We start from the raw sequence: 72,089 nt of genomic DNA on the forward strand, positions 1-72,089 counted from the left end.
CTTCGTCAGCTTTAGCATCAAATTTAGCAAGGTTGTCTTTTGTATTTAGTATAAAGCATTTACACCCAAAGGCACGAAAGTATCCAATGTTGGGCTTTCGTCCTTTCCAAAGCTCATATGAGGTTTTCTTAAGTATAGGTCTAACTAGAGCCCTATTCACTATGTAACATGCCGTGTGAACAGCTTCACCCCAGAAGTACTTTGGAAGCCTATTTTCACTCAGCATTGTCCTAGCTATTTCGACAATAGTTCTATTTTTCCTTTCAACAACCCTATTTTGTTGAGGTGTTCTAGGAGCGGAAAAATTATGGTCAATACCACTGGTTTCATAGAATTCATCAAACTGTTGGTTTTTGAATTCTCCACCATTGTCGCTTCTAATGTGAGCTACTCTTAGGTCTTTGTCATTTTCAAGCTTTTTAATCAGTGTGGTAAACATCTCAAAAGTTTCATCCTTGCTACTCAGCAAGATGATCCAAGTGAACCGAGAGAAATCATCTACAATAACCAAGGAAAATTTCTTACCTCCCAAGCTGAGTGGCTGGATAGGTCCGAAAAGATCCAAGTGTAGCAATTCCAATGGTCTTTCGGTTGAGACAATATTTTTGCTATGAAATGACTTTTTGGTTTGTTTGTCTTGCTGACAAGCTTTACACAGTTGATCTTTCTCAAACTTTAATTTGGGTAATCCCTCTGGGAGTATCTGTGTTGTTTGGTTTCCTGGAAGAAACCGAGTGCTATTCTCACCCATTTTTAGGGATCAGCTCAAGATTGTTAAATCTTTGAGTAGTGAGCTTAGGCTCTGATACCACTTGTTGGTCCCTGGTAATTAGTTCCAAGGGGGGGTTAGGAACTAATATAACTTTTTCGCGTTTTAATTAAGCTGACTGGAAGTTATTTTGAGAGTTTATTAACTCAACTTTTGGTCAGCTTGGTGAGATATGTTTCAAGACAGCTTTAGTCAGATGTTGACTAAAGTTGTTTTCTTGTGAGTTGAGAATTGACACTCTTGGAGGTCAGATTCTAACTCAGCACCACTTATTTACTCAAGGTCAGCTTAGGCAATATATATGCTGAGTAAATATAGCAAACAACACATGCAATATAAGAGAGAGTTCAGAGATTACTCAGTATCACTTATCCTGGTTCGGCCTCTCTGCCTACGTCCAGTCCCCAGAGTCCTCCGGGCTTTTTGAATCCAATACTGAGCTCTTTAACGGTAGAGCACAAACCAATTACAAGGCAGTTGAATATGCAAGAGTACCTTCCTTTATTCGTCTACTCAACTCCTACTAAGTGCTACAACCCAGCACCTAGATTTCTCTACCACTGAATGCTTACAACCAAGCACTCAGCTTAACACTCTCAATATTCCTATTGATCACAAACTTGTTCTTTTTATGCTAAAGAACACTTTAGATGATTACACAACAATCAATCTAGCATTTACACAGAGAATGGAAAAGTTGGTGTAAGATCTTTTTGTATTTGAGTGCTTTCAAGATTTTCTCTCCTTGTATTTTTCTCTTAATGCTTCAGTAGAGATCCAAGGTTCTTCATTGTCCTTTTATAGAAGGAAAACTGCAGATTTGGATCGTTTGAATTGTTGTTACCGTTAACACCAAAACGGCTCTTTTGGGGAACAATTTCTGATCAGCTTCAGACTGTTCCGCCATTCCCTTTCTCTGTTTTCTTCAGGCGTCAGGTTTGTCTTCTTGCACCAGACTTGTCTTTTTGCGCCAGTTGTCTTTTACCAATAATCCAGCGACCCATGTTTCTTGGAATTAGTCTTTTGTGTGTCTTCGAGGTTCCAATTATTGGTGCAGAAGATTGGCAGACTTTGTCCTTTAGTGAACGGATCCTTCATGCTGTCCTAACTGTCACTCAGCTTTCTTCGTTATCTTCGGATGTTCAACTTCTAAGCTGAGTTCATTCTTGGTCAGCTCTGTTCTGTGTAAACGCTTCTGAGGAAATCTTCAATTTTAGTTAGCTTCGTTTTGCTTCTGAGTTCTACTCCACTCAGCTTCCATTCTGTCATGCTGAGTTCCGTTTTACTCAGCTTTGCTTGTGCTGACTTTTGTCCTGTCTTTACTTTATATATATTTTTGCACTCAATATTGAACAAACATATTAGTACAATTAAATCAAACCATTTAAATTTAATTGCCTCTTAATCATGGATGATTTTGTCAAATCAAAATCTTGTGGAAAAAGTGTTTCAACACTTTTGACTATTCTTGGAAAATTGTTGATCCATTGACATGGGGCCAAAAAGCAAACTCACACCCTAAGGGTGTATTTGCTGAGCTGAGGAGTGAAGTTGCATTCTTTCCCCTATGGCAAACATAGGCCATACGAGAGTGAGCGAAAAATTCCATTCCTTGGTGAGGCAAACTGGCAAACAAGTTGTTCTTTATGAAATTTGAGGTCTAATTTTAAGCTTTAAGGAATTTCTCGAGAAGGGTACACAATCCTGCACTGGTATAACTTCATCAAAAGGTCATAACTTGCACTTATTATGTCATTATCTCCTCAGAACAAAGCAATTACTATCACCCTCTCAGTTCCCTGTAACATTCAAACTCATGTTTCCGTATTCTTTCATTCCTAACTCTTTGACCTTTAGATTAACTTACTTTCTATCTATTGTTTACTTGAGGACAAGCAAAGATTCAATTTGGGGGTGTTTGTTAGGCATGAAATTGACTACATTTAAAGGTGTTAATTATAATGAATTAAGGGTGTTTGTAGTGTTTTATTACATGAAAGAAGGTCTTATAGGTGTTTTTATGCAGATAAGGAAAGACTTAGCCGAATAGACTGGAAGTAGCCTGTTCGCACAACCAAGAGGAGATTATGCCATTCTTTGATCCAGCGGTCAAACGCCGGAACCCCTGGTGATAGACAACGTCTAGACGGAAAGCAGGTACAACAGTAGCTACTGGCAGAGAGGCGGATAAGTGCAGGCGTAAAGTAACATGACGAAAAGAAAGCTCAACCCTTGAGTGTTCAAGGGTCAAAATGATCTTCACCACTTTTAGCAATTTTTAGATTTCTGAACATTTGACTTTGTTTTGTAATATATTTTGTGCGGATACTCTTCTAGTACCGTTTTAGACCCTGACCTTTCCTTTAAATAGAGGTAGTAAGGAAAGGAAAGGGATCGCACTTTTTGGGAGAACAAAAAGATAGACTTTGTAAAAGGAAGAAAGCTCCATCGATGGAGTTTCAGAGCTTCGAACTATCAGATTGCTCACTCACCTGTATGAGTGAGTAATCCTTTTGAATAGGCTCGGCCAGTCGGGGCCGGTAATGTAAGTTTTTCCAAGTCTAGCAATGAATGAATGATGTTAATGCATGAAGTGTTTGTTGAGGCTTTATATTTAAATGCTTGAGCATGTATGTTTGTGTTAGATGAATGATAGGAAACTGCTTTCATCCTCACCGAACTCTCTATCAAACATCCAACCCCGAAGCAGAAATGTTAGGTGGTTTTATCAAGGGTTTTCTCATAAGAAATTTTGTTTCAATCTTAATGCAAGAAAGAACAAACCTTTACGGCGCTACGGGTTTTAGTAAATTTTAGAATCTTAAGAACACACGAGAGTTGACTTAAGTGAGAGTTAAAACAGAAACCTTAGCTTCAGTTGCATCATTCATGATTTGTTAGGTTGTTTTGAAGCTTACAGTAACCTGTTCCGCTGTGCTTAGCCTATTCTCCTTATTATCATTATCAAGCAATCATTTTTCACACGTAAAGCAACTTGTTTAGTCATTAGTCTTCACAACCACCAACATCTGTCATCATAAAAGAATCACACACAATGAACACTCTGTTCTGCAAAGTATTCCTTGTAAACTTTGGTCCTCAATCCCTGTGGATACGATACTCGACTTATCACTTTATTACTTGTATCTAGTGCACTTGCTAGAGTCTGTTCGGAAGACAACATTATGCCTTTTTTGTTATATACCACTTCGCATATTTAGCAATATGGGAAGTATGCAAAGATAATACTGCTTAAAAACACGTCTTTTACTTCGTATATTGCGAAATCTACGAAAATGAAAGTTATTCTATGAATTAATATTATCTTCGCATATTGCGAAATATGCGAATTAAAATCATCTTCTGAGCCAAACATTATCTTCACATACTTCGCATATTGCGAAATATGCGAAGTCAGACGGAAGGGAGAAATAAGAAACGCTAAAAAAATTCTAAGTGTTATGTATATATATATATATATATATATATATATATATATATATATATATATATAATATGGGAAAATTATAAAACTGAGTGTAATGGGAGACTCATCTATATTTTTAGACCCATTAGCAACCAACTTACATACATAGTCTATACCCTGTCTACTTCCCCAAAATGCCCTTCATATATTACGAAAAGCTCATTCGCGAATTCGAAACGCCAAACGCCAAACTCAAACCAAGAGCATTTTCAACACCACCAATCTGTACATTTCTTCTTCCAGCGTCTTCCAAACCGATTCCAATGGTGAGAACCGGCAAGAAGGTATGTTATTTTGCATTTTTTGAATAGGTTTTAATGCTTCTCTTTCTATATTATGGTTTTTTACTTCTCCCGCGATTTATGAGTAGGGTTTACAACTTTATTATGTTTATTCGTTAGTTCATACTTTCATTTTGTGAGAATGATACTTAGAAATAGTTAAAATCAGTTCTGGGGACTTAATTTTGCAGAATCGACCAATTCGCGAATATAATTTTACTTCGCGAAAATCGCAATATCCGAAGCAAAATCATATTCACGAATCGGCAGAGGCATATGGTATAGGTTTCGCATATGAGATAGGTTTCCCATATATGCTAATTCGTGAATGAGCTTTTCAGTTCGCGAATGAGCTTTTCAATTCGCGAAGTTATTATGTACTTGACTAATTTGAACTACTTTGTGATGTTGAAGGCTGATCATTCTAAGTCTAATTCCAAAAAGAGAAAGAGGACATCAACAGATAGGAAGAGTGCCAAAGGCATCCCTTTCAAGTATCCCTACACCTTGGATACAAAAGCTGCTATCACAGTTCGTTCGGATGATGAGGTGATGAAGAAAGTGAAAGAAACATTATCTACAGTGCAGTTTAACATGTTGAGGAAAACATGCTTCGGGCATTTTGTGGACTTCAAAATGTATTCGTTGTCCACTCCTCTATGCCATGGGGTTTTTACAAGGGAGATCAAATCGGAAAAGGAAAAAATCGGAGAAATGTGGTTCAACATCAATGGGGTTGAAGTGAAATTCGGTCAGCGTGAATTCGCACTCATAACCGGATTGAGACTAGGTGATCTGTTACCAATTTTCAAGCGGATGACTAATTACAAAAGGGAAAACAGATTAAGGAATCTCTACTTCGATGGTAGACCGAGCATAAATCACAAAAATATATTTGATACCTTCTTAGAGACTAATTGGGAGAAGAAAAATAACGATGATGCGGTGGCCATGGCTATGTTGTTCGTTATACATAGGTTCCTATTCACCACCGATCCATTGAAAAAGGTTGATGACAATATCATCAACCTAACTGATTTTCCCACTGTGTTTAACTCATTTTCGTGGGGTGTGTCTGCTTGGAATGAGCTATACAAGATGATGGAACAGGCTGTATCGGCTCCACCAAGGACAGGGGCGGATACAGGGGGCCCGAGGGGCCCGGGCCCCTCCGGCCGCCGGAACATCTATGGTTACGAGTAGTTTCGCCCCCCTAATATTAGTAATAGTCTATATAGACTCTATGTAATAATATTTCATTGTTTAAAGGTAGATGAGATGGTTAAGAACACTTGCTTTTTTTTAAATGTCCTAGGTTCAATTCCTCCAACCTCAATTTATTTTAGAAAGTGTTTATTTATTTAAATTTTATTTTTCAATAATTATAAAACTATGTTACCATAGTTAATTAATTTATTTATTTTCATAACACTTTTGAACTCGTTTTTATTATGTCTTTTCCATTAAAAAAATAATTTCTTATTTTTAGACTCAAACAACTGAATTTCTAAATTAAATTTTAAAACTAAAAATAAAAAAAAATGTAAAAATGTTATAATTTTTTTAGAAACTAGCATCGAACTAATAAAAAAATTAAATATATCTCATTACGTGTTAAGCTTGTCCAAAATTCAAAATTTCAATATTTTGGACTTATTAGGTACTCCATAAATCCAAATTTCTTTTTTTTTTTTTTTTGCTTGTTAGGCCTCCATAAATCCAAATTTCTAATTTTTTGGCCTCTTAGGCCTCCTTAAATCCAAATTATTAATTTTTTTTGGTCTGGTAGGTGATCTGAAATCTAATTTTTTAATTTTTTTTACATGTTCAGTTCTCCCTAAATCCATTTTTTTTACTATAAGGACTATTAAACGAAATCTAGCTTAATTTTGATAAATTGTACATTAATACTTAAAATTGGTTCTTAACCATTCAAATTATAACACGCATATATACAAAATAAATTAACCAAGTTCGATTTAGCAAAAAAGAAAAAAAATTCCCGGACGCACATGTAAAATCGCCCCCCCCCCCCCCCCCCAAACTGAGTAATCCTATATTCGCCACTGATCAAGGATGAAGGTATTTGAGGAGTTCCACAGGCAACAAGAAAAGAAGAAGGTCGTCCCATATCAGCTTCATGGATTAGCACAAGCGTTCCATGTATGTTTCCTATATTCATTTGATTTACTTCATGTTAGATTTCAACTGTAATGAATTTTATTTAATACTTTGTAGGCTTGGATATTGGAGATATTGCATGCACCCCATAAATACTATATGAGGAGACAAAAGACCGTGTACCCTCGTATATGTCGATGGATAAGTGCAAGGAATATAACTTTCTTAGTAGCTGGAGAAATTTTTAAGGTAAGTACATATGTTTTGTGTACATAATTAATGTGTGCTTTGGATGTAAGTAACATGTGCTTATGGAGTTGGGTTTGATTATATGTTTTCAGTCAACTGATGTGCAAGCATCTAAACTTGTTATCGAGCAAGACGAGGCAAAGTGCGATTGGTATGCGCCAATCAAGGATTATTTAGATAGGAAAGTTGTAGACCTTGATGTGTTATTCGAATCTTATAAGGGGTCTGAGCTAAGTGAAGAAGAGGAGAACAATGAGGAAGAGAATGTTGTAGGCAGTCAAGGTCAAAAGGATGAGGAAAATGATGAGGATGGGGAAAAGATGAAGAAGAGAATGAGGAGATGGATGAGGATGAGCAAATTAGAAACGAGAAGAGTGTAAGAAGAAGAATGAAGTGATGTACAGGCAAATGTGGAAGAAGAAATGAAGGCAATGATGCGGGGGAGATTTGAGATGTTGAAGGTTGAACTTAAAGATTCATTGGCATATGAGTTGGTGCGAAAGATGAGATCGGGGTTAAGTAAGGTGTTGTTTGATAAAACTTAAAATTAAGTACTGAAAAAATAAGTACTGAATTTTAAGTGTTGAAACTATTAAGTGCTATGATTGTTTGATAAATATTAAAAATTAGTGTTGAATATAAAAATATTAGTTGATAATGTTTAACTTAAAATTTTAAGTTAAATATTTTGACTTATCAAAATAAGTGATATGTAACTTAATTGAATAATTTAAGTCGTCAACAAAAAAAAACTATTATCAAACACAATTAAAGTAAATAAGTGTTTAATTTATTAATTTAAGTGATTTTTTATATTATCAAACGGAGCCTAAGTCTAATTGACGGGAGAGAGTGGAGTTGAAGGAGGAGTTGAGGGCGGAGTTGAGGGCTGAGATTAAGGCAGATCGGATGGGAGAGCGTGATGGATATGGTATGTCTATGAATTTAGACTTTGTGGTGGAAATTGGAATGGGGTGGGTGAGGAGGACAACGTTGTTGAAGATACATGGAAGAAAGAGTTGGTTGTTAGGGATATTAAGGAAGCTGATGAGAGGAAAGAAGAGAAATGTGGGGAGTATAAGAATGAAGAAGGGGGGAGGAAAGAAGATAAATGTGGGGATGGTAGTAGGAAAGAAGAGAAGTGTGGAGATGTGATTGCAATCTCCGATGAAACTGGACTACAAGAAATGATCTCCGAACATGTATATGATTTAAGATGTTTGTATATATTTAATATTTTAAAAATGTGTCTTAAATTGTGGTCGGTCATCATGGGTCGCGGTTGGATTGTTCGTGATTCAAAATTAACATATAGTGGGATAACATCGCTTGGATTCATCCGACAATAATCTAAAAAACACTCAACATCACTTGAATCAACAATCGAAACTACTACCCCATGTACTTTGTTTGGACCGTAAGTTATCTGCATAGACATACGCTGGTCAAATGATATTGGATCAACACGAGCAGAAGTGTATACTCTCTCTTGAAGCATTTCCAAGCTGATTCCTGATAACATCCGTAGCAATTTCCTTTCACCCCCCTCATATGTCATGGCTTTTCCAATGGTTTTCCACCAGTCATTCCACATAATCACACACAATAAATGGTCGGCTAACATGCTTTTATCAATAATAAACAACAAGAAAACGAAAAAATAGTGTCAAATAATGAAATACCATACACTTCGCATAATTCGCAGTTATTCCATATGCGAATTCGCAGCCTTCGCATATACATAACATATGTGAATTATGCGAATTCCGCGAAGTGTGCGAATTCGCGTCATGCACAAATGTATACATATCCTTTCATACTTCGCAGGTTACGATTTCGCGAAGCAAAATCGTAATCTGCGAAATACGAGTGCTCCCGCAAATAACTTGAAGTACAGATTTTACAAATTTCTAACTTCAAAAACACAACATCAACAAGTTAAAAGGGATTTAACTATGTGAAACTAACATAATACTTACATGACAAGGCTTAGGCGTGGATTGAGGTGTTCAAATGAAGGATCCCAATGAAAATAAGAGAGAGTTGTAGAGAATAGAGAGAGCGAGCAGAGGAGATAGAAGGTATGGTGGATAGTTTGTTATATATGAAAGGGTATTATGGGCATTTCAAAATGAATCAGTCTATGTATGTAAGTTGGTTGTTAATGGGTCTAAAAATGTAAATGGATCTCCTATTACACCCAATTTTGTAATTTTCCCTATATATATATATATTAAAGGTATTTTGTGAAAGTCACACAAAAATAGTCTAGATATGTAATAGATTGGGTAAATGGACTACATATGTAAATGAATCTCCCATTTGATCAAATTTTGTAATTTTTCGGAATGACCTTTATTAGGTACCTCAGTATTCTAGCAACAAGGCATTGGATGACACAAATCCCATCATCAAAGTTTCAGACACTCACAGCCTACGAATCAACCCCAAGAGAAGGATGACAATCTTATTTGGCTTCTAAAACTTCACCCTCATCTCTCTCCATCTAAGAAGATTATTCTTATATTGGGATAGGTATCAAAATAGGTCTATGGTTTTTTTTGGAAGTATCAATTTAGGTTCCACATATAAAATAACATCAATATAGGCTTAATCTTTAAAAACTGATACCAATTTAAACCTCGATAACAGAACTTGACACATCATTCATATTACTCTGTTAATGAAATAATATTAATAACATGTCATGTTCCATTATCGAGACCTAAATTGATACTTTTTTAATATTAAACCTATATTTATATTATTTTATACGTAGAGCCTAAATTCAACTTAATAGACAGGATAGAACAGCGTTGAAAAGAGGAAACACCTTAATAGACGGGAAATGCAAATTCAGAATGATTGCTCTAACTTCAATTAAGTTTAGACACGTAGTAAATTTAGGAAAGACCAAAATTAAGTCACAAAGAGAGTTAGAGAATCACATAAAATAATAGAGGATACAGAGAGAAAGGAAGAAATAAAGTCTAATTACTAATCTAGCCCATCTGAAGGGGTCCATTAACATATTTGACCCATTTTGCTTTCATATCACCAAATTAGACACTTTTGTCCACTTTGAAACAAGAATATCCTTATTTCAATTCACCTTCTTCCTCACTCTCAACGTCTTCTTCGCCATCCCAAACCGACGAAAGCGGCATTTACCGCCAAGTCTTGAGAGAGAAAAGACGATGGTTTATAGAGAGAGAAGAGATTATGTTTGTAGAGAGAGAAAAGACGATTTATAGAGAGAAGAGATTATGTTTCGTTCAACCTTTGAAGAATTAGTGTCTGCAGAAGAGGATTAGGATGGAAAGCTAAAAAAATGAGAAAGAAAGAAAAATCTAACAATTGAACTGCTGTGATATCGCATTTGTGAGAAATTCGTCATAAATGCGACAAAATTTGTCTGCAACAAGAGTTGTCACATTTGTGACGAAATGCAACAGCGCAATGCAACAACTATTGTCACATTTGTGACAAAATGCAATAAATTTCATCGCAAATATGACAACTGTTGTCACAAATGCAACAACAACGGAGAAAATTGAAACGATATCGTTACAAATGAAGAAAAAGGCAAAACCAGCAAGAAAAGCAGGCTTATAAGCTAAAAACATATCATTCTTATGAGAAAGCTTCATTTGTTTTGTGTTTCTTTTTAAAATTTAGAATACTTCAATAATCTCAAAAATCGCTAACGATTGGTATCAGAAATTGAAGAAGATGGACCAAAAAAGAAGAAAGAGCAAGAGCAGAAGTCGAATGGAACTAAGAATATATTTATCCAAAAGAGATGAAAATGCCTAATTTGATGAGATGGAAGCAAAGTAAGTCAAATATATTAATAGAACCATTCAATTGGACTAGATTTGTGATTTTCCCAAGAAATAAAGGGGAACGAAGTTCGCTAAATGGGAAAGATGTGAAGAGAGAAATTAGATGCTAAAAAAGTATTTGTAGTAGGATCATCTTTTTTATTTTAGAGATGTCAAAATTACAATAGAGCACGAGTAAGTTCGGATATATATTCTTTTCTTTTCTTTTCTCTCCTCTTCTTTTTTTCTTGTATAAAAACAAAAATTGTAACACCAAAATACGATTTAGCATGCCATGTATATAATTTACTTATCCCTTGCCAAATCAAATCGAACGTTATAATGAATTCTAGGAGAGCTTTATGTGAACTCAAAACTTTATGAAATTCCCAACAATGTTATTTAATTTTTCTGCAAAACAAAACTAATGTGAATTTTAATTAATTTATTCACATGAAAGTTAGTTTTATATCAAATAAACCACAACACATGAAAGTTAGTTTTATATCAAATAAACCACAAACTATTGAATTTAGTAAATCTTCTAATTTTATTATCAGTTTTCACATCAAATAAGTATAAATAAAATTTAAAATAAAAGCTGAATCAAACCAAATTAGTGTTAAAACCAATCCGGCCTACCTTTCCCAGCTGAGTTTTGGTTCAGTTTGCTCAGAATTAAACAAAATCATTTTCAAATCAATGATTATAGTTCGATGCCGATTTTAGATAAATAGCTCATCATTAATGGGGAGAGGGAACCTAAAACATGTTTAATTAACCTCAAATCGATTCAACAAAAACTCATCACTCATTTCAATTGCTTTTTTTCTGTTATCTTCTCGTTATTGTTTCTAGGTTTCTAAAAAGCAATCTTTCACAAGCACTTTTTTATTAGGTTCTCTATTTCTTATTAGGATAGACTGCTAACATGTAATTAGTAGCCTATCAAAAATTGGTAACATTTGCCAAAAATTGGTGAAACATCAAACTAATTGACGGTAACGGTTATTAGTTGACCATGACGGTAAGTTAACAGTTCCGTAAAATTGTCCAACTTATCATAATTTTTAGCACGTTGGATAATACACACACCAATACATCAATAAAAATTTGACATGTTGACAAAATATGTGAACAAGTTAATTCATTAAAAAAAAAAAAAAAACTTTAACCTAACTAACAGAAACACGGTCCATAAACTATTAGCAGAACCATTATAAATTTAAGAGAACTATTAACTTATTATATCCATATTGGTTGAAATTTCATCGAATTTGATGAAATGGGACAAATGTTACCAAATAATGGGTCTGACAGTAAAAACTAACATTTTGGATAGGTCAAGGGGCCAATGGCGAGTTAAGCCTAAATCTAAAACAACACTTCTGTCCTAATATTATTCAAATTTCTGTCCTAATATTATTCAAATTATAAGTACGCATCGGAAACTAAACTAAACTAACAAACAGATGGAATCACTGATGGGGTTGCTCTGCCAGTAACACAAATTAACATAAAAGAGCAAGTAAAATAGTAAACCAACTTTCTATGAATAACCTAAGGCACTTGTGACTATATTAACTAGGATAAAAAGAAAAATATTTTCCTATAATTAAGCTAGTTAACTTTCAAATGTAAACGAATGACATGATTTGTTGAAGACCATTTTAGCATAGTGTTATTATACGTTACTGCTTTTCTTCACATAGCATTTCTGTATAGCTGAATTTTGATCTTGGGTATAAAGTGAAATCGGATAGTTGCAGTCGATTTCAGGAGGTGGGCTAAGGGGATTTCCTCAGTCCTCACCATTCCTAGGGGGAAAGAAAATAATAAAACTGTTCTCTTATTGAAAGAATGAACTAATTCTGAAATCGGCCATATATCAGATTCAACAAGAGGATGCAAATTTCTGCACTCTTTAAGTGATCTGAAAATGCTATACCATCACTTGCTAGACTTGTTCAATAAGATTATGGGCCGATTGAGATAATCACAGACATGCGGATTCAATCTAAGAAATCACTCAAACACAGAAAAGAAAATCATTTTTTTAGTAAAAAATGTAGCCTCACAACATCCCTGAACCCGCACATTTCAAAAGATTTATCATCTTCACCAGAAACAAATGATTGGAAGGCAAAAAAAAACTAGTTTAACCACACATAATACATTATCGACCGTAAAAAGGAGGCTGACCTGGAGAAGCACCACCAGGTCGAACATTCGGTTGAACACCTGGCTGTGTCATTGGCATGGAACCCATACCATGCGAAATTGGGCTGCCTTGATGAAGGGGTGAGGATCCAACAGGCATTGCTGCAGAGACATATGTCGGCATTGGTGGCGCTTGGTATGTATGACCAGGATATGCCCCAGAATAGGCTGGTGCACCTGCCTGTCCAGTTGGATCCCAATTGTGCACTTGTCCACCAGGAACTTGGGGGCCACCAGCTGAGCTTGCATAGTTGTTTTGAGGATACATTGAAGCAGCCTGGGAATTTTGCCACACAGTTGAAGCAGCAGGGACTCCAGGAATCTGTCCAGCTGCAAGAAATGATGCATCTGGAATGGTATAATCTCTACTTTTGTCACTGTAGGCCTGAACGGAAATGAAAAAAGGAATAATGAATTATAGTACATTTTGGTATCTATTATAAAATATGTGATAGAAGTATTATATTAAATAAGGGGGCATTCAAGTGTCAAGAAGCATACTTCTTAAAGACCAAATCTTTTTTCGATCAAAGAATGGATGAACTTTTCCCTCTTACACAGCATCTTTTATGTTTCTTCTCAAAAAATTTTTCACATGAACATTAAATTGAAATCACATTTTTTTATACCTTTACATTGAGATCAGTATGACGAGAGTATGATAGATGAAGCTTACAATAGCCACCATCATAAATGCAGTGTCCTTCCAAAGTTTCCTTGGCTACTGCTGCAGTCGCGACATCTGGAAAAAATAGACATGAGACAGTTATCTTTAAAGGAAACATAACTCAAAGGAACAAAGAAAACACGAGCACAACAATAATTGTTACACTAAACCAATGACCATTGTACAACTAAATGCATAATGTCACAGAAATACAAATAAAAATTGATAGTAGCAAAGGGAGTGAGCAAAAATCACTAATAAGTCATTTGTTATCAGTAAAAATTGCTCCACTTTCCGTGGGAAATATTTTCCAATAAGCCATTTCTGCATTTTCCAGTGGTCAGGGCACAAGAAGAGATTGGTTAAAGTAAATATTTCCCTTTTCAAAGGGAAAATCAATCCATAAACAATACCACTGACAGCCATAGTTGTTTTATCGTACGAGTCGCGAGTCGACTCATACGATTCGATTCGATTCAGGAAGAATTCGAGTTGTATCTACGGTACGACTTGGAAGCTTCATGAATCGGTCAAGTCACACCACCGATTCGGCCGATTCGGTCGATTCAGACCACCATTAAAAAAAAATCAATTTTTAACAACTCAAAAATGTAAGGAGATGACTATTCACTTTACAAAAACAAAAAAAAACGTACAGAAGTTATGAAACACAAATAGTTTCAATTAGATGCCTCTTCACTTTACAAATTCCAAAACCTCCCCTCTTCTTTTCTATTTATTTGTTATTATGTTCTTCTACTCTCTATTCTTTCTATTTTCTAAGTTCGGTCTGTCTCTACTTTCTTTTATAACTTATATAATTTCTATTTAGATATTAAAATTGCATTTTTGGACTAATATTTAAAGTTAAATATGGTTAATATTTTATTTTTTATAGCATTTTGAATTTGATCCGTATCTTACAATTCGATTCGATTCACAAGTCCCGATTCGCAAAATGAGATTTCGAGTCACGAGTCGAATCTCGATTTAACAACTATGCTGACAGCCATCAATGACCAGGCAAATACAACAGCAATCACCTTTTTCATATAATTGGCTAACTTTCTTTTTGTTTATTTTGAAAACAAAAGCTGCCGGATAACAACACAGTTAAGAAATACAAATTATTTATAAATGCAGAAGTTATATTTTTATGAAGGAAAACAATAGTTCTCCCTGGTGAAAGAAGTCAAGACAAACAACCAAAAATTTAATTCATGAACAGAAAGAGAAGACATACCAGGGTACTGAACTAGTGCCTGTGTTCCACCATTTTTCTCAAATATAGCAATTTTCTGGACGGTACCAAATGATGAAAATACCTATAACGAACGTCCAGCCAAGACAGCAAATGAGCACAATGCCATAATTCACAAAAGTATGTTTATTCTCATGCAACAAAAACTTGCAATCATTTTATTACCGTGTGAAGCACATCAACTGTTACAGCATACTGCATATTCTCTATCGATGCAAGAAGTACATTACTCTCAGGTTCTTTTTTCTTTCCATCGGGACCTACAGCAGGCTGGAGAAAACAGCTCGTTTATCATTAAACAACCAGAAGGGAAATGGGACATTTAAGTCTCTTAAAATGAAGTGCTTAGAACAAACCTGTACAGGTCCCTCAATTGCAGTAGGATTCACAGGAAGATATGGATTTGTGTAGTCCCTGAAAGGTGAGCCAAAAAGTTCATATACCATTGGAATTTGTAAATAATGCCAATGTCAATGCATGAGTAAACACATAAAGTTGATCAGACAAGAATAGATAGCATTGAAAATAAAATGGGCAATTTATAGGTGACTTCGTAACTGAGACGGTAAAGAAATTTATATATTTGCTACTATAAATTCTTATTATTTGTCAATAACAATAATCAAACAAGAAACTTCACTTAAGAACGAAGCGTGCATGGTTTTATTTATACATACCATATTTAACTAGTGAATAACCAGTTTCAATTACACCATATTTAATAAGTATTAGTGGAACAGCCTCTAATGACAAAATAATTTGGGTGGAGAAGCTAACTTATAGTAACCACCCTTGATGTGAATGGGGGCTCAATAATACACTCATTCCCTCATTTTTTAATCCTTTTATGTGATAATTTTAACAGGAAAGAATTGGTTCAAACAGCGGAGTTGTTAATGAAATATAGTATAAATCAATTAATATTTACTTACAGCACAACTTTAAGAGCAATCAGTAGGCATCATAGGAGGCCAAGAAAAGGTCGAAATCAAAAGGTGGAGCCAATATGCTTGAAATCGTAGGACAACCATGTCATATGCATGGAACAATGGAAGGCCATGGTGATACGCAACTCGCTTGCATAGAAATTTAATTGGCAGCAGCAATTGAGAAGCTTATATGCATAATGTGTGCTGGCTTTAAATCAGATGGCCTTGCATAGATACTTTGATAGGTCAAAAAACAATTTATGATAAACGAAATTGTACTTTGCTTTGAAATGAAGGACAACGCATGTTTTGATATTTAGAACAAGATTTTTTCAGCTTTGTATACCAACGGTGCAGATCATTGAGCTATTGACCACTTGTTGACAAATTGCTCAATGTGGCCCCCCTTTTGGGAAAAGAAAATATGGTGCCAGGCTCCTGAGTTGTAGTGCCAATCATGCTAGTTATTTGGAGTTTTGTGAGTGATTTCAAGTTATAAGGTTTCATTATAAAATTTGATTTGGCCCATGGTTGGCACTTCAAAGCACAAAACCAGCAGTGGGTTGCTTCCCACAAACGAACCACATTGAGCATTGTACAAACTGTGTCAAGACCTCAGTAACTGGCGCAAATGATATGCAAAGCTGAAGAAATCTAGTCCTAAATATCATGACCGGTTGTCCACAGTTTCAAAGCAAAGTACAGATCCTTTCACCGTAAATTGTTGTCCCACATATCAAAGAATCTACGCGAGGTCCATTAAATTGAAGCCATCACTTTTTATACAAATGAGCTTTTCAATTGCTAATATCCCAATTAAAATTCCTATGCAAGTGGGCTGCTCCATGTATCACTCTGACCTTCCACCATTCCATGCATATAAAATTGTTGTCCCACCATTTGAAGCATATTGGCTCCGCTCTTTTTTTTTTTTTTTTGTTTACAACCTTTCAATGGCCTACCATGATGCTTCAGATAGCTCTAAAGTTTGATATAACTAAATGTTATTTGATTGCACTATTTGTCATTAACAACTCCACCAATTGAGCCAATTGTTTTGCAGCAGTTAATCACAGTTTTTTTTCCAATATAATCAGTTCAGTTCAAACAACAGTAATTCCAAAATTTTACATTACTACCAAGGGGGAAGGGGACACCAAAAGGACTATTTGCAAATTTACAGATTACAGAATAAACAAGAAGCCCGATACAGTGGACAAGATTAAAAACAGGTAAACAGTTTCTACCAATAGCTACAAGTTATGATTATCAAGATAAAACTGGCTTGTTCAATGCAATTAAAAAAAAGGTGCATACTGAACTATAAAATGTCAATAAAAGAACTAGCAGTTACTTTCATGAATTTGCAAACTGCTGAATAATCATAGAAGTCTGACTCGGTGAACTAGATTAAAAACAACTCAAGTAGTATCTAACACTAAATAGAAATTGTGAATATCAAGATACAATCATGCAAGTTATGACAACAGATGCATAGTGAAATATTCAATTGTCAAATACTATTCCAAAAACAGCATTAGGAGTTCCTGGTTTGTACTAAGAATAAACTATTTTGTAAATGATATTTAAAAATAATGAAGAGATTTAAACACAATGTAATAGAGCTTTGTCAGAAGATTAAGGAAATTACTAATCGGCCATGAATACACATCTGTTTTGTGGCTACCAAGCTTCACTAACATCCTAGATGAGAAAAGCAAGTATACCAATTAGCCAGGCTTCAAATGCTGACATTAATTATGTATGAGTTAAATATCATGAATAACAAGCATAAGCAACATAGCAATTAGAGAATATCTCTATCAATTTCTGAGGTTCCTCTATTTACCTGCTCCTATGAGACTGGAACTTAATATTAAGATCGGTATGAGCAGAATATGAAATGCGAAGATTACAAGAATCAACATGATCTGGAAGCAAGTACCTGAATTTTGCAACAATACAGAAATAAATCAGTATCTCCTAAATTGCAAACTTGAAGATATAATGATATGCACAAATTTGGAGAAAATGGAGGTTTAAAGAAGATATAATACTTTGGTATACTTCTCCCATCCAAGGCATTCCTTGCAGCAGATGCAGTCTCCGCATCAGTGAATTGAATAAGTGCCTGTTAGGATATTCCATAAATTGACCATGCTAAAAAAGGCAACACTACCTCAAAAAGACCAAGCGAAGCTAGACAGCTCACCTGGAAACCAGCGGCCTTTTCAAAAGTAGCGATTTTGTGAACAAAGCCAAAAGCAGAAAATACCTGAAAACAAAGTTTAAAGTGTATGTGATTGCATGCTATAATAAATATAAACAAACAATTACATTATACACCATTTGAGGCTACACCAAGCATTAGAAAAAAGCAACAGAGGTTAAAAAAAACCCAAATATTTGAGAAATAAGTGCAGAATGACACCTGTACATGTATGCGTCAAGATAGACCATAGAAAGGAGTATGACGTACATGATTATATTTCCAAACGGTCTCCAACAAAAGATTCTAAATAAGAGGCATCACCATCTGTATTCAACTAATTTGAATTAAAATTGACTCATAATTAAAACATAATCCAATTAGGATGCAAACTCTATAAAAGAAATACAGGAACAAAAAAAAAAAAAAAGATTAACTTGTCCTTGTTTGAAAAATATTTAAAAAGGGGTTAAGGTGAAAAAATACCCCTAATGTTTTGGGTCAGGAGCAATTTTACTCCTAACGTCTAAAATGATGCAATTTTACCCCTAACGTTTGTAGGCGATGGCAATTTTACCCCTAACGTTGATAATTTGGGTCAATTTGAGAAATAATTCATCAAATTGTCTACTCGGTCATAAATCTTGTCATCTACACTTCACACGTAGGTCATTTTATCAGTAACAAATCACAAACATATGTTGGGATGTGAAAAAAAATAAAAAATAAAAAATACTGTCTTTTGTACGAATTAGACAAAAAAATCACCGAATTTATAAATATTAATCTTCAATTCTATTATTAAATTACAAAAAACATGAAATGCTTTTTTTAGAACGAATTGATATGCAATTGATACAAAATAAGGAACAAAAATATCTATGTTTTATAATAGTGTCTGGAATTGACCCAAATTATCAACGTTAGGGGTAAAATTGCTCTTGGCTACAAATGTTAGTGGTAAAATTGCACCATTTTAGACATTAGGGGTAAAATTGCTCCAGGCCCAAAACATTATGGGTATTTTTGCACCTTAACCCTTTAAAAAAGAAAAAATTACTTGAAGCAACACTCAGAAAACCTCAGTAACCAGAAATACAATGTTTATGAAAACTAATTGAGAGTTTCCTTGACATGTTACCATCATATTGAAAAAAAAAATGATAAAATAATGTCACTAATAGTCGTATCGTTTCAAATACTCTTGTTCCATAAAGCACACAAAAGAAGGGATCAGTTATGAGAATGAGTGATGACATCTTTTCCAATGTAGTATCTTAATGAAAAAAATTGTCCAAGTTGACCGATTATTTTTAGTGTAAAAATACAGGCAGAATTTCCAACAGGGATCATAAGCATTTCTGAAATGGCAATGAGACTCAGTACCTACAAGATCATGATAAGATAGATGGCACGTAAGCACAACTATGAAGGACATATTAAATTGCTCAAAGCCTCTAGAACCATATTACATGGACTTAATAAAAACAAAAACCCAAATCCATGTCTTCCTCACGTGGTTTTTCGTTTTAATAATCTGCATCCAGATATCATATGCATATCCTCCATCAAGCTATCTTTTTACAGCACACAATTCAACTCATTCTCAACCCAAACTAATCCAGTTTGAATACGCAAACCTTTTTTTTTCAACTCTGACCATTTCAAAGAAAAACTTCTCTGCTCTCTATGATCAATATGTCGTAAGATCTCACTCAATGAAGGATTAATTATCAAGTCTTATTATGATACATGAAAAGCTAATACTTGAAGAAAAAATGCAGATGTTAACGTGTTCTTACTTTTTAGTGTCAGGAAAATGATCTTCCAACAAGCCAGAATGCCCAAAATAACAGAAGTTTCAAATGGAAAAAGCACTTACCAAGTGAATGACATCAATGCTCACATCACCAGCTTCAACACCCTCAATTGTTACCAGCAATACATTTCCAGGAACGTCACCTGGACTCTTGTTGTTGACAATTTCATGTCTATTTGAGTATTGAATATACACTGTCTTACCACGGACCTGCGCAGGCTCAGACGATGATGCATAGTATGAAACCATTTGAATTGCCTGATTTAGATCCGCCTGCAAAAGGAAAAAGAGATATGACTCTTGATAACACATAGGTAACACTGAAAATGGAAAGTGAATTGACTACTTAACAAACAAAAGGGCTATCTCAATAAAATAAACTATTCACAACAGATGAGCACAACAAGCTTGAAAGCAAAAGCTTTCAGATGAGTTCTTTTGTAAGCTAAATTATTCGTATGTGTTTGCACCAAAAATAAAGTTTTCTTGTTGCATACCATGGTTTACACTTTTCATGGGATAAACTTTTCTTTTTAGGAAACTTTTCATTTCAGGAAACTTTATTTTCCTAGTACATCGTTCACTTAGAATTTCCTAGAGTGAACCTCAGTCTCCCTCGGGGGAAATTTCTTAAATAGTGTACCTCAGGGGAAACCAACTTCCTATATAGTGTACCTCGTGGGAAACCAGCTTCACTCTTGGGATACTTGAGGTAAACCTAGGGGATCATGAGGCCATTTAAGATTTCTAACGTGTATTTTGTGAGTCAATTAAAATCAGGAAAGTTAGAAAGCATTATAATCAATTTTATCGTGGAAATCAAAGTGGAGCAGTTGCTCAATATGGTGGAGAACGTGACTTGTGGAATGAAGCAGGAAGTTATCCCAACGTCTATAAAAGTAAGGAATCACGATGACAACTAGACAACTCAACAACTACACAACTCAACACACCCAAGCAAAACGCTAGCAAATATCATTCCCTTCAGTTTAATTTCAATCCAAGCACATCATTTCCTTTCAATTTTATTTTATTTGTTGTTTCAATCATTTTCTGTAAGGTCGGTATCGTTTTGATAATTGAATCCTTTAGGAATTTTCGGTCTCTTTAATTCCTACGATAGTTTGTTACGTAGAAGTTCGAAAGCGCACTCAATTTCACTCCATAGTTCGAGAATACTATAATTCTCTGGCACGCCCGCAATTTCCCATGAAAGAGTCAAACAGTATGTCAATACTGTTACACACATTACCCATTAAGCTGCAGATTCCCCGCATGTCAATGACTTAATGAACCAAACCAGTATAAGGTATAAGGGCGGCCCGGTGCACTTCGCGAGGGTCCAGGGAGGGGTCCCACCACAAGGATGTACTGGGGGCAAGCCTTCCCTACCAATTTATTTGGCAAGAGGCTGCTCCTAAAACTCGAACCCGTGACCTCTTGGTCACACGACAACAACGTTTACCGTTGCACCAAGGCTCGCCCTCCATTAAATTATTTTAGAACTCGAAAAAAAAAATTCTATAGAATGAAATGATTTTGTTAAGACCACTTTTTATGCTATTGACTTCAATAGAATCTTAATGAGCAAGTCCAATTGGTTTTAGCTTCACGCTATAAGAACATAATGAACTAGCTTTATCAGAGCTCTAACCTTTTATTTGGATGAGGTGTTATTAACGAAAGGTAAATAACATTATCATGAAAACACTCCAATTGGAGTGTTAGAAATTTTTTACATAAAACCCACCATTTTACAATCAAAACTCACAGATTACCTTGAAAAAACAAACATAGATATCGACTAACCGTACCTTACCTTCCTTCATTAACCCTCAAACCAAACAAAGTGTAAGAAACATGACAAGTACAATGCATTTCTAATCCACGCAAATTGAGCCGAAAACAGATACCAACGAAATTTTTTCCACGTAACGGATATAAAGAAAAATCGCATCGCATAAGCAAAAGCAAAGAAGAGCAACCGAATTCAAATAAGTTGCGATGCATCTTTATGCAAGTTTAAAAAAAATACGAGAAAAGATTACGAATATCCGAACGAAGCAAAAACAGAAACAATTGAAATACCGAAAAGGACAATCCAATTAATTGAGCAAACCCCGAGTTTATACAATCAGCGGAGCTCACAGACTTTCTAATAAGTGAAGAATTTCTAGGTAAAAAGTAGCAAAAATCAAAATAGATAAATAAAAGAGAGAGAGATGAACATACAAATTCAACGAAAGCCTGATTCCTATTGGCGCCGACATTGCACTTGGTATTGACGATTTTTCCGAAGGGTTTACAGAGCTCGATGAGCTCCTCTTCCGTACACTCCCATGGGAGATTTCGCAGATGCAAAACCTTGGATGGGGTCTGTGTGTATCGGAATTGAGGCTGGCCTGAGGTTGACATCTGCAGAATACTTTGGATCCAACTAAATAATTGTCTGTGTATCGGAGTTGGTCTGCCTGTGAAAGAGTGAAAAAGCCAGCTAGAAGAGGAGCGTATGGGGTCTATAACGTGCTAAGGTTTTCCGGGAAAATTTTAGGGATTTGTTTGGACGGTCTGATATTTACTTCAATACGGCCTGTAATCTGTGCTCCCGTCCATGCTTTGTAGTATAATTACCTCTCTCTCCTCAATCAGCATGTAGAATTTGCTCATTTCCTCATTCATCTTTAAATCTAGGTTTATTAAAATTCTAAAATAGAGAATCAAAGCATCCTAAGTTAGAGATTTAATAAGTCTATATCTAACGGTGAATGAGAAAATCCACTTGCTCATTAAGGTGCATGTGAAAATTCCTGGTCTATCTACTTACTATATACAGAGTCTAGATCTGATGCACCTTAATGACTATGTAGAATTTGTTCATTTACCGTTAGTGGAGATTCAAAGCATCAAGAGACTTAGATTTAATAAACCTAGATCTAACGGTGAATGACCAAATTACTAACGGAAGCTGAGAAAATTTACAAGAAGTATTTTAGAGGGTTTTTGGTTTAGTTGGCATCGTAAAAGCAAAAAGAATAAATGAGCTAATGAGTTTTAATTATCTCTATATCATGAGTACTATATTACACATTATTTATTGTTAATTACTAGCTTATTAATTAAAGTAATAAAAAAAATAAAAGTTACAGGAAGATGAAAAAACACAAAGCGAAGGAAATCCAAAAGAAAGAAATGAACCTATATATAAAACATGATATATAGTATTACATTATTATATTCATTGGCCACCGAAAATCAAAAGCCTCATCGACCTTTAATTTTAATTATGTATTAGTTTTGTTCTTAATCTTATAATTTTGTTCTTATTTCAAATAATATAGTCTTATAATTTTGTTTTTACTTCATTATGAGATTCATATTTATTTAGACACAGTTTCCATTGATAAACTCTATTAATATCATTTTTTTCAAGAATTAGGAGAATGTGGACTTTGATATCTCCAATTGAAGAAATCTGATGGAAATAGAAGAGACATAGATAACTAAAATTGGGAAAAACAAATGTGTCAAAAATTACAGGAAATCGTTATGTTTCAGAAAGTAATTATTTGATTTTTTCCATATGTAGTAGTTATTTTGTTCTCAATTTTGTTGTTCCACACCTCTCAATGTTTTATCTATTTTTTCTTTTTTATTTGCCTTTTTTTTCAAAATGACTTGCAATGAGTGTTTTAGAGGCTTTTTGGCTTAGTTGGCCTCGTAAGAGAAAAACGAATAAATGAGTTAATGAGTTTTAATTATCTCCATATCATGAGCACTATATTAACACATTATTTATTGTCAATTATTATCCTATTTATTAAAGTAATAAAAGAAAATATGAGTTACTTGAAGATGAAAAACTATTTTTTTCCATATGTATTAGTTATTTTGTTCTCAATTTTGTTGTTCTCCACCTCTCGCTATTTTATCTATGTTTTCTTTTTTATTTGCCTTTTTTTTCAAAATGACTTACAATAAGTGTTTTAGAGGTTTTTTGGCTTAGTTGGCATCGTAAGAGCAAAAAGAATAAATGAGTTTTAATTATTTGTATATCATGAGCACTATATTAACACATTATTTATTGTCAATTGTTATCCTATTTATCAAAGTAATAAAAGAAAGTACGAGTTACAGGAAGATGAAAAATACAAAGCGAAATAAATCCAAAAGTCACAAATAAACATATATAAAACATTTTTTTTTAATTTTGCGCAATGCGCTTACATTAAAGAAGAAAGAAAAATCTCCACCAGACCCGGATGTGATTCGAACCCATGACCTCCCAAAGCATAGGTAAGCTCTCAACCACTAGGCTAAGAGCTTCACCACAAACATATATAAAACATGATCTATAGTATTTCATCATTATATTCATTGGCTACAAAAAATCAAAGGCCTCCTCGACCTTTAATTTTGATTATGTATTAGTTTTGTTCTTAATCTTATAATTTTGTTCTTACTTCAAATAATATAGTTTTATAATTTTGTTCTTACTTCGTTAAGAGATTCAGATTTATATAGGAGCGGTTTCCATTGATAACTGCATTAATAGCATTTTTTTCAAGAATTAGGAGAATATATACTTTGATATCTCCAGTTGAAGAAATCCAATGGAAATAGTAGAGGCATAGACAACTGAAATTGAGGAAAAAATGTGTCAAAAATTACAGGAAATCGTTATGTTTCAGAAGGTAATTATTCAATTTTTTTATATGTAGTTGTTATTTTGTTCTTAATTTTGTTGTTCCACACCTCTCGTCGTCGTATCTAAGCAGTTATACTTACAATGAAATTTATTTCAATTATAAATCATGTTTTGTCATGATCATCATTCTAAGTTTCTTTCTCACTTTTAATAATAAATTAGTCGAAAATCCGTGCGATGCACGGGATATGAAACTTTTATAAATAATTTAAATAAATTAATAATTTAAATAAATTAATAAATTAACATATCTTATTTTTGAGTAATTTTATATTATACTATAAAAAAAATTATACTATATGTATTTGAAATTAATATATATTTTTTTATTGATAATCAAATTAAATTAATTTTAAAAATAAAAATTTGATTAATTTTTTTATAAAATTTTAATTAAAGGTGAATGATTTATTTATTTTTATAAAATTTAATGATATGTACTTTTTAATAATTTTAAGACATTTTTATATTTTTTCTAACTGGAATTCTGTGAAACGATGATAATAAAATAGAAGATTAATTAAAAAAATATATTAGAATACAATGAAAAACCAAAAATTGAATTAAACTACAATTAAAATTAAATATTTTATCTACGATACAAAAGAATTACAATATATATATTGAAATGGAAGCAACATCAATATATTATGCTATAAATTATTACAATCAGTACTTTTCTAATGGTACACATGAAGAGACTTTATCAATTCAATATGTTACATATATACATTTAGCCTTTGCTTTAAAAAACTTCAATTACATATAAAAAAATATAAAAATTAGATACAAATTCATCTCGATGATAATCATTTTGCTTGATGAAATTTCAGGATCACCAAATATTCGAATTCAATTATTCATTAGGCTACAATAACCTAATATATCCAATTGAATCAGCTTAAGGTGATGATTTCTCCTATTTTTATCTCGTAATATCTTATTAAGTCATTCAATCAATTTGTTCTTCATTCTTTCACTTATAGAATATCAGCACGCTCGCAGATATCACTTCTACGGACATTACTGCATGCCATTCGGGAAGTTTATTTGCCTTGGAAAAACAAGTGGGATCAATGTCATCAGATGTATAAGAAGCAAGGAGACCAGTAAATCTACTGAGGGAATTATAGGTTGAGGGCCGCAATTTCATACAGTGATTATTTTATGGGCAGAACTGACAGGAACAATAGATAGACGGGAGGGATTAATTGAATTTATGGAAGAAGTAGGAGAGGCGTCAGTTGTCAAAACGGTAGAGTTAGCAAGAGTGCAGTGACGTTGGCTAGGGGAGGCGATATCTAGAAATGGGGAATGGTCGATTAGGGGGTGAGGGTGCTGGAGAGGGAATTGTCGCGATTGCCGTGACAGACAAAGTCGAGGGAGATGGTACCACTGCTGCTGGTACAGGTGATGAGCCTGCAGCCGATGAAGCAGGAGATGAGTGGCGGGCGGGTGTTGTCGTGATAGGCGAAGATGGTGCAATTGACGAGTGACCAGAATTTGGATGCATAAAAGAAGGTGAGTTGCCTGCTAAGTCCAAAGTGTTGATGACAGTATTAAGTAGTGGATTCAAGGGAGAGGAACTAGGAATAATTGGAGCAGATATAGGGGACGGCTGCTAATGTGAGGAAGTTATAGGGGTAGAATTAGTATAGGAAGCAATTGAGGTGTGGGGCAAAGAATTTTGCTGATGTTTAGAGTTTGAAGCAGGATTAAGGGTTGAAATTGTAGTAGGAACAGAAACTAAGGAGGAGCGTTGTAGAAGAGGAATGTAAGACGGCATGGAGAATGTGACACCCGAGTCTTGGCTAGTTGGTGATGGCGCTTTGGATGAAATATTGCAAGCAGGAAAAATGTCTTCACGATACTCTACATGTTTGCACGTGTATAGACGATTGGATTGAAGATCAAGACAAAGATCACATGCATGATTAGGAGACGGACCAAAATAGACACATAATTTTGACTTGTAATCAAATTTGTGATGATTGTAGGGACATAAAAAAGGAAAAATACCGCAACCAAAGATACGAAGTTTATCATACTTGGGATGAACTTTGAACAAACGAAAAGATGGAGAATCATTATGAAGAACATAAGCAAGTAAATGTTAATCAGTCTAGTGCTGTGTAAAATAGCAAAGTTCCATAATTTTAGGGGTAGAGCAGATTGAGCTAATAGAGTTAAGTCTGTGTCTACAAGATGACGAATTTTTCGTTCGACAATTCCATTTTATGCATGGGTGTGAGGACACGCAATCTTATTAATTATTCCCTTTTGCTTAAAGAATGAATTAATCTTCTGAAATTCTCCACCAAAATCAGAATATTTTTTTATTTTAGCATCAAATTGATTAACAATAAGGCATAAAAGTTGGAAAAAATATTAAAGACATCACTTTTATTATGAGTGCAAAACACCCATGAGAATCAGGTAAATTCATCAATAAAAACAACAAAATATTTGTAACCAGAAAAGGAAATAACAAGAGCAAGGCCCCAAACATCAGAATGAATATTTTCAAAAGGCATTCTACTTGTTCGCTTTATAGAAGGGAGATGTGCTCTAGAGGATTTCCCTAGAGGACAGATACTGCAAGGAACAGTAGTGCTTGTTGACTGTAATTTATTCTTGTGAACAATATCAGTGACTGTCTTATTTTAGCATGTCCAAGTCGAGCATGCCATTGAGAAAAAGAGACGGCGTCACCGACCAATGCTTGCTTAAGACTCGGGGGCAACACATATAATCCATGCCTACTCGGTACTCTTAATTGGATTTCCTTGGTTTCTTGATCCTTCACAAGAAATTGGTTAGGCCAAAATTCAAAGAAGCAATTATTATCTTTTGTAAATTGTTGAACAGACAAAAGAGATTTGGTAAGCTTGGGTACAAGTAAGACATTGTTTAATTCAATATTATGAATCTTAGTATTTCCAGAATGAGTGATAGACAAACTTTGCTCGTTACCAAAGTAGACTGGATCATGGCCATGGTAAGGCGCTGCACATGGAATGTGTGTTGGATCTGATGTCATATGATGGGTTACGCCTGTGTCTGGATACCAGGGATGTGGTTCACCAAGCAATGGGATGTCATATGGCGGTTGCCACGCCATGTGTGCTTGGGGGCGAGAGTGAGAATTACGGTGGCCCCCATGTTTGTTGCCATAATTTGTCGTGTTTTGTCTTTTGGATTTGCATTTATCAGCCCAATGTGTGGTTTCCCCACAGATGTAGCAGTAACCACGTTTTTTGGCCAGGTGAGATTCATTTTTGGTAGAGGTGGTGCTAACATTAGCAAGTACGACTGGATTATCATAGTGACCTTTAAGCAATGTCTCATACGAGACCAATTGAAGGCGAAGCTTAAAGTAATCAATATCATTGGATGTAGCCATCAGAGATGCAATAACAAGCTTGAAATCTTTGTGAACACGTTGGAATATCAGACCAGGTAATAAGTCTGATGGGTATGGGTGACCAGAAGCTGATAGATCATCAAGAAGAACCTTAAGTTTTGTCAAATACTGTTCAACAGACATGCCATCCTGAGTTAATCCGTCAATTGCAGAGTTTATTTCTAATCGCCCACTGCCAGAGATAACACCATAGGTGCGTTCAAGGGTGTACCAAATGTCATAGGAAGATTGAGAATTTGTTATGACATGGTAAACCTCTCCATTGATAGAGTTTAAAAGAAGTGCTCTAGCAATATTTTCTACATTTTCCCAATCAGTATAAGCAGGATTGGTGATAAAGTCTATTGGGTTGTTCATATGGCATAGGAATTTTGGTGGAGCAGGGGCTGGACTAGTGACATGCTCAAATAGTTTTTGGGATTTCATTACAGCAGTGATATTCATGCACCAGGCTCTGTAGTTATGATTGTTTAATTGAACTTTAACTTGGACATTTGTGTTTGCAGGCATAGGCAAAGGTCTGACTTTCATAATAGTTGATCCAGGGATTGTAGACTCAGGACAAGAACCATTTACCTCAGGATTGGCAGAGTTGAAATTGAAGTTTGTATGTGGAGGGATGTACGAACCCAGGTTGAATTAGGGTCGTGAGGACTGAATATTGGCCGAACCAGGCTTTGTCAAGTGGACCGGATAAGCGATATGAGCTGTAGATTGTCAAAATTATGAATGACCCATCGGGTGTGTCGGCTGTGGTGCAGTGGATAGGAATTGCACATGGTTCATTTGATCATGAGGATGTGAATTAGCATTGGGCATTTCAGAAAATGGAGTCGCGGTGAAATATGGTGAGAAACCACGAATGGCGGACGCCGTGGAAGTGGACGGAGGTCCCGTCGGGAATAAAGGTGTTAATTGGAGGTGAGAAGATTCTTGAATCGAAAGCCCATAATTTGTGGAAGTTGTCGTGAATTGGGGTTGTGGAATTGTTCTGGCGACCGGTGAAGCAGATTGATGGTGGGTCTGCCAAGAGGAGATCGAATTAGCATGAGCGGTGAGAGGCGGTGGCGGGGGTAGGGAATTCGCGGAAAATTTTGGGTGAAAGGTGAAGGGCGCTGACTGAGTGGCAAATGAGGATGCAACATCAGATATCATGGTATATTCAGAAGATTCGACAGTGAATAAATTCTCCAGAAACGATGCCGGAGTAGTTGCCAGTGGTGGAAGTGGCCCAGAATTAAGGCTGGAATCTGATACCATGTCAATATACGTAGAGTGATAATAGTAGTAATATACATGATTGATTTAATGAATTGAGATTTACATTGAGGTACATGAAGTATTTATATAGCTATATACAACTGACTAAGATATTGGAGATTGAAGGCTGATTCTAAGGGATTTGGTGATTCTAGTCTAACAAATATAATTTGAATAAGTCTTAATATCTTATGACTAAGTAAAGAAAGTTAATAAAGAAATAGTTATTTACCATGAGGTAATTAACTCTAATAAGGTAATTAACTCTAACATGGTGATCGTAATTACTAATCTTTTTACTCACTATCTATTATTTAAACAATAATAAAGTGGAGTTTGTTGGGTAACCAAATTAAGATTTACTCAATAAGTGAGATGAAAATTACACAAATTGAGAGAGAGATTACTTATAATGGAAGAAACTAAGGCTTTTTTTTTGGTAAGAAAGGAAAGGAAAAAAACAAAACCAACAAAAAACCTACACCGGGATCAGTCTAGGAAGGCTGACTCCAATCCTATCCTCTAGGAGAGAAGGCAAAAGAAAAGAAGGAGGAACAAATAGGGTAGAAACACCTAACATTCTCCCATGCCCAGCAGCTGCTAAGCGATCCGCCACGCGGTTTTGCTCCCTAAAAATATGGAAGAAACTAAGGCTTTTAGTTTCACTTAACCTTTTTTAAGTTGTTTTATTTTTAAGATGACAATTTTTCTCATTAACTAATAGATCCTCGAGTTATTGGTTCTAAGAGTAAATTACACCAATGGTACATGAACTTTACCCTAATTCACACTTTGGTACCTAAATTACATTTTGTCTCAAAAATATACCCGAAGTAACGATGATCGGACAATTAAGTATATTTTACCGGTTAATGGCTGGTCAATGTGATTTTGACGAGTAAATTACACTGATGGTACCTGAACTTTACATGAATTCACATTTTGGTACCTAGATTTCATTTTGTCCAAAAAATACACTTCAAGTAAAGATGACTCAATATTTTAGTAGTGATCGATCAACCCGAGTTTAACCATTTTAAATTAAAAATTGAGACCAATCATACACTCAATTAACATAAAATTATAATATTGTCATTTGACAATATTATAATTTTATGTTAATTGAGTGTATGGTGAGTCCCAATGTTTAGTTCATGTTACCCGGTCACTAACCGATCAAATGAACTAAACCTTTCAGTGACCTTTACTTGTGTTATGTTTTTAGGATAAAATAAAATCCAGGTACCGAAGTGTGAATTATGGTAAAGTTTGGGTACCATTAATGTAATTAACTCATGAAACTCGCGTTGACCGGTCATAACCGGTAAAAATATACTAAATTGTCCGGTCATCGTTACTTTAGGTATATTTTTGGGACAAAATGTAATCTAGGTACCAAAGTGTAAACTATGTAAAGTTCGGGTACCATTGGTGTAGTTTACCCTTGGTTCTAAAGCTTTGATTAATTACTTTAATTTGGTCCGTCTAAAGTAATTAATCTAGAGAAACATTAAGTTTTATTAATCTAAACCTTTTTAAACAACTTTACTTTGGTTCGGCTAAAGTAATTACTTAAGATTCAAGAAAACATCTCGAGTTATTAGTTCTGAACTTTCGATTAATTACTGTACCTTGGATTGGCTAAAGTAATTAATCCAAAGAAGCATTAAGTTTTCTTAGTTCCAAACCTTCAATTTATTACCTCACTTTGGTCGGGCTAAAGTAATACATCTAAGATAGTAATAAGATTCATGAAAAACCTTGAAAAATCAATAAGCCACACTAAATGGTCATTAGTTCCAACTTATGAGTTTCTATTAATCAATTTAATCACGGTCAATATAAACAATGAATTATATTCGAGTTGGGATTTGGTCCATCTCCAACAAGCATTAAGAATCATAAGTTAGTTCTTAAAAGGATAAACATGACTTAATTAGGTTAAATGTGATTACCACATAATTAAGATTAAGATCCGCTTTTAGCCTTAGTTAAGTGCCTGTTTGGATGGAGGTTATAAAGTAAGTGTATTAAGATTACCTTGTTTGTTTTGAGGGTAAATTGAAGAGTAAGGTAGGCGAGGATATGTGAGGGTAAATATTCCTTTGTTTTCTTTACACCCTAATTTGGGGGCGAAGCATGGTTAAGTATTTTCTTTTACAAAGTTACCTATGTTTCATCTGTGGAAAGGCTAATTATGTTTGCTGTATATGAAATTTTTCTTCTTTTTTGTTTTTGCTGCCCTTTTTTTCCCAGTTGTAATAAAAAAAATCTCATGTATCTGCACCTCAATAAAAAGAAAAAAAAAACTAAATTCCATAGATTCCATTAAGGTTGATGTTTCATTTTTTTTAAACTAAATTAGGTTGATGCTTAATTTCATTAAAAAAAACTAAATTAAGGTTGATGTTTAATTTCAAAACTAATTAATTAACGTTTAAAAAGGTACTAATTTGAGTCTTAGTAACAGAACAAGACACGTCATTAATATTATTCCATTAAATTCTGTCAATTGTACGTAGAAAAAGAAATCAGAACTTAACGAAGTAATAGGAATGACGTGTCCAATCCGTTATCAATGCCTAAATTGATACATTTTTTTAAACGTTAAATCTATATTGGTGTTATTTTGCACGTTAAGCCTAAATTGATGTTTCTCCAAAAACAATAAGCCTATTTTGGTACTTTTTACCTAGTTTAAAAGAGTATGGATATAAGAGTAATTTGGTATATAACTTTACCTTACTTTACCTTCAAACTAAACACAATTACATTATTTAACCATCACTTACCTTACCTTCCATCCAAACACAATAAGTTATTTTATAAACCTCATTTACCTTACCTTACCCTACCTTATTTTAATTAATCCCCATCCAAACAAGCCCTAAGGGGGGTTTAGCCCATGATTAGATTAAAACTCACCTCAGAAAGATAGATAATGGAATTCATATTAATAAAAGAGATTAAAGTTTAGATGGAAACCGTAATGACGATTGTCAAACGGACTTCCTTGGTGACTTGAAACTTACTTTTATTGGATGAACTTTTGCACAACCAACAACTTAGACCAACAACAACAATTACAACAGCAATTACAAGTTATTCTTGAAGATAAGAATCAACAAACTAACATAAAGAGGGAAAAGAATTAAGCCTAAGCTTGGTGTGTCTTCAAATGGCTCCCAATGTCTCCTTTTATAGTAAAAAACCACATATGCTCCCAAAAACCAAGTCTTCTTATGTCCCCTAACCCCCTAATCTTCAAAATTGAGCTTTAAAAAGGGTGGCACCATGCTTTGACAACGTAGGAGTTGAAAATGTGTGAAAGTGGGAAAGCAATATTAGGCTTTAACAAATACATCAACTTGTGACAATATTTTGATCTTGTTACAGTTCGAATTTAGAAATGATTCTTATTAGTAATTTGTTCATCTATCTATTATCTTTTCACAGCATTTTGAATCACCTCAATCCGAGTTCGTATCAGAGAGTTACGGTTAAAGTACGAAAATGTGTCAAATTTGCCAACAATGTGAACAAGGGACTTTGCACTTTCATTAGCCATCTTGATGAGATGCTTTTACACCTTGACAAGATGCAGGGACCTAATTGAATAAACTTCACTTAATTCCCATCTCGATGAGGTCGGGATGCATCTCGATGAGATAAGCTGTTCCAAAACCAAAATGGCTCTGGTTCACTTCCGAGTTCTCGTCTTAAGCCTCAACTTAGATTATTTGTGACAAACCCTTGTGAAAATGCTTGAAAACACACAAAAATGACTTAGTAGTTTTCGTATAATTTTATCAATTTAGTATAACTTAGTAGTTAAACAAAATCATTTAAAATCAAATATTCTTTTAATATAACTAAAATTGTTAAAAATCCATATAAAATCACTGATTCGTAATTTAATCTAACTCTAAGAATTAAATTGCCCAAAATATTGTATCGATAAAATTTAATATTGTTTAAAGTTAAATATTCTTATCAGACTATTTTTGTTTGTCAACAGAATAATAATGTATAACACTGAACCGATATAGATAATTCAGACCGAATATATTGTTAGACTCGTGATACTGCTAGGAGTCTATTATTACTAATTTTATTTTTAATTTTTTGTATTATTATTATTTTTCAATATATAAAAAATTTAGACTATGAGAATTTAATAATTTACCAGTGTCAATTCATTCCGTGGCCGAAACCTTCAAATGACTATCTATTCTAATTTGTGATTGTCTAACTAGAAACCTATTAAAGAGAAAATAATATTAAATATTACATATCGTAGGCTATTTGGAGAGTTTGACATAGTACACCAACTATTGCACCTCTACCCAACTAATTTGACAAGAACATAAATCATTATTCTTTTTACCCTTTAGAAGACTAAAGTTTTTCCTTTAATTTGATAATCACATTCTTTTTCCCTTCGTGATATCCATTCTCTTCTTTTATTCTCATCTATTTATATTATTAAAAGTAAAAAAAAAATACTACATTAAAGGTGTTATGTATGTATACAACATAAATTAGTTATTTAACATATGTCTTTTTTATTCTTTCAATAAGTACTTTGAATTCTAACATGTATTTTACCTTTTTAAGAAAAGATGCCATCGTTTTTCTTAGTTTTTTAATAAAATAATATGATATTTAATTGCAAAAATATAAGTTATACCATTAATGTATATAGTTTGTAATTGAAAAAAATATTGATTTTGGTCCTCTTAATTTATAATTTTTTATAAAACTTAATCAAAACTTTTAATTTACATTTAAAAACATTAAATTAAGCCTAATAATATACTTAAATTCATGATTAATTAACACTTTAAAAGATATATATTATAATCTATTTCAAAAAAAAAATAAAGATTAGAAATTTTAGACACGGACGTCACATTCTATGCAGATCTCTTCATCCAAATATCCATTCAAAAAAGTTGTCATAACATCCGTCTGATGTACTTTAAGATTCTGCAAAGCGGTGATTGAAATTATCATCCTAATAGACGTTATCTTGGACATCGGAGAGTGTGTGTCAAAATAGTCAAATGCCTTCTTTTTGTCTATACCCTTTTATAACCAATTTGACCTTATACTTATCAATTATTCCAGAACTTAGTGGTTTCGTTCCCGGAGGGAGATCCACTAATTCCCATGTATGGTTTTGCAAGATGGAGTCATTTTCACTTTTTATAGCCTCTTTCTATAAATGGCTTTCTATGGAACTTACAATTGTTTTGTAGGCATGCGACTCCGCCTCTACCATATAAGTGATCAAATGATTTTTCTACCCTAGATTTCTTACTATTTCTAAGCTTAGCCTCTTCCTCAACTTTAGCATTAGTTTCTTGTTGAGGGATCTGACTGTTATCATGAATAATTTCTAAAGTCCATTTGGGTCTTGAACCATCCTCTATTTCCTTACAAGGAAACACATTTTCAGAGAATGATGCATTCTTTGATTCTATGATGGCGTTCTTATGAATCTAAGGATTTTTAGATTCATGCACAAGAAATCTATATACATTACTATGAAGAGCATAACCAATGAAAATACAATCCATTGTCTTCGTACCTATTTTCACTCTTTTTGGCAATGGAGCCATTACTTTAGCAAGACACCCCCACACTTTCAAGTAATTATAAGAAGGTTTTCTTCATTTCCATAATTCATGTGGTGTCTTGTATAATTTCTGGCAGGGCACTTTATTTACAAGGTGATTAGCTGATAATAAAACTTACCCCCCCATATGTTCTATGGCAACCCAGAACTATTCAACATTGCATTCATCATCTCCTTTAAGGTACGATTTTTACGATATGCCACTCCATTAAACTGAGGAAAGTACAGTGGTGTTATTTCGTGAATAATTCCATGTTGGGAGCAAAAATCGCCAAATAGTTCAACATATTCACCACCACAATCGCTTCTAACCATTTTAACCTTTTTATTAAGTTGGTTTGCTACTTAATGTTTATAGAAGATAGTTTTCTCTATAGCCTCGTATTTGCTTTTAAATATATATAGCATATTTGGTACTGTCATCAATGAAAGTAATCAAGTATTTATTACCTCATCTTGTTTGAATAAATTTTAAGTCACAAACGTCACTATGTATCAGATCAAGCGGTTCTATTTTTCTTTCCACTAAATGGAACAAAGACCTTGTTAATTTTGACTCAACACAAATTTCACATGTATTGTTATAATCGATTTGGAATGAAGGGATATGATATAAATTAATTAATCTACACATCGTATCATAATTAACATGTCCAAGTCTATGATTAAATGACTCGATGACATAAACAGAAGATTGCATTGAATTTCCACATTCTATTTGATATATACCCCTTTCCCACATATATCCCCCCTTTGGTCAAAGCAAACTTTTCGGCTTCAAAGACCATCATAAATGCATGTGCACTAAAGAGGCTTCCTGAAACAAAGTTCTTCCGAATGTGTGGCACATATAAGAAATTATGGAGCTTTATTTCCTTCCCAGAAGTCATCTTTAGAATCACAGTCTCGATCCCTTTAATCTTAGAGGTAGCAGAATTACCCATAAAGAGTTCCTGTTCAGTCTTACGAGTCAGTTTAACAAAGGACTCCTTATCACAATAAGCATGATGTTTGACACTAATATCTAGCCACCATTCCATTGGGTTTGAATCAACCATGTTGACCTCCGACACCACATCATATAGATCAATGTCAGATACATCTAGTACAATGGTTTTCATAACATTTGTTTCATTTGGCCTAACCTTATTTGACAGCATGATGGAAGGTGACTTGTGTCCCATTTTATCACAATTGTACCATTTCCCGTTGAATTTAATATTATTGGATTGGATATGCCACCTTTGGGACCCAATTTTGGTTTATTGCCTTTGTCTTTCTTGGAGTTTTTATTAGTCTCCACCATATTAGCCCTAGCCACAGACTGACTAGCAACATTACAGACTTTTTTCTTCGCGCCTCTATTATCCTTCTTAATTTGGAGCTAGACAATAAGTTCCTGATAACTTGCTGGATCCGCTTTGATATCCTTTGCCGGAGTTACCTGCAAAACAAAACCGGAGACAGGATCTCCGGGAAAACTCTCCGACGATCAAGTCAGTTTTTGTAAGGATGAGTCTATAATTTAGCAATAGCTTTATGGAAAAAATATGAACGTACCTCCCCCCTTATTCTTAAGGCATTTTATAGGTGTTTTTTGGGTAACCGTCGAGGGCGGTTACTCCTTAGTGGGCCACGTTCTGAGGGCGGTTACCCCTTTTTAGGCCACGTCCCTTTCATGGCTTTCATGGCAACGAACGTGGTTTTGAGTGGGAGTCCTGACGCTCCGTCTAGGAATTCGGGGCGGTTTACTCGCTGTGCCCGCTTCCTTCATTCGGGTCCCGTCCAATCTTAGCCCATGGGGCTTTAATATGGGCTGGGCTTGCGAAATGAATGTAACCCGTTTTGGGCTTCGCGGATTATCATATGCCTCCCCCTTGGTCTAGCAAGAGCCCTTTTAGGGTCTTTTTATAGGGGACGCTTCGTCTTTGTCCGATTATTTCAAAGTTTTGAATTTGTGCATTTCCCCTCTTTCGTTTTCTCCGGCGTCGACCTTTTAATTCCGTTACTTCTTTTCCGGCGTTGACCTCTTAATCCCGTCACTTCACTGTGTTGTCTTTTTCATGTAAGTTTTTCTTTTCACACTTGTTCCTTGTTCAGCTTTTTGCTTCTGTTTTCCTTTTATCGATCATGTCAGACCTCGACTTTGCGCCGTTTGACGACGATTATGTCCGCGAGGTCTCTGACGAGGTCGAAGAGATGGTTGAGGAAGCTTCAACCAGCTCTCCTGGGTGTAATTCTCATCCCGCCGACTTCCTTCATTTGGCGAATACAACCGACGAGGGTTTAGGTTTTGACCCCAAAAAGTTGATTCCGCCACCTGTCCCAACCCCTCGTTTGTTACCAAAGAAGGACAGGTCGGGAAGTCTGGTTTGTCAAGAGACAATCGATGATTTGCGGGAGCATTATCCCTGGCTCCGAGGTCTCGAGACGATCATTCCTGGAGAGGATAGGGGGCCGGGCGATTACCCAAAGGGGTACTTCACTGTTTTCGTGGCCCAGATTATCTGCGGCTTCACTTATCCGCTGGCGGATGAGATTGCTTCCGTCTTAGGCGGTTATGGAATCGCGTCCGGGCAACTGCATCCTAACGGCTGGGCCGATTTGACTCTGGACAAATTTTTGGCGGATTGTTTGGAGGTTCCTTTTTCGCTCAAGATCTTCTCCAAGCTCCACCATTTCAAAAGCTCGGCGGGGTATTTCACTTTCATCCGCCAGAGCGGATACTATGGTTTTGACGAGAAGCTGAACAAGATCCGCGAGTGGGATCGATCTTACTTTTTTTATCAAGTTTAATGAGGAAAACCTGAACTTCCTTCGTTGTTGGAGCCGACCCAACGTAAAGAGTTTGAACTTCGGGTATCCCAGCAAGGAAGAATCCGCCGTTATCAAGTTCCTGAAGAGCACTCCTCCTTTTATATGGATATACGATCAGGCCTTTCATATGCTAAGGAGCCGAGTAGCGATTGCGTACCGCGAGGGGGATCGCGTTGTCTATATTCCTTACCGCATTTTTGTGCAAGGTACTTTTTATTTCCGAGTTGATGGTTTCTTTTAACCCTTTGCAGGGGTGATCCTTTATCTCAAATCGCTGCAGATCGGGAGGCCAAAGCCCTGGCGAGAAGAAAGAAGCGGATGACGGAAACCGCTTCCGTTGTAGGGGCGGATCCTTCTGGAGGGACGACTTCTTCTATTGGGGCGGCTTCCCCTGTTAGGGCTTCCGCTTCACAAGGTCTGGCTTCTGCTTCCGAGGATCTTCCTTTAACCAGGAAGCGGAAGATAAGTGCGGATACAGAGTCTTCTCGTTCAAAAAAGAAGAACACTTCTGTGTCCCTTACTGTTGGCGGTGCACCTGTATCCGCCTCGTCTAAAGGAAAGAGCAGTACCCCTATTCACGAGGTATCTTGATCTACTCCCTCTCGTATTGCTACTTTTTCCTCATGAGTTATCTGCCATTCCCTTGATATTTTTCTTTATGCTTTTGCAGCCAATCCCCGATATTAGCGGATGGTGGACTAGGACTTTCGGCCTGGCCGTGAACTTCTCTTGCAAGGATATTGTATCTTCCATATGCAATGTCCTCGGGCGACTTCCCTCCGCCTCCCGTGTGCGCGAGCAAGTACCACTCCCTACTGCTGTGGAAGGGATCGAGAAGCGCTCTGTAGAGGTATATTATTGCTTTGTCCTTCGCTTTCAAATATCTTATGTTCATTGTAACCGCATATTTCTATTCGCCCATTTTTATTTGTGAGACGTGTTATATGCAGATTATCAATTTCGCTGAGGGCATTCTCCGAAGGGATGCAGAGCGAGCCAAGGAGTTGGAAAGTCTTGGTACGAAATTGGCGACTCAGAAGTCGCTTTATGATGATGTCCAAGGGAAGGTGAAGGTCCTAGAGGGCACCTGTCAGAAGGCCATGGGCGAGAAGGAGGAGGCCCTTAAATCCCTTCAGGCCAAGTCCGATGAACTGCAAAAAGCCCTCGACGACCTAGCTGCTTTCAAGGAGGCCCAAAAGAAGAGGGTTGAGGAGATTTTGGCTGAAGATGGCGCCCGCATCTACTGGTATGAGGAGCGGATTCATGCCGCTTACGAGCACGGGCATCAGGGTCTAGTACTTAACCGCCCCAAAGTTCCCATCCCTGAAAAGGATTTAACTGGGGAGTGGGATAAGCTGGAAGCCGAGGATGCTGATATGGATGAGGTACTCTTCTTAGATTGGAAGAGTCTTCAGGATCCTCCGATTAGCTGCGAGATCCCTATTCAGCCCGCGGAAGGAGAGGCACCCCAAGCCGTTTCTCAAACTGTGCAAGAGGTACCTCTCGCCGAAGAGGTTACTGAAGCGGTTACCGATTCAAGGGTTGAGGATTCGCTTGAAGTGGATCCTCCTACCGGAGGAGATGAGGGAGTCGCCGAAGTCCGGGAGGGCATTAGGAGCGAAGGAGAGGAAGTTGTAGCATAGCTTAACTTTTATTTGGACTTTTGTATGTAAAAACCATGTAACAAACCGCTCTGATATATATATTTTCTTTCGGTTGTTGTTTTTCATATGTGTGTGATTGTCACTTTTTTGCCCTTTATATGTGCCCTTTGTCCTTTTGCCCACTCCATATTTGTGTTTCTTCATAGCTAGGGTGGCCAGACCCTTTTTGCAATTTTGAGTACTCGTTTATTCGCTTAATTTTATGCCTTAACTTATAATTCTTCTTTCGAAAATAATCATAAGTTTTGATCATAAGGTTTTGCGAGTGATGCGTAATCATGCATCCGCCTTTCTTTAACAGGCAACACATTTATGTGTTTTTTATTTTAACCCTAAGGTTTTTTGCGAGTGATGCGTAATCATGCATCCGCCTTTCTTTAACAGGCAACACATTTATGTGTTTTTTATTTTAACCCTAAGGTTTTTTGCGAGTGATGCGTAATCAAGCATCCCTTTCTTTAACAGGCAACACATTTGTGTGTTTTTGGAAAGAATCCGCATTTTGTTGTAACATACTGAGTGAATGTAATAACTTTTATTGATGACGAGAAAAAGTTTATTACATATGTACACCAATTGTGCGGGATCGAAGCCTCATTAAAACCTTTTATCAGAAAACCCAGTGGGAAAAACTCATAAAAGGAAAAAGAGTACTCGTCATTTCCTCGAACTACTCGGCCTTTCTATATAGGCGTAGATTCTCTAGATTCTAGGTGCGCGGGAGCTTCTTTCCGCTCATTTCTTCTATTTCAAAAGTGGCTGGTCCCAGCTTCTTGGATACTTTGTATGGTCCGATCCAGTTGACGCCCAGCTTGCCTTTGCCATCTCTGGATTGTATTTTATCCGCTTTTTTCAAGACCAAGTCGTTTTCGTTGATTATTACTTCTCGCATTCTTCTGTCGTGGTATTTCTTGATTCTATTGCGGTACATTGCCATTCGCATGTAAGCTTTTTCTCTTCGTTCCTCCACAGAATCCAAAGCATCTCTGATGTTGATAGGATTTTGTGTGTCGCAATAATAAATTGTCCGATCTGTGGGCGACTTGATTTCAACAGGTAGGACTGCTTCGGCTCCATAAACTAGCGAGAAAGGTGTTTCGCCTGTTGCTGCCTTTACAGAGGTTCTGTATGCCCACAACATATGGGGTATCGCATCCGCCCAACCTGTTTTTTTGCCACAAATTCCTTCGTGTAGCTCTCGCAGCACATAGTCTCCTTCATTGCGACTAATGCATTTCAACCATGGACATGTGTATGATCTCCGATACAAAGTTCCATCCCGCATTGAGTATCGTGCCGACTGCTCAATTATTTTTCTGGCTAAGCTCTTGTCAACCGGCAAATTCCCTGCTCCAGATACTGACGGATTGGTATCCGCCAATCTTCATCGTCTTCCAGTTCCTCGATGATCATAATCTGATCAACCTCGAATGCTGGTGCCGATTTTATTTCCAAGCTGCATGCTTTTTGACTCCATGGTTCTCTACTTGCCGCTGTTTTTGCCAATTCGTCAGCTTTTTCATTTTGGCCTCGTGGAACATGCACCATCTCCCAAACGACTCCCTTGTGCGTTAACTCTTGTGTCAATCGGCCGACTACCTGATGGTATTTTACGAGCTCCTCCTGTTTCACCAGATAATTTTTTGTGATCTGGTTTATCATGAGTTTGGAATCGCTGTAGATTACCACTCTTTCTGGGGTGAGTTCATTGAGCAACTTCAATCCGCATATCATTGCTTCATACTCTGCGGCATTATTGGTAGTTTTGAAAGTTAATTTTGCTGCATAGCACATGCGAATAACCTCCGGGCCCTTGATGACGACTCCTAGCCCAGCTCCGTCTGCAGATAAGGCCCCATCTGTGTACATGCTCCACTCTTCTTTTTATGCCTTTGGACATTCATCATCATCCCAAGTGAATTCGTTCACGAAGTCAGCGAGCACTTGGCTCTTTAGCGCTGGTCTTCCTTCATAGCGGATATCGAATTCGCCCAGGCGAATTGACCATTCCATCAACCGGCCGGATGCGTCAGGTTTCTGCAGTACCTTTCGCATTGGGATGCCAGTTCTCACAATGATAGTATGCGCCTGAAAGTATGGTTTCAATCTAGCCGTCGTGGTTATCACTGCGAGGGCCATTTTGTCCAACCTCGAATACCGGAGTTCTGCATCCTTCAGGACTTTGCTCACGTAGTACACTGGATATTGTTGCCCTTCTTCTTCTCGCACCATCACAGTGCATATCGACATGCTGGTGACGGATACATAAAGAAACAAATCTTCTCCGTCTTCCGGCCTGCTCATTAAGGGCGGATAACATAGTAATCGCTTTATCCCCTCAAATGCTTCTTGACAATCCGGCGTCCATTCAAAGGACTTGGATTTTTTGATGGCGTTGTAGAAAGGTAGACATCGCCTAGCTGAGCATGATATGAATCGCCCTAATGCCACCAACCGCCCATTCAGTCTCTGTACTTCCCTTATGGTCCTCGGCGTCTTCATCTCCATTACTGCTTTAACCTTCTCAGGATTCGCCTCAACCCCTTTGCCGCTAACAATGAAACCCAGGAACTTTCCCGCTCTTGCTCCGAATGTGCATTTCTCTGGGTTCAATTTGAGGCCATATTTGATCAACACTTCTAGGATTTCTTTGATATCCTGCGGGTGGTCTTGCATTTTCTTGCTTTTGATGATCATGTCATCAACATAGATCGAGAAGTTCTCGCCGGATTTGTCTGAAAATATCTTGTTCATCATCCTCTGGTATGTTGCTCCCGCATTTTTCAATCCAAAGGGCATCACCTTGAAGCAATAAGTCGCCTGGTGAGTTATGAATGATGTTTTGATTTCATCCGCCTTCTCCATGGGTATCTGATGGTAACTGGATTTCACGTCGGTGAATGATAAAGCTTCATATCCTGCAGTTCCATCTACCAATAAATCAATGTTAGGAAGTGGATACATATCTTTCGGACATACCTTGTTCAAGTCTTTGAAGTCGACGCACATTCTGTACGTTCCATTCGGCTTTTTGACTAGTACCACATTGGCTAACCACTCCGGATAGGTGACTTCTCGAATTGCATCTGACTTTAGCAAATCCGCCACTGCTTTTTCAATCGCCTTTTGCCGCTCAGGAGCATGTCCCCTCTTCTTTTGCCGCACTGGGGTTGCCCCTTTATCTACATTCAACCGATGGGTTGCTACGTCTGGGCTTATCCCTTTTAACACTTCATTTGGGGCGGCAAATGCCGACTCACATTGGATCAATACCTCGGTAATGGCCTTCTTTGTTTCTTCTGAGAGTCCAGCCGCTATTCGCACGTTCTTGTCATTCGAGATGGCGAATAGTTCCGTTTCTCCCAATGCTTCCGCCGGGAGCTTATCTTCGACTTTATCCTCCTCTTCCGGTTTTGGTTCAAGTGATAATGTATAGGCCTGTTGAGATACAAGTTGATCACCTTCAACTATGACTCGCCCTTGGTGTGTTGGCAAATGTAACGTTAAATGCTTCATTGAGATGAGCGACTCCGTCTCCGACAGGAATGGCCATCCCAGAATTATGTTGTAGGCCAGTGGGAGATCAACAATTGCGAATTCTAAATCACCTCGCCATTTTAGATTCTTATCGCCCATTTCTGCCTCCAACACCACCTGCCCACTCGTTTGGGAGGATTGACCCCCAAAACCAGTTACATCCATGAAGGTGTGTTCCACCCGCTCGTCGTTGATTCCCAACTTGTTGAATGCTGTCCGGGTAATGACATTGCAAGAACTGCCTATGTCGATAAGGACCCGTTTGACGTCCCATCCTTCAACGGCCATCGTGATCACCAGGGCATCCGCATGCGGCTCCGTGATTCTCGCAAATGAGTAATTGAGGGCATCCCCCCTATTTGTATTGCTCTTTCGCCGTTCACGGTGAGTTCTTTTTGTTGGAGGCTCGTAGATTTCGCCTGCTATCACGTTTATCACCCCTTTCTTCTGCTTCTTTTCTGGCCGTGTTTCTCCCTCATGCGGGAGCGTTGTTTTCTCATCAGCTGTATCTTTTCTTACAAATTGACTCAGCTTGCCTCTCTCGATCAGTTTTTGTATTTCATTCTTCAGTTCGTAGCAATCATCTGTTTCATGGCCATTCAACCTGTGGAACCTGCAATATTTGTTAGGATGTCGCCCCAAACTGGTTCGACCTTTTACCTCGGGGAACCGCACATCCTTCTTCAGGGGGCTCTTTTCGATCCAAAGTAACACCTCCTGGCGAGTCGTGTTTAGTGGCGTGTGATATCCTCCACCTTGAAAGGGACGATCGCCTCTTCGAACAAGATTACCTTTGGACTGGGTCTGACGCCGACTGTCCGAAGTGGTTCTAGCGGCATCTCTTTCTCGCCGAGTTTGGGCCCTATGTTCCCTGTTGACATCATCCACTTCCATGAATTCCTTTGCTATCTTCATGAGCTCGGCTACAGTGCGTGGTTTGTTACGGATGATTTCTTCCCGCATGCTCCAATCTGTGGTTCCATCCGCCATGATGTTGCGAATACTCACGATATTTGGGTTCTGCAATCGCACCAGGATATCGTTAAAGGCGACAACAAATTCCCTTAGGGAATTATAGTTCCTCTGTTTGATCTCCTTCAGCTGCCTATCTGTCACATCTGCTGCTTTACAGCCCACGAACTTCGCACAGAAATCCCGACTATATTGTTGCCAATTGTGAATAGATTCTGCCGGTAAAGATCGAAACCAATCAGATGCCGCACCGCCCAAAGTTGTCGAGAATAACCTGCAAATTATGCTTTCGCTTGCCCCTGCAACATCCATTAACTCTCTGTAGTTCCTGACATGAGCCTCAGGGTCAGAATTTGGATCCCCATAGTATTTTGGTATGGCAGGCGCCTTGATTCTATGATCTGGAATGAATTCCCGCAACGAAGGGGCAAAAGGTGAATCGCTCTGGATCTCTGCTCTCGGCCTAGGCGAGTACCCCATTCGCTCCATCATGCTTCGTAATTGATCTTCTAAGTCAATATCGGGTATTCGCCGGACTTCTTCCATCCGCTGCTGGTGAATTCTGGGTGGCATCCATCCGCCCATCGGTGTTGAGACGTGTGCCTGTTGGGGGACTAACCGCTGTCCCGTCATAGGATCAAAGTTCCAAGTGTGCTCTCGCCCAGGAGTCATCAACTCCGAATGTCTGTGAGGAAAAGGTTCCACTTGCTGTAGCGGAAGAGTGCCTTGCACTCCTGGCAACGGTTGGGATGGCTGCCAGGTCGGATGTATCGTCGTAATGAGATCTGGGTGTGAGTAGTTGCTCGGGTGGCTGTGTGGGTTTGTGCGACTACTCTGGCCCACTTGATTTGGCGCCTGAGATGGCTGCGGGAGGGCCGACATGACAGGGATAGTCGGTGATTATGTTGAGATAACCACAGGTTCTTGAGGAGCAGCCGCCACGGCGGTATTGTGTTCGGCGAGGGCCGTTAGTAAATTAATCATTCGATCTCCAGCCGCCTGGCTCATGTTCGAAGCCAAGACTTGTCCAGCCATCTGTACGAAATCACTATTGGACATTTCCATCTCAGTTTGCACTTGGACCTCCAATAACGGACTCAATTGTCCCGAAGGACCCGATGAGCTAGGCACCACAGGCTGTGTACTTGCAGGTTGCGAATTCGCAATCCGTGGTCCCCTGGAGTTCATACTGGTTGATCTAGTGGTAACGTCGGTCGTTCGTGATGGTTCTGACATGTTCTTCATGTACCTTTAACCAAATGTTGGTAAAAAAGGTCCACGATCACCGCACCAATGATAACTTGCTGGATCCGCTTTGATATCCTTTGCCGGAGTTACCTGCAAAACAAAACCGGAGACAGGATCTCCGGGAAAACTCTCCGACGATCAAGTCAGTTTTTGTAAGGATGAGTCTATAATTTAGCAATAGCTTTGTGGAAAAAATATGAACGTACCTCCCCCCCTTATTCTTAAGGCCTTTTATATGTGTTTTTTGGGTAACCGCCGAGGGCGGTTACTCCTTAGTGGGCCACGTTCTGAGGGCGGTTACCCCTTTTTAGGCCACGTCCCTTTCATGGCTTTCATGGCAACGAACGTGGTTTTGAGTGGGAGTCCTGACGCTCCGTCTAGGAATTCGGGGCGGTTTACTCGCTGTGCCCGCTTCCTTCATTCGGGTCCCGTCCAATCTTAGCCCATGGGGCTTTAATATGGGCTGGGCTTGCGAAATGAATGTAACCCGTTTTGGGCTTCGCGGGTTATCAGTTCCTTAACTATCATTTCCTTTCGCTTATGCTTAAGGTAATGAAATCCTTCCATCTAGGCGGTAATTTTTCTATTATTGCTACCACTTGGAACGATTCAAAAATTGATATACGTACGTCATGGATTTCATGGATAACTAGTTGTAAATCTTGCACTTGACTTACAACTTTCGTGGAATCTACCATGTTATAATTCAGGAATTGTCTGACTAAGAATTTTTTAGCCCCAACATCCTTTGATTTATATTTATGGTCCAAAGATTCCCATAATTCCTATGTCGTTTGATTGACTTAGTAAACGCTACTAGTGCATCAGTCAAGCCTTTCAGAATATAATTACGGCAAATGAAGTCAGAATGCCTCCATGCTTTCATTGCATTAAAGGCACGAGTATGATCTACTTCATCCTCTCTGATTATCGGAGGATTATCCTTTAAGCATTTAGCCAAGTTAAGCATAATTAAATAAAACAACATTTTCTATTGCCACGTTTTGAAATTCACACCAGTGAACTTTTCAGGGTGTTCACTATGGCTGATAGAAGTTGGCACATATATTGTTAGACGAGTAGGATGTGGAGTGTCCGTGTTGTGATTCACGTTAGAACCGGATCCATCTTCATTCTTAATTTCAGCCACTGTTTCTGAAACTTCAAAACAGATTAAGTAAGAATAAAGAACAACAATTTGTTTCAAACAAATATGAAAAGCAAAAATAAACAGGTATAATTCATTTAATTATATTCCCAAAATTAATTTCTGTAAACAAGATGTAAGGAATTTTAAAATTCGTTACAACAATCTGTTTCAAATAAACAGGAAAAACAAAAATAAACAAAAATAATTTCTTTTATTATATATTCTACTATAGTTCCAACTGTTACATCCAATATATCTGCATGTGTTCTTTGGAAAACAAAGAACAATATAAATTTTGCTTTAAGAATGTTGTCTGTAATTAACCAAATCAAACAAATACATAAATATTAAATTTACAGAAGCAAGAATTAAGTGAAAGAGTTTGTAATACTAGAACTGCAAACAACAGAACAAAATGAAAAAATAAAACCTGAACCACTATACTGAAGAATAGAAATCTGAGACCTTTATTAACAGTCTCCTTAACACAGATTTAATTGCTGTTGATGATTGTCTCACATGATACAACAGACACATAAGCAAACTCTTATAATGTGTAAGACGTTATCACCGGACAAATAAAAAAAACAGTATTTCGAACAGAGCAGGGAGCAAGATAATTTCAAAGAGCAACATCTATAAATTTCGCTTTTAGAGCAGTGTGTGTAAATTGACAATTCAAATTATGTACATATAGAATTCCAACGGACACGGCTGTAGATACGACTGTTTATGAACAGAGGTGACTGTCAAAATTAAGTTGTGAAATAAAAATAATAATTCAGCTTAGTGTATGAACAGAACTCAGCTCAAGTATGTACAAGATAAAAAATTAATGGTCAAAGAAAAAGTAGGTCGGCTTAAAGGCCCCAATGTTGGAGCTGCATCCCCTCCATGCATGTGAGAGAGTGTTTCCCCTAGTAATTAGTTAAAGGCTTGTAAAAGCCATTCTACTTATAAACTAGTGAAAACTCTCAAAACCATTATTGGAGCTGCATCCCCTCCATGTGGGATGAGGAAGCTTTAATTTCCATTATTATTCTCAAAACCATTTCACGTGGTTCACTTTGAATATCAATTTCCCATTCATCACTTGTCCGTTTTCAGCTTACAATATATTGTTAGAACAATCTTATGACATAGAATATGTTGATATATTCCAAGTTATTCTAAACTCCATTTATCTATTATATATTTAAGCCTCAAGTTGATAAAAAATAACAATGAAATTTATTATTTAATATAAATTTTTCAACACTAATTTTGAGAAAAAGCATCTTTAAATTCACCATTAATTGAAAAACAAATTTCAAGAACAGAATAATCATTCTATTAAATTGAAGAAGATAAATAATAAAATTATAATAAACTTAATATAATAAATCTTCGGATGAATTGTATGAACGGAAGAAGAATATTATGAGGCTTGATGAGATCAGTTTCCAGGCCCATAGCATAAGGGTGTACAAAGTGTTCTGATGCACATGGCCCCAAATTTGAAGGGGCCCAATTTTTTTTTTACAATATATATCTCAATTAATTAATATTAATTATATTTATTATATAAAAAATCTAAGTAACTGTGTCCCTTTAAAGGAAGGTAACATGAGAAAGGAAGGATTCTAAAAATCCTGCTGCTCCGATTTTTTAGAGAAATACAAGATTCATTATCGATTTTTTACAATATAGGATTCTAGTGCACAGAATTGTAAATTTTTTTGAGAGAGAATCGATTTCTATTTTCTATTCAATTAACCATCGATTCAAGCATCTCACCATTCTTCACTTCTTTTGTTCCGGTCGTCATCGTCGCAGCAGGTTTCTGATTTACCGAAGTGTAAGTATCTGTTCCTTTTTCATTTATTATTAATACCACTTGGGCTATATGATGTTATTGTGTGGGGAAAAGGGAAGATTATTAACTCTGGAATGTGATGGAAATTGATTAACAATTAATTAATTCTAATTATTTATTTTCTTTTCTCTTTTAGTTTAATGGTGCTGCTGGAACCATTTTATAATTTATGGAACTCATTTAGACCTCTTCATTTTTTTACCTTTTTTTTTTGTACATTTCCAAAAGGATTACATTCCAAATGTTAGTTAACTTTATATTTATAAATTGTAATTAATTATTTGCTTAAAGTTTTACCTCTTCATTAATTAGTTCTTTTTTCAGATTAATTTTGCTTCAGAGAAAATTGATGGAGACATGCCAATGACATTTCATTGATAAACTTTGAAGCTTCGGTCTTTCCAGGTTGTTTCGATCCACTTAGCATTTTCATTTATAATTTTGCACATTCTTATTATTTCCTTTGTATTGATTATTGAATTCTTGAGACGTAGCTTTGATTTTTTCAATTATGCCTCCTAAAGGTAGAAAATATGAGTCCGGATATGAAAAACGCATGAAAAAGAAAAAAATTGAAGTGTTAATTGAGTCACAAAGAGGAGCTCTTGATAAATTCATTACAAAAGAGTCACAAATTCCTCTTGAAAACCAAATTGTTATGGTTGATAATGTGCCAAGTATTGATAATGGTAATATTGTTGTTGAAACTGAGAATGGTAATGTAAATGCGGAAAATATTCATGATGTGCCTAATGAGAATGAGAATGTTGATGACGTGGCTATTCATAATGATTGTGCTGGTGATGTTCCTATTGAGAGCGATAATGTTGATGATGTGCTTATTCATAATGATTGTGCTGATAATGTTTCTATTGAGAGTGATAATGTGCCTATTCATAATGATTGTGCTGATGATGTGCCTATTGATAATATATATGATCCAAGAATTTGGGATGGTCTTGATTCTAAAATGATTGATTTATTAGTACAAAAGGGCCCTAAAAGAGATTTGTCCATCGTGAAAGGTCCTATAGATAATTTTTCTAGGCGATTTACTTCTAACTTATATACTAGAATTTTATCAAATGGAGAGACGTGTGATAGAGATTGACTTGTTTATTCGAAAGAGCTTAATAAAGTATTTTGTTTTTGTTGTAAAATATTTAAAAAAGGATTTGGTAGAGGTCAATTAACAAATGAAGGTTTTGCGGATTGGGGGCATATTAGCTTAAGACTTAGAGAACACGAGACAAACTTGGATCATGTTAAAAATATGGCAACTTGGTATGATTTACGTTTAAGATTTCAAAAGAATCAAACTATTGATAAAACAGTTCAAATACAAATGGATAAAGAAAAAGATCATTGGAAAAAAGTCTTGCAAAGAATTATATCAATAGTGAAATTTCTTGCTAAGCATAATTTAGCATTTCGTGGTTCCAATAGAAAATTGTACCAAAATAGTAATGGTAATTTTTTGGGTTTAATTGAAATGTTGGCAGAGTTTGATCCAATTGTCCAAGAACATGTGAGACGTATTTCTAATAATGATATTTATCATCATTATCTAGGTCATACCATCCAAAATGAGTTAATACTTTTGCTTGGTTCTGCAGTTAAATCTAAAATCATTCAAACTATAAAACAAGCAAAATATTTTTCAGTTATACTTGATTGTACTCCCGATGTTAGCCATCAAGAGCAAATGTCTTTGATATTAAGATATGTGAATGTCTCTTCAAATCCTATTAGGATTGAGGAATCTTTTTTAGGATTTTTGAATGTGAATGATACAACAGGCGAAAGGCTTTTTAATATTTTACAAAATGAATTGAAAAATCTTGATCTTGATATATTTGATGTGCGAGGACAAGGTTATGATAATGGTTCAAATATGAAAGGAAAACATCAAGGAGTACAAAAGAAACTTTTGAACATAAACTCTAGAGCTTTTTATACTCCTCGTGGTTGTCATAGTCTAAACTTGACATTATGTGATATGGCTAATACGTGTGGTAAAGCTAGAGACTTTTTTGGAGTTATACAACGCATATATACAATTTTTGCATGTTCTACTAAGAGATGGGAAATTTTCAAATACAATGTAAAAGGATTAACTCTAAAGTCATTGTCATCTACTCGTTGGGAGAGTCGTGTTGATAGTGTTAAAGCTATAAGATTTCAGATGTTAGAAGTGCGAGAAGCTTTACTTCAAGTAGCAGATAATGATAATGATTCTAAAGTAAAAAGTGAAGCAAAATCTTTAGCAACTAATGAGCTTGGTGATTTTGAGTTTTTAATTGCAATAATCATTTGGTATAAAATATTATGTGCAATTAATTTGGTTAGCAAGGTTTTACAATCAAAGGATATGCTTATTGATGTGGCTATTGAAAAAATAAAAGGATTGATTTCTTTTTTTGAGGGGTATAGAGAAACTGGTTTTTATGATGCCTTGGATAGTGCCAAAGAACTTGCCATTGAAATGAACATTGAACCTATATTTCCTCAAAGGCGTGAAATTCGAAGAAAAAAACATTTTGATGAGAATCCATCTACTTCATCAGTTACTCTCCTCTCTGTAGAGGAATCATTTGGAGTGAAATACTTTCTTTACATTGTTGATCAAGCCATCAGTTCTCTTACTAGGAGGTTTGAACAATATGTAGAGTATGAAAGTATCTTTGGTTTTTTATTTACTTCTCACAAGTTGGAATCATTGAATGATATGAGTTTGAAGTTTTCTTGTATTCAATTGGAAAATGCACTTAAATTTAATGAGCAGTCTGATATTGATGGAAATGAATTATTTGTGGAGTTAAAGTTACTTAGAGAACTTTTGCCTCGAGATATAATAAGACCTATTGATATTTTGATATTTTTGAAAGGTTTAGATTGTTTTCCTAATACAATGATCGCATATAGAATTTTGTTGACTATTCATGTGACTATTGCATCCGCAGAGAGAAGCTTTTCAAAATTGAAGTTATTAAAGTCCTATATGCGATCCACAATGTTACAAGAAAGACTTAATGGATTGACATTGATAGCGATTGAGAATGATCTTTTGGAGAAAGTAGAATATGAAGACTTGGTTGATGATTTTGCTTCAAAAAGTGTTAAAAGAATAGCACTTTTTAAGTAATTTTTTTTTTATATTAGCTTAAAATTGTATTGCAACTTGGTTCTATTCGCACAGGGCCCCATAAATGTTTAAGACGGGCCTGTCAGTTTCCTTAAGACAGATTTTCTCGCCATTGACAATAGTCTTTCTTGATCCAACAAAAACATGAATCGAACTCTATGTGTGTCGAATTATCACCACAAAACCAAGAAATAAGACGAACGAATCGACATAGAAGTTTTGGGAGCTGCACAAAGTTTGATAAAGAGAAAATTTTCCAAATGAAATGTCTATATGTTTCAAATTAGCAAAAAACACTCTTACAGGTAGACTGTTGGAATATTTTTTTTCTCTCAATTAATTACAAATTAATTCACTTTAATCCTATTGTCATGTTAATCACAATTAAAACTAGTGTAAACACTAAACGTTTTATAAAATGAATAATGAACATTAATTCCATTAATGATATTTAATTCTCTAGTAATCACAGTTCATTTATATTTTGGTAAAATTGATTTTTCGTTTTTTTAACATATGAGCATTTGCTAATTTGTTACTCTTAGAAATGATTTTTTAGTTAATTGACATGTCATACTTTTTAATAAGTGTCTAAATCCCCACGCAAGAAGATCTGAAAGAGTCATTGTCACTAATCTTCCTCTAATTTAATACCTAATTCTTATTTTCAAGATAACAATTAATACTCTACAATATAAACATCATTTAAATTTATTTATATATATATTTTTTTCTCATTTTAAAGTTAATATTTTTTCTTAACACTATTTGCTTAGGATTAATAAAGTAAAATTTAATGATAAATCAATGTTTGGGAAGAAAGCATAAAGGTTGATAAGGTTTGATGAGAAGTTAATTTTGTTGTAAATCTTATACTTTAAATTAGAGCCTTAAGAATGGTTAAAAACTTATTTACCAAAAACCTTCTAAACAAAATCTAAGAGCACACTTGAATTAATGTTATTGAAAGTTGAATGATGGAAGATAAAATAAAGTTATAAGGAAAGATAAATGGGCTAGTTACTAATCTAGCCCATTTGAAAGGGTCCATTAACATATCTGATTCACTTTGCTTTTATCTCACCAATTAGACACTTTCATCCACTTTGGACAAGAATATCCTTATTTCAATTCACCGTCTTCCTTAGACTCTCAACGTCTTCTTCGTCATCCCAAACCGACGAAAGCGGCATTACCGCCAAGTCTTGAGAGAAAAGACGATGGTTTATAGAGAGAAAGAAGAAGAGATTATGTTTGTAGAGAGAGAAAAGGCAGTGGTTTATAGAGAGAGAAAATACGGTGGTTTATAGAGAGAGAAAGAAGAGATTATGTTTGTAGAGAGAGAAAAGATGGTGGTTTATAGAGAGAGAAAAGACAGTTGTCGCATTTGCGGCAAAATTAATCATGTCGCAGCTGCGACAGCGCAAATGTGATAACTATTATCGCATTTGTGACAAAATTTGCCAAAGATACGACAACAGTTGTCGCATCTGCGACAAAATTACTCCTATCACAGCTATGACAGCGCAAATGCAATTGTTCTCGCATTTTAGATGAAATTTATCACAGATGCGACAAATTTCATCACAAATACGACAAATTTCGTCACAAATACGAAAAAAATGGAGGAAAACGGAAGTTGAGGAATTATATGATGGGTTAATTACAAAAATGGGTCAAATAGGAGGCTCATTTACATATTTAACCCATTTACTCAGCCTACTACATATCTAGACTGATTTTGTGTGACTTTCCCATAATACTCTCAATATTTACGCACGACTGTCTTCCTCCTATCTGACTTCGCAGAGGTTAGCATATGCGAACCCTGCGAAGCTAATGTTTGGTTTAGTTGATGATTTTAGTTAGCATATGCGAAGTCTGCGAAGCTAATGTTTGGTTTAGTTGATGATTTTAGTTAGCATATGCGAAGCCTGCGAAGCTAATGTTTGGTTTAGTTGATGATTTTAATTAGCATATGTGAAGCATGCGAAGCATGCGAAGCGAATGTTTGGTTTAGTTGATGATTTTAGTTAGCATATGCGAAGTCTGGATGTGTTTTTAACAAAATTCGCTAAGTGGTATATAACAAAAAATGGTAAACAACAACGGATTCTAACATTATTTAACAAAAAAAATCAGAACATAAATGAATACACCAATAATAATTCTGTGAGATTTATAGAATTAGGCATTTTCTCTGCGTTTCCCAATCTTCCGCCTCACGGAACGAGGTTGCCGTTCGCTCTAAAATCGCCCTCTTCTTCCCTTTTCTCTGTTGTTCGCCTTCTTCCTCGTATTTTCTCTCACTGTTCACCTTCTTCTACCGTCTGTTCGCATTCGTCCTCTTCTTTGCTCTCACTGTTCACCTTCTCTCACCGTCGTTCGCCCTAAAATTGCCCTCTCGTTTTTCCTCTACCGTCGTTCGCTTCCCTTTTCTCTCACCGGAGTAGGAGTTGCTGGAGAACGTCGTCAAACAACAACAGATTTTGCAGGTTAGATCCCCGTGGAAGGAGGAGGAGCCATTTTGGGTGAAGAGAAAACCGTAAGGAAGAGGAAGAGGAAGAGGAAGATGAAAGATTGGGGGTATTATGATAAATTCACATAAAAACAGTCTAGATATGTAGTAGATTGAGTAAATGGGCTTCCCATTTGACCTAGTTTTCTAATTTACCCATTATATGATATAAACATGTGCAAATTGTGAATTAATAAAATGAAATCATAAGTAGTATATTAGTAATTGGTTCAAATTTAGATTTAATCACAAAGCACCAAATTTTTTTCAAAATAATTCGTCAACTTCCAATTTAAAGCTTTACATTATAATCCCAATCATATCCATATGTCTGCTCTTACTTTTCCTTCTCATTTTCCTCTGTATCAGTTTACATCGCACTTCAAGGAGACACATAAAAGTTTTTGAGAAACGCAGCTCCGATGTGATCCCGTTAGTGCCGAAATAGATCTTAGAAATCAAAGCTTTGGATTGGAGAGAGAATAAAAATAGCGAGTGATAGGCGTAGAATCTAGGTAGAGCTTTTCTAATGACGATTAAATGTGTATTGCGGTGAATGTGCTATGTCTATGGATGTGGTCTTTATAAATTGCTCTTAACCCTACTAGATGCTACGACTACTTAGGGGCAAGTGTACCTCGTCGTATCAAGTAATAATCCGGTTAAGACCGGGTATCGAATCCACGGGATTTATAATTACAAGTATTTGACGACTCGGTTTCGTATGTTATTTAAGCGGTGATTACTTTGGGATAAAGTAGGACACAACTACACACTATTCCTAACTATTGGCGACTCAGATTCGTGCAGCTAAAACTCTACGAAGCGGGATGTGTGTGATAAGTTATAACCACGATAAATAACGACTCTAAATGTATACGGATAATGGTTTACTCTTGCAAAGACGACCAAGTGTAGTAAGACCGACCCGTGAAGTACTTAGACTACGTGATTCATAGTCAAGGCGTGTCTAATGCGGGGGAATTAGAAATTAGGGCCCGTAAGTTCCGTGGCTTGTCAATTCCTACGGTTTCCGGTTTGTCACTTCCGGTGAGGCAACACCTATATAATTCCCTAAAGATAGCCCGGATGGCGGCGGTAATCGCGTGCTCCTACACAATAATCAATTATCAATATCAAAACAAGCAATAAACATTAACACGTAAAGGGAAATAGAGATTATAAACCATGAATTATAAATATGGAAAGTGTTTAGATGAAATACAACCAAGCCTAGTACATAGGAAGAGTACAAGCTAATTAGCAAGTAAAAAAGGAGAATCCGCCCTTGGAACTAGCTAACCGGACTCAAAGCCGTCTCCTAGGTCGTGGAGGTGGGACTCTTGAGCTTGGTGACGAATGATGGAGTGGAACTTCGATGGAACGCCGGAACAACCGAACAAGCTCTCGAGGGGGAGAGTTTTAACTACAAAATCTGAATCTAAATTACAAGAAAGGAAAAGAGTATAGTATATCTCTCTAGTATGTAATTGGTGTCAAATGAAGTTCAAGAGCTATTTATTTATAGGCATCAAGCAAGGGCAAGTTTGTAATTTCACAAAGCACAAGCATGGAGCAACATTATTTGGTGCAGAAATCCCATGATATGCCCCGCGTAAAGTGGTTTACGCCCCGCGTAAGTGCCCATTCCGTCAGAAATCTCCTGCATGTGGACCAATTCTGTGTCTAATTGTCTCACACACGCCCTGCGTAGCTGAAGTACGCCCCGCGTGTTTGAGTCTCTGAAGTTTTATTGCTTGAATTGGAGCATTTACGCCGTGCGTAGCTGAAGTACGCCCCGCGTAAATGAGTCTCTGATCTTTTTACGTTGAAGAACTGCCTTTTACGCCCCGCGTATATAGTGATACGCCCCGCGTATGGAGAGTTGACTCTGGGAGACAATGCAGTCTGACTTTCAGGATTAGGCCAATTATTGCCGACATGTGTCATACGCCCTGCGTAAAATGGCATACGCCCCGCGTATGCTGAGTCAGTTCCACATGGCGTTTGTGGATAAGGTAATCATTACCGACACCATGTTTCACGCCCTGCGTAGAGGCTTATACGCCCCGCGTATGGAGTGGATTTTTGCTCCTTTCCCGTACCTGAAATATAAAACTTGAGAGCCGAGTTAGCTTGACGTTTTTATTTCCTAAACTAATAAAAAACGAGGGAAATAAACTAAAAGTACGAGATTTATTTTTATTTCTTTATTTATCAAAAACACTTTATTTTTGCAATCAAACTTATTTATTTTACCCGAAATCATCCCGTAAATCACGCTAAAAGATAGGGGTAAAATACCCCTATCAAACCTCCTCGGACTTTAAAGTTTTACTTGTCTTCAAGTAAAAGAAATCGAAAGACAAGGGATTGAGAAAATTAAGAAACAAACCGAAGGTTGGTTTTTCCAAGTGCGTGATTTCAAAGTTATGGTTTTGTGCAAAGGTTTTGGTAAGTACCTACGCAAACAATTGAGTACGAAACTTGTTTTAAACCTCCATGATCAAGATTTAATAGGCAATATTAACGAGGGTTGATTATCTTTTGAGAACCCGATAGTACCTCACCAAGGGATTTCGCTCTTACGCTCAATTTTAGGTGGGTCGGTGTTTTAGCGCTCTTCTTTGCACTTACTCGAGATCATGTTGAATTTGCATTTTCATCCGGGTTTTTCCTCTTAAAGTATGGTTAGGCAATATTAAAAATGAACCCGGAGGGGGTTGTAATGTGGGTGGCTTCTTTAGTGGTTAGTTTAAAGAAACTCGAGTTCAAAAATACCGTTTTGTGATTGCACCGTATTATTGCTTATTTTGGCCTTGGCGACTTTTACAAGACGTACTTCAAAATTGCTCGGGTGGAGCTTTGAGAATGCCTCATTATTTATTGTATCCTTTGTTTTGACAAAGGCACAAAAACAATATTTTGAGAGCTAATGGTGCTCACTTGCTAAGGCCGTGGCTTATTTCGGGTAATTCGGGTGCGACTTGATTATGTCGGTAATTGAACAAGAGGAAAAAGGGTTAAATGTTAGGAGGGTATTAACAAAAAAGTTGGTTAATAGGCTCGAGGGGGTTTTTTAATGTTTAATGAAAACGAGAAAAATAAATTAAGAAAAATTAGCCTAAGTGGGTTCGGTTTATCATCTATTGCCTTTTTACCACAATAAGTGTACTTAACCCGGTATTGGATGCAAATTCTATGAGTCGAGTGAAGTCAAGGCTCTCGAAAAATTATGAAAGAATTAGAGTTCTCGTACGAACTCTTTTAGGCTCAAGAATACCTCACAAAGATTCGGGTTCAAATCGTGTACTATCAAGTTTTCGCTAGATTCTCAACTATCCCGTTTTTATTGCCTTTTCAAAGTTCATTATGGAGATGAAAATTGGGTTAAGACTCAATGCCTTAGTTTAGTACTAACCTAAGCTTTGCACAAATTCCCTAATTTTAAAACCAAGACTAAAATTTTCTTCCTCGAATCATTCCTTTATGTTCCGACACTTTTATTTTTGATGGCAAATAACGGAACTTTAATTAATTTTCGAAGGAGGTATAGTATGTCGGGAAAATTTAAAAGAGTCAATAAATTAGTTTAATTATTTTGTTGTTTATTTTATTTTTATTTTTTGTTTTTGGTAGTGCAAAACAAACGTTAAGTGCGGGGTTGCACGTCCCTCCGCGTTATTTAAAATGACGCCTATTCCAAGGGCGTCGCAAAAAGAAATGAAAACAAAAACAAAAATAAAGTGAGAAAAGAAAGAGAAAAAGAAGACCCTTAGTGGCCAGGGGTTACGCGAGGCGTGCCCAGAGGGGCACCCCGCGTAACCAGTATTTTTTTTTATGCGTTTTGAGTCAGAGACTCAGATACGCGGGGCGTAAAAGGGAGGGCGCCCCGCGTGTTTGAGTTTCTGACCCTTTAGGAACCACGGAAAGGAACTTATACGCGGGGCGTAAGAAGAGTTACACCCTGCATAAACGGTGTCCCTTATAGGATTTTGGATCAGAGGCATGATGCTCGTAAAATATATAGCAGTTGACAGGACAAGTGTATCCTATCGCAGCAAGTAATACAGTGCTAAGCACAGGATCGAACCACAAGGACTATATATCACAACTAGTCGGCCCAAAGTGGGAACACAATTGTTCGGAAGGGTAAATATGGAGTAGAGTGATTAAAGAGGCTAATTTCTAAAATGAAAGATAAAAACGTTTGACAAGGAAGAATTCGAATTAATTGATGAGACAATCTAAGATGGGGATTCCCTTAATTGGATCCCATGTATGATTTACTGGGATTTAGTTTCATATCATAATGATAATTGACGGTAACCACCTAATTAACCACGTGGAGATTGTCAGTCTCCTGTAGTCTATTCACATGCATTTGGTTGACGGCTTGATTAGGCATATAACCTAGGGCATGCAAAGCATTAGGGTCTGTGGTGATTAAGGCTAAAGCCGTAGCCCAGCCACTAGCCCGCACTCCTAGTGGTCTCTAGCGAGGTCAGATTATGCTAATTCGGATTAGGTAATTCCTTGGTCAGGTATCTACCTATCTGTAATCCTAAATTTGTCAAACTCAAGGCATTAGGTTCTGCTATGTCAGGCTAGTTGATCATCATCGAATCTCATTCTAGCAATCATCCTATCTCTGACAAATCTAGACATTAAGCTCATATAATCTAATCAATTGGAAACAATCCAGTAAACTAAATCCCTAATCATACATGGTTAGGCAATCAATTCATCCCCATCCTAGATTGGATGGGGATTAGTTCATAGTTAAATTAAACAAGCAACTATAACACGCATTATAAGCCTGAATCATCATTAATTGAAATAAGCAAAAAGCAAGAGACAGAGTAAGGAATTAGGAATATAAAACCCGATTTCGTCTGATTCTGATTACACAATGGAGAGAACTCCCCTCACCAATCTTCAATAAAAACAGCAATTACAATGGTAGAAAACCCTAAAATCTACTAAAAAGAAGAAGGAAGGAGGAGGAAGAGATCAATAAAGCAGAAAAAGAAAAAGGTAACCCTCACAAAGGAGGCACATTGTTCTATTTATAGTGCTAGGTGTGTCAAGGGTATTTTGGACATTTATTTTGGCCAGAATTCGCGCCCTGAAGGTGAGAAAACGCTGGGAAATTGCTTCTCAGCGTCTCGTCTCGTCGAGACAAGAGGTGTCTCGACGAGACGAAAGGGTGTCTCGGTGAGACAATGGGTGTCTCGTCGAGACACCACGTGATGGTTCCCTTTGGGAACCATCGGGCCGCCTCGTCTCGACGAGACAGGCTGTGTCTCGGTGAGACGAGGGCCTGTCTCGACGAGACAGACACTGTCTCGACGAGACAGGTGTTGAGAAGTCCGCAAACCCCTCCTGGACGCATATGTTTCGGTCCCTACTTCCAGCATTTGTTCTGGTGGTCCTTGAACTGTCCGGAAATGCTCAAAACCTCCTAAAAACACCTGAGAATACAGAAAATGCCATAAATAACGGAAATGATTCCTTTTAACTAATAGATAGCAAAATGATACTGAAATTGAATGGAAATAAAGCAAAAACGAACTAAAACAATCCTAAAAACCCTATATAAATGGGAGCTATCAACCCCCCCACACTTGAATCTTGCTTGTCCGCAAGCAAGAAAGAATCAAAGGCAACGAAAACTCAACAAATAGCTCCCGTACACAGACAAAGATCCACTGCACTTTTATCATCTATACTGTCTCAGACTACTCAAGTTACAATTAAAAACAAAGTGAACCTCAGATAAATCTCCAAAACTGATTAATTAGTTTTATCAACCAACACTTTGCGAAAACGAAAAGGCGAGGACTATGATTGCTAGCTCACAGGTGGTCGCTCTTGCACTCAAGTGTTTGGGTGAAATATGAATTTGGCAAACGCTCTACAGTCTATTGCACAAAATGGTCACGTTGGAATTGCATCATCCATCCAGTCGAAATTACGTATCACAATCAAACCAGATTATAGGTCTTCAACGGGTTGTAACATAGGCTAAGGTTTGGGGGTAGGAAAAAGGGAATTTAGGCAAAAAGTTAACGACTCAACTAGCTGGAATATTTTTGCAAAAATTGGCACTTTTCCCACTATATGCGAGATAGAAGCTCAAGGTTGATTTATTTCAGTTTGGGAAGTAATTAAAGAATGCCTTTTATCATTTCCTCTATAATTTATTCGGTTCAATTTTGAACCATATATATTTCTTTTTCTTTTTTTTTTGAGATAGAGGGGACAAAGGGTCAATTTGAATTGGTTACTTCTTCTATTTAGAATTACAACCTTTCAATGGTAGCTAATGGAAATTTGAAGGATGTGTGCCTAAGGATTTTCTAACCGAAATTGAGTCAATTAACTTGGGTGAGAAAGGGTATTTAGGAAGGCTAAGGGCTTGTAGCAAGGTTGATCAAAGAAAAGGGGTAAATAAGGCTCAAAGGGGCTTATCTAGTGGAGTTGGTAAGGGATTTTGGCTTATCAAAGAATAGGCTAAGTTCACAAAGGGCTAAACCTAGATTGCCTAATCATTTCAAGTTCGATTTTAACACAATATTCAACCAGTATTGGATGCAATTCCTATGAGCATAATGACAATAACTGTAATCCCACACCTAAGAGATCGATTGTTCCTAAAAATGAGTCTAAAATATTGACCTTTAGGCTCTAGCTCACAATTTAGGGGTTATTTGCAACAATCCTAGCCTCACCTAACGAAACGTTCCATGTCAATCTTAGTTAAATAACACTCTTTGGAGACTCAAATGTTGTTCACAAGTTTTTGCATGCATCGATTTCAACTGAGCTTTCAGACTTTCAAAGCACAATTTCAACTGTAATGTCAGGATTGCTAGATGCATCAAAAATCAACTGCCCAAGATTCTTTTTTATTTCTAACTACTGAAAGCGAAAAATTGAAAGCAAAAGCTAAACATGCCACAAAACACAAATACACATAGTGGCATAAAACATGCAATTGGTACATGTACAAAATGTCCTATCCTATTGCCTCCTCCCCCACACTAAATCATGCATTTAATTCCAAAAGATGCATATTTATGAAATTGAACAGTAAGTGAAAGAAAAGAGATAGGATAGGAAAAACTCCCTCAGGGGGCCTCTATGTAACGCAGTGTTTCCACTACGCCCAAGTTATCTTCATAAATTTTCAGACGTTGCCCGTTGACCTTGAAAGGGGCATTATGGCCGTCTGTGATCTCGACTGCTCCGGAGGAGAATAACTGGGTGACCTCAAACGGTCCATACCACCTCGACTTCAGCTTACCAGGGAATAATCGCTGCCTGGAGTTGTACAGTAAAACCTTATCCCCTACCTCAAAGTGGCGTTTGATTATTCTCTTGTCATGCCATCTTTTCGTCCTCTCCTTGTAGATCCGTGAATTCTCATAGGCACTGAGCCTGAACTCTTCCAGGGCATCAAGCTGCAATAACCGTTTCTCACCTGCAACTCGTGTATCAAAGTTTAGAAAACGGGTAGCCCAGTAGGCTTTATGTTCGAGTTCTACAGGGAGATGACATGCCTTACCGTAAACTAGCCTGAATGGGGACATGCCAATTGGTGTTTTGAACGCTGTCCTATATGCCCACAAGGCATCATCTAATTTGAGTGACCAATTATGCCTAGAGGAATTTACTGTTTTTTCAAGAATGGTTTTGATCTCTCTATTTGACACTTCAACTTGACCACTGGTCTGGGGATGATACGGGGTAGCCACTTTATGAGTGACCCCGTATTTATGCAGGACCTGTTTAAAAGCTTGGTTACAAAAATGAGACCCGCCATCGCTAATAATGGTGCGGGGGGTGCCAAACCGTGTGAAGATATTCTTTTGCAAGAATCGAATGACAGCCCGCGCATCATTACTAGGCAGGGCTACAGCCTCCACCCATTTAGAAACGTAGTCCACGGCTACAAGGATGTACTCGTTATTGAACGACTTCGGGAAAGGTCCCATAAAGTCTATCCCCCAAACATCAAAGATTTCACAGACTAAAATTGGTTTCATAGGCATGGCATGTCTCTGTGAAATGTTACCAGTTCGTTGACACTTATCACAGTTTTTAACAAAATTAAAAGCGTCATGGAAGATTGTGGGCCAATAGAACCCACTCTGGAGTACCTTAGCTGCAGTTCTGTCCGCGCTATGGTGGCCACCTACCTCTTTAGAATGAGAGAATGCAAGGACGGAAGCTACCTCCTCCTCAGGAATGCACCGACGGATGATGTTGTCGCCACAAACCTTGAATAGGTAGGGATCATCCCAGAGGTACTGCTTTGCGTCGTGCAGGAACTTCCTCCTCTGCTGGTAAGAGAGGTCTGGAGGGATCAGCTTTCCTACAAGGAAATTAGCAAAATCGGCAAACCAAGGGACATGTCTAATTGACAGTAAGTGCTCGTCGGGAAATGTCTCCTGGATGTCTGCATCGGTGTCTGTGTCCACCTCCTCTTGTTCCAATCTAGAAAGATGATCAGCAACCACATTTTCAACTCCCTTCTTATCTCGTATCTCCAGATCAAACTCCTGCAGTAATATAATCCACCTAAGGAGTCTAGGTTTGGCATCCTGTTTTGAAAACAAATACCTCAATGCAGCATGGTCAGTGTAAACAATAACCTTTGAAAGCACCAAATATGAACGAAACTTGTCAAGTGCAAAAATCACAGCTAATAACTCTTTTTCTGTGGTGGTATAATTTAATTGAGCGTCATTCAGAGTTCTACTAGCATATGAAATTGGTCGGCAAATTTTATCCACTTTCCGACCTAAGCATGCACCTACAGCTGTGTCACTGGCATCACACATTAGCTCGAATGGTAAATCCCAGTTGGGACTAACCATTATGGGAGCTTTAATCAATCTGTCTTTTAAAGTGTTAAAAGATTCAAGACATTCAGGTGTGAAAACAAAATTGGCATCCTTCAGCAACAATTGGGTCATAGGCCTGGCAATTTTAGAAAAATCCTTAATAAAGCGCCTATAAAAACCAGCGTGGCCTAAAAAACTCCTAACTGCTTTGACATTGGAAGGGGGAGGTAGTTTTTCAATGACCTCAACTTTAGCCGGGTCTACCTCAATCCCGTTTCGTGATACCTTATGCCCTAAAACTATACACTCAGTGACCATAAACTGACACTTTTCCCAGTTTAGGACTAGGTCAGTTTCCTCACATCTTTGCAGCATTAATCCCAAATTATGCAAACAGCTATCAAAAGTGGTACCAAAAACAGAAAAATCATCCATAAAGACCTCCATGAATTTTTCTATCATATCAGAAAATATAGCTGTCATACACCTCTGAAACGTAGCAGGTGCATTGCATAACCCGAAGGGCATCCGTCTATATGCAAATGTCCCAAAAGGGCAAGTGAAAGTGGTCTTTTCCTGATCGTCAGGATCCACTGATATTTGCATGTAGCCCGAATACCCATCCACACAACAGAAGAAAAACTTACCTACCATGCGTTCAAGCATTTGATCAATGAACGGAAGAGGGAAATGATCCTTCCTGGTGGCGTCGTTCAATTTCCTGTAGTCCACGCACATTCGCCACCCGGTGGTTTTCCGCACCGAGATTAGTTCATTCTTCTCATTCAATGTCACTGTTGTGCCCCCCTTCTTCGGCACCATATGCACGGGACTCACCCACTGGCTGTCAGAGATTGGATAGATCATCCCTGCATCAAGCAACTTAATTACCTCAGCCTTCACTACTTCCTTCATTTTTGGGTTGAGTCTTCTCTGTGGTTGAGCAGTCGGCTTCACCTTATCCTCCATATAGAGCCGGTGTTCACAGAGAGACGGGCTGATTCCCTTGATGTCAGACATTTGCCATCCAAACGCTCCCTTGTGCTTCTTCAGCACCTCCACTAAGCGATCTTCCTCAGGACCTGTAAGTTCAGCCGAAATAATCACAGGTAAGTGTAAAGGAGGTGCCAAGAACACATATTTTAAATGGGCAGGTAAGGGTTTGAGATCGAGGGTTGGTGGTTCTTCAATCGAGGTCTTAGGCCTTGTCTTGGTTCCTCTGTCCAGGAGTTCGTCGTGCTGGGCCCAATGACAACCCTCTTTACCTTCTCCCTCGGTCTCCAAATCCAATGGCTCCTCATCTAGTTCAATACTCAGGTTTCGTTCTTCAGTTTCCTGGAAAACATTCTCAACCAAAGAGTCAGTTACGCTCAGAAAATTACAACATTCATCATCAACAGGAAATTTCATAGATTTTAGAATGTTGAATTCAACTTCCTCGTTTTGAAGCCTGAGAATCAGTTTGCCTCCCTCAACATCAATCAGTGTTCGTCCAGTGGCGAGAAAAGGCCTCCCTAACAAGATCGGGACTTGATCATCTTCTTCAATGTCCATGATCACGAAGTCAGCTGGGAAGATGAACTGATCTACCTTGACCAAAAGGTCTTCCACCACTCCAACCGGACGCCTTATAGACCTGTCAGCCAACTGAATTGTGACTGACATAGGCTTTGGGTCTCCCATTCCTAATTTCCTGTAAACAGACAATGTCATAAGATTTATGCTTGCACCAAGATCACATAAAGCACGTTTAAAATGAACCTTGCCTATTGTACAGGGAATGCTAAAACTACCAGGATCTTTAGATTTTTTAGGTAACGGATTTGTTAGCATGGCAGAACATTCCTGGCTTAGCATTACAGTCTCATGATCTCCTAATTTTCTCTTTTTAGAGATCAGCTCTTTTAAAAAATTTCCATACACAGGCATATTCTCAAGAAGTTCAAGAAACGGGAGGTTAATCTCGATTTTCTTAAACACATTCAACATTTTGGAATAATCCTTGTCTAACTTAGCTCTCCCAGAAGTAGGATAAGGCAAGGTAACCTGTGTTGGTGGTACATCAGTTTCAGTAATCGGAGTTGGATCAGAAACACTTATCTGTGGAGCAGACGAGGTAGAGATATTACCAGGAATCGGGTCTGAAGCCTTGTCTTGCTGAGGCACAAAGGCTGGTGCGCTTACCTGTGTTCCGCTCCTAAGTGTGATTGCTCGTGCTTCCTCTTCTACCAATTTACTGACCTGTGTTTGAAGCCTTTGGCAGAAAGCTTCATTGTGTGCCAATCTTCCTTCTATGGCACTCAGGCTCTCTCTCAGGACATCTATACTTCTCTCCCATTCAGTCTCAGAACCTGATCCTCGATGTCTGTCCTGCTGCCAATGCGTGCCATTTGACCCATACTGTTTTAGATAATGGATCTGTTCAAGTACAATCGGGCACTCCACGTTCTTATGCCCTCTGCTACACACCTCACAGCTTGCTACTGGTTCCGATGATTTCAGGTGAGTTTCCAGTAGATCTACTTTTTCTGTAAGCGCTGCTATTTGATGATTTGATTCTGAAAATATTCCAGGGAACTCTTTGGCTGTTGTGCCTCTTCTTGGAGCCGGCTTCTCAACTTGCCAACATGCGCTCCGTTCAGCTAATTCTTTCATCAGATTGTATGCTTGAACTGCAGTCTTGTTGAATAGATTTCCTCCCGCTGCTGCATCCAGAAAGGCACGGCTGACAGGAGATATTCCTGAGTAGAACATGTCAACAAGCTGGTACCGCTGGTAACCATGGTGGGGGCACCGTCTTAACAACTTCTGGAACCTCTCCCAGGCTAGATGCAAGTTCTCACTATCGGACTGCCTAAACGAGGTGATGTCGCTTCTGAATTGTGCAGTCTTTGATGGAGGGAAGTACTTTGCTAGAAACGCTGATACTATAGTGTCCCAGTCAGTGAGAGACCCTGGCTCAATGGATTGTAGCCATTCTGCAGCTTCTTCTTTCAAAGAAAATCTAAACAGCTTCTGGAAGATTTGTTCAGATGCGACGTCTTCACACTTGAAAGTGCTGCAGTATTCCATGAATTTGTCAAGATGTGAGTTAGGATCTTAGTAGTAATCCCCACCGAACTGTCTCGAGTTCTGGATCATCTGGATCATTATTGGTCTGATTTCAAATGACATTGCTGTTATTGTCGGATCGAGGATGCCAGAGGTGCTTATAGGTCGCTTTGCCCTCAACAGCTCCATGACCGACGGATCTTCGACCATTGTGTCACCCTTTTTCGTCCTGCAAGAACAATATCAGCTTAAGAATCAAAATGCAATGATGAGTAATTCCCAGAACCTCGGTTCTTGGAATTCCAAACAATTATATAAACCTATCACCAAAAGTAAACTAGTTATCAACAAAAATAGTCCCCGGCAACGGCGCCAAAAACTTGATGCTCGTAAAATATATAGCAGTTGACAGGACAAGTGTATCCTATCGCAGCAAGTAATACAGTGCTAAGCACAGGATCGAACCACAAGGACTATTTATCACAACTAGTCGGCCCAAAGTGGGAACACAATTGTTCGGAAGGGTAAATATGGAGTAGAGTGATTAAAGAGGCTAATTTCTAAAATGAAAGATAAAAACGTTTGACAAGGAAGAATTCGAATTAATTGATGAGACAATCTAAGATGGGGATTCCCTTAATTGGATCCCATGTATGATTTACTGGGATTTAGTTTCATATCATAATGATAATTGACGGTAACCACCTAATTAACCACGTGGAGATTGTCAGTCTCCTGTAGTCTATTCACATGCATTTGGTTGACGGCTTGATTAGGCATATAACCTAGGGCATGCAAAGCATTAGGGTCTGTGGTGATTAAGGCTAAAGCCGTAGCCCAGCCACTAGCCCGCACTCCTAGTGGTCTCTAGCGAGGTCAGATTATGCTAATTCGGATTAGGTAATTCCTTGGTCAGGTATCTACCTATCTGCAATCCTAAATTTGTCAAACTCAAGGCATTAGGTTCTGCTATGTCAGGCTAGTTGATCATCATCGAATCTCATTCTAGCAATCATCCTATCTCTGACAAATCTAGACATTAAGCTCACATAATCTAATCAATTGGAAACAATCCAGTAAACTAAATCCCTAATCATACATGGTTAGGCAATCAATTCATCCCCATCCCAGATTGGATGGGGATTAGTTCATAGTTAAATTAAACAAGCAACTATAACACGCATTATAAGCCTGAATCATCATTAATTGAAATAAGCAAAAAGCAAGAGACAGAGTAAGGAATTAGGAATATAAAACCCGATTTCGTCTGATTCTGATTACACAATGGAGAGAACTCCCCTCACCAATCTTCAATAAAACAGCAATTACAATGGTAGAAAACCCTAAAATCTACTAAAAAGAAGAAGGAAGGAGGAGGAAGAGATCAATAAAGCAGAAAAAGAAAAAGGTAACCCTCACAAAGGAGGCACATTGTTCTATTTATAGTGCTAGGTGTGTCAGGGGTATTTTGGACATTTATTTTGGCCAGAATTCGCGCCCTGAAGGTGAGAAAATGCTGGGAAATTGCTTCTCAACGTCTCGTCTCGTCGAGACAAGAGGTGTCTCGACGAGACGAAAGGGTGTCTCGGCGAGACAATGGGTGTCTCATCGAGACACCACGTGATGGTTCCCTTTGGGAACCATCGGGCCACCTCGTCTCGGCGAGACGAGGGCCTGTCTCAACGAGACAGACACTGTCTCGGCGAGACAGGTGTTGAGAAGTCCGTAAACCCCTCCTGGACACATCTGTTTCGGTCCCTGCTTCCAGCATTTGTTCTGGTGGTCCTTGAACTGTCCGGAAATGCTCAAAACGTCCTAAAAACACCTGAGAATACAGAAAATGCCATAAATAACGGAAATGATTCCTTTTAACTAATAGATAGCAAAATGATACTGAAATTGAATGGAAATAAAGAGAAAACGAACTAAAACAATCCTAAAAACCCTATATAAATGGGAGCTATCAAGGCACAAAGACGTGGGGCGTGCACAGGGAGACGCCCCGCGTATTATGTCGAATTGGGATTTGGCTTTCCGCGCAACAAATATATACAGGGAGTTGGAGAGAGTCAAACCAATGTTACGTTTAGAGTCGGAGTAGCTCGACTTTCCTTTGCGACGTGCAAGCTTAAGGTGGTGCGAGGAGTGTGGTTTCGCCTTGTTGTGGAAAAACGCCACCGCGGTATATCTTTAGACGGTGGCCATTGACCCGTAAGATTGCCTTGTCGGGACCTTGGATTTCAATTGCTCCGGAGGGGTGCACATTGATGACGGTGTATGGTCCCGACCACCGACTTTTCAATTTTCTGGGGAATAACCGGAGGCGAGAATTGTAAAGGAGAACTTGATCCCCCTTGTTGAACTCCCGAATTTGGACGTGCTTGTCGTGCCACCGCTTGGTACGTTCTTTGTAGAGTTTGGCATTTTCATATGACCCCAAGCGGAGTTCATCAAGAGTATTAAGTTGGAGGAGGCGGTGTTCTCCTGTAGCCTGCATGTCAAAATTTAAAAATTTCAGCGCCCAATAGGCTTTATGTTCTAATTCCACGGGTAAATGACATGACTTTCCAAAAACTAGACGATAAGGGGACATCCCAATGGGCGTCTTAAACGTCGTGCGGTAAGCCCAAAGAGCATCAGCGAGCTTCAAGCTCCAGTCTTTTCTAGAGGAGTTAACCGTTTTTTCTAAGATGCGTTTTAGCTCTCGGTTAGAAACCTCAACTTGCCTACTAGTTTGCGGGTGGTAGGGTGTAAAGACTCGGTGTGCAACCCCATATTTAAGTAAGAGTTGATCGAATTATCGGTTGCAAAAGTGGGAACCCCCGTCGCTAATGATAGTCCGAGGGGTTCTGAACCGAGTGAAAATGTTTTTCTTTATGAATTTCCCTACCGCCTTAGAGTCGTTTGAAGGTAAGGCAACGGCCTCTACCCATTTGGAGACATAATCAACCGCTACAAGGATGTAAGCGTTGCCATGCGACTTAGGGAAATGTCCCATGAAGTCTATCCCCCATACGTCAAAGAGTTCGCAAACTAGGATTCCCTGTTGGAGCATTTCATGTTTTCGGGAAATGTTTCCGCTCCTTTGACAAGCGTCACATGATTTGACGAAGTCGTGGGAATCTTTGGATAAAGTAGGCCAATAAAACCCACATTGTAAGACCTTTGCCATAGTTCGACTAGGGCCAAAGTGGCCCCCCAGCTCCTGGGTATGACACATATGTAGCACGTGGTTAATCTCTTCTTCCGGTATACACCTACGAATAATGTTATCGGCACAAGATTTGAACAGATATGGTTCTTCCTAAAAATAGTGCTTAGCATCGTGAAAGAATTTCTTACGCTGCTCATATGTAAGGTGCGGGGGAAGAATATTACCGGCTTTGAAGTTTGCCATATCGGCATACCAAGGTAAAGATGTTACCGCGTAGAGTGCTTCGTCGGGAAAGGTCTCCTTAATTTCAATAGTTTCCGGAGGTTCGCCTTGCTCGCCTTGTAAGCGAGAGAGATGATCGGCCACAACATTCTCCACTCCTTTTTTATCTCTGATCTCGATGTCGAATTCTTGTAGGAGTAGGATCCACCGTATCAAGCGTGGTTTGGCGTCCTACTTAGTCATCAAGTACTTGAGAGCTGCATGGTCAGTGTATACGATAATTTTGGATAACACAAGATATGACCTAAATTTATCGAAAGCAAAAACAACGGCAAGCATCTCCTTTTTCGTGATGGAATAGTTTTGTTGGGCCTCATTGAGCGTTTTGCTCGCATAATAGATAGGGCGGAAGAGTTTATCCACCCGTTGGCCCAAACAAGCACCTGCAGCCAAATCACTCGCATCACACATCAATTCAAAGGGGAGGCTCCAATCGGGTTTCACCATGACAGGTGCATTGATTAATTTTTCCTTGAGTGTGTTAAACGCAAGTAAACATTGGTTGGAAAAATTAAATTCTGCATCCTTTATGAGGAGCTGGGTCAAGGGGGTTGCTATCTTAGATAAGTCTTTGATGAATCGTCTATAGAACCCCGCATGACCTAAAAAGCTCCGAATTCCTTTTACGTTGATTGGTGGAGGTAGTTTTTCAATTACCTCGATCTTGGCCGGATCGACCTCGATCCCCTCCCTGGACACCTTGTGTCCCAAAACAATACAATCTTGAACCATAAATTGACACTTTTCCCAACTAAGAGCGAGGTTAGTGTCTTCACAACGTTGGAGGACTTTATCAAGATTGCTCAAACAAATGTCAAAGGACGACCCAAAAACAGAAAAATCGTCCATGAAGACTTCAATGAAGTCCTCAATCATTTCGGAGAATATAGCCGTCATGCACCGCTGAAAGGTGGCGGGGGCGTTACAAAGCCCGAACGGCATCCGCCTATATGCAAATGTCCCATATGGACAAGTGAATATCGTCTTCTCTTGATTTGAAGGATCAACGGGAATTTGCATATAACCGGATAAGCCATCGAGGGTGCAAAAGAATTTATGACCCGCCATTCTTTCCAACATTTGGTCGATGAACGGCAAGGGGAAATGATCTTTTCGGGTGGCCTCGTTAAGTTTTCTGTAATCAATGCATACTCGCCACCCGGTTACTTTTCGTGTGGGGATTAACTCCCCTTGATCATTTTCCGTCACCGTTGTGCCCTCCTTTTTGGGAACACATTGGACCGGGCTAACCCATGGACTATCGGAGATAGGAAAGATTATACCTGCGTCGAGGAGTTTGATTACCTCGACTTTCACTACCTCTTTCACATTGGGGTTAAGCCGTCGTTGCGACTGCACGGAGGGCTTGACTTTATCCTCCATAAAGATGCGGTGTGTGCAAATGGTGGGGCTGATCCCTTTTATATCGTGAATGGTCCACCCAAATGCGCCTTTATGTTTTTGTAACACCGCGATTAACGCATCCTCCATTTCCGCTGTCAAAAGCGAAGAAATAACAACCGGTAAGAAATTAGGAGGTTGCAAAAATATGTATTTTAAATTAGGAGGCAAGGGTTTAAGTTCCAAAGTCGGAGGCTCCTCGAGAGAAGACTTCGGCTTTGCTTTGCATCTCGGTCCAAACCCTCGAACCGGCTCCTTGCCAACAGACATCGTTCTATTTCGGAGGAGTATTCAAATGGCTTGTTTAATGGCTCCTCATCCAAATGCTCATTATCACCTAATTCCAAAGAGGTTTCCGCAAAAGACCTACCACAAAATTCTCCAACAAAAAGATCAATAGAGTCTACGGAATTTAGAAAGTTACAATCCGCCAAGGTATTAGATGGAAATTTCATGGAATTGTATACATTAAATTCTACCTCTTCGTCCTGCAACCGTAGGATGAGCTTACCTTCATGGACATCAATGAGAGTCCTACTGGTCGCAAAAAATGGTCGTCCTAGGAGGATTGGTACCGAGTCGTCTTCCGCCATATCGAGCACTACGAAATCGGCGGGGAAAATGAACTTGTCCACTTTCACTAAGACATCCTCCACAACTCCTTTTGGCCGGGCGATGGATCTATCAGCCAACTGGAGCGTCATATTGGTAGGCTTTGGTTCTCCCAAACCGAGCTTCCTGAATACAGATAAAGGCATTAGATTGATGCTAGCACCTAAATCACATAAAGCTCTCCTAAACTCAACATTTCCAATCGTACAAGGGATAGAAAAACTACCTAAATCCTTGAGTTTAGGTGGGAGTTTGTTTGTTATAATCGCGGAGCATTCCTCCGTGAGCGCTACCGTTTCATTATAATCCAACTTCCTCTTTTTGGCGAGGATTTCTTTAAGAAACTTCGCGTATGTGGGCATTTGCTCTAATGCTTCCGCAAGTGGAATGTTAATGTGAAGTTTCTTAAAGATTTCCAAAAACTTGCCGTATTGGTGGTTCAATTTTTCCTTTTTAAGTCGTTGTGGAAAAGGGAGCTTCGGTACGTAAGCTCCAATTGGGTCACACACGTTTTTATTCTTATCCAAGGAAGTTGAGTGTTTTGGATTCGAACCGGGGTTGCTTACCACTTCCGGTTCATTACTTACCTGTGGAGCTTGTGGGGTTGCTTTTGGAACCGGTGGTTCCAAACCCTTACCACTATGGAGAGTTATTGCTTGTGCGGTCTCCCAATCTTCTGGTCTCGGGTTTTGTTCGATGTTAGTCGGGGGAGACCCATGTTGTCTCCCTTGTTGTTGGCGACTCAATTGGGCCACTTGCTGTCCCAAGTCCCTGCAAAATGCTTCGTTGTTAGCAAGACGGGAAGATATTTCTTTAAGAAGATCAATTACCACTGCGTCTTGCGCATTGCTAGGAGGTTGGGAATTTCTTTTTTCTTGGTCATGAGGGAGTTGGCCCAACCCTTGCTCCACAAATTTACTATGGGGTTCGGACGGGGGCTCCAATACATTTCGCCCGTTATCATA

The 72,089-nt window shown here is 37.6% G+C and overlaps 2 protein-coding genes and 1 non-coding gene across 5 annotated transcripts; 2 read left to right on the forward strand and 1 right to left on the reverse strand.

Annotated features, from left to right (window-relative positions):
• Positions 1–12,769: 12,769 nt before the first annotated feature.
• Positions 12,770–22,418, reverse strand: LOC136208904 (polypyrimidine tract-binding protein homolog 1). Of its 3 annotated transcripts, none has more exons than XM_066000196.1 (10): positions 22,069–22,417; positions 19,900–20,109; positions 18,021–18,083; positions 17,866–17,939; positions 17,658–17,753; positions 15,236–15,293; positions 15,045–15,149; positions 14,862–14,943; positions 13,581–13,693; positions 12,770–13,336 (listed from the first exon to the last, which is right to left on the reverse strand). In XM_066000196.1, exons 1-10 carry the CDS (start codon positions 22,249–22,251, stop codon positions 12,908–12,910), a joined length of 1,413 nt encoding a protein of 470 aa, XP_065856268.1. In that variant the 5' UTR covers positions 22,252–22,417; the 3' UTR covers positions 12,770–12,907. The 3 variants fall into 3 exon arrangements, with proteins under 3 accessions (XP_065856268.1, XP_065856273.1, XP_065856279.1); XM_066000201.1 differs by having other exon boundaries at positions 13,193–13,336; positions 13,628–13,693; positions 22,069–22,418; XM_066000207.1 differs by lacking the exon at positions 12,770–13,336 and adding an exon at positions 13,508–13,526 and having other exon boundaries at positions 13,628–13,693; positions 22,069–22,418.
• Positions 22,419–48,620: 26,202 nt separating this feature from the next.
• Positions 48,621–51,254, forward strand: LOC136218859 (uncharacterized). The gene is made up of 3 exons (XM_066006007.1): positions 48,621–48,887; positions 48,987–49,204; positions 49,337–51,254. The coding sequence occupies exons 1-3, from the start codon at positions 48,621–48,623 to the stop codon at positions 51,252–51,254; spliced, it is 2,403 nt and encodes an 800-aa protein (XP_065862079.1).
• A 14,146-nt stretch (positions 51,255–65,400) lies between these two features.
• On the forward strand, positions 65,401–65,507 carry LOC136216194 (small nucleolar RNA R71). Its single transcript, XR_010683184.1, has one exon. It is a non-coding gene; the product is annotated as a small nucleolar RNA R71 (small nucleolar RNA).
• Positions 65,508–72,089: the final 6,582 nt, after the last annotated feature.

Source organism: Euphorbia lathyris, chromosome 1 (assembly GCF_963576675.1).
Source record: "Euphorbia lathyris chromosome 1, ddEupLath1.1, whole genome shotgun sequence".
In the NCBI taxonomy this organism is placed as follows: Eukaryota; Viridiplantae; Streptophyta; class Magnoliopsida; order Malpighiales; family Euphorbiaceae; genus Euphorbia; species Euphorbia lathyris.

Bases quoted from the DNA above. Each gene is read 5' to 3' on its own strand.
- LOC136208904 (XM_066000196.1), bottom strand. From the start codon at position 22,251: ATGTCAACCTCAGGCCAGCCTCAATTCCGATACACACAGACCCCATCC. The intron at 20,110-22,068 runs GTATGTTCATCT...TTCCTTTTGCAG, and splicing joins ATCAGGCTTTCGTTGAATTT to GCGGATCTAAATCAGGCAAT. The intron at 13,694-14,861 runs GTATGTCTTCTC...TATTTTTTCCAG, and splicing joins GGCACTAGTTCAGTACCCTG to ATGTCGCGACTGCAGCAGTA.
- LOC136218859 (XM_066006007.1), top strand. From the start codon at position 48,621: ATGCCTCCTAAAGGTAGAAAATATGAGTCCGGATATGAAAAACGCATG. The intron at 48,888-48,986 runs GCTATTCATAAT...GTTTCTATTGAG, and splicing joins ATGAGAATGTTGATGACGTG to AGTGATAATGTGCCTATTCA. The intron at 49,205-49,336 runs GTGTGATAGAGA...GGGGCATATTAG, and splicing joins ATTTTATCAAATGGAGAGAC to CTTAAGACTTAGAGAACACG.